Raw genomic sequence first — 72089 nt, 5'->3', positions numbered from 1 at the left:
AAAGGCCGGGCTCTACAAAAAAGAATGAATAAGGACTCTTAGGCCGACATGTGGGTGCCACCGGTGTTTTCGTGCGCTTGCGCACCGAGAGCATATTGGCGCATGCTTGAAATTCATGCTACCTTTTCATTCGCAGTCTCCCGCCCCTCCCCCACCTCTGGAATCTCGATTCCTACTCCAGTTCCCCCAAATCCCCCCCTTGTACTCCCTGTACTCAAGCGCACTATCATGTCGCCGGTCAACACGGATCTCCGAGCTGGAGATCCTGAGGTCCATCCTGCCTTCGGTCGCTGCGTGCTGTCGCTCAACAGTGGCATGGCGGCGCTTGACGACCAGTTTGCCGGCAAAGTGCTGATGGCAACCATCAACGGCGACCGGCCTCCCGTCTCGCCGGATGACCTTGTCGAAGCTCTTGGCATTGCGCACGGCATCCAAATAAGTGACTTGCTCGTCGAAGTCTATCCGCCACCGGCTGATTTCTTCATCAGTTTCCGGACAACTTTCGACTGCAGTCGTTTGTTCGAATCTTCCCGGTGTTTGTTCTGCGATGGCGCGCTGGTGAGCTTTGATCGGTGGCAATCCATAAGTGGATCTCATAATAGATTCGTAAGGTAATTTAATTTTCTTTCTAGGGAAGTGTTCCATGCCTTTCCTTAATGGAAATTGGAATCTAATATTCCCTTACTTCATATCAATAATTGCACCAATCGTTCTAAGGAAAGGTCTACCAAGAATAATAGGACATGAAGGATTGCAATCTATGTCAAGAACAATAAATTCCATGGGCACATAATTCCTATTTGCAACAATAAGAACATCATTAATTCTTCCCATATGTCTCTTTATAGTGGAATCCGCAAGGTGCCAGTTTAAAGAGCAATCATCAAAATCACGGAAATCTAGCAAATCACACAAAGTCTTTGGAATCATGGAAACACTAGCACCCAAATCACACAAAGCATAGCATTCATGATATTTAATCTTAATTTTAATAGTAGGTTCCCACTCATCATAATGTTTTCTAGGGATAGAAACTTCCAACTCAAGTTTTTCTTCATAAGATTGCATCAAAGCATCAACTATATGTTTGGTAAAGGCTTTATTTTGACTATAAGCATGAGGAGAATTTAGCACGGGTTGCAACAAGGAAATACAATCTATCAAAGAGCAATTATCATAATTAAATTCCTTGAAATCCAAAATAGTGGGTTCATTAATATTTAAAGTTTTGACTTCTTCAATCCCACTTTTAACAATTTTAGCATCAAGATCTAAAGACTCCAAATTTTTGGAACGCCTTCTAGGTAAAGGTGGATCATTTTCAGTCCCATCATTATCAAGATTCACATTACAAAACAAAGATTTAATAGGCTACACATCAACAACTTTTAGATCTCATCTTTATCTTCCAAAAAAAATCTGGTCTAGTGGCCATCTTATTAACTAAGGTGGCTTGCTTATCCGAAACTTCAGCAATTAACTTCTCAAGATGAGCAATCTGAGATTTCAAACCATCAAATTCTTTAGACATATCATCAAGCTCTTTATTCATATAACCCATAAAGCTTTTTTGTTCCTTAAGATCATTTCTAAAGAAATTATTATGCTGAAATTGTAAGACTATAAAACTCCTGACGTTGCTTTCGATCTCTTCTAACCTTTTAAGGTGAAGATCACCAAATCTAGATAGAGCCATCGTGACAAGCAAGAAATCCGACACACAAGCAAACAAGAAACGAGCAAAACGAGGCGAATAGATAAAGAGAGGGAGGATGGAGAGAGAGGGCGAATAAAATGGCAATGGTGAAGTGGGCGAGAGGAAAACGAGAGGCAATTGCCAAATAATGTAATGCGGGAGGTTTGTGATGGGTACTTGGTATGTTGACTTTTGCGTAGACTCCCCGGCAACGCGCCAGAAATTGCTCGTTGTTGGGAGTCCAAATCTTGACTTGTCCTTGCATAAGTCTCCCCGACAACGGCGCCAAATATCCTTCTTGCTACCTCTTGAGCACTGCGTTGGTTTTCCCTTGAAGAGGAAACGGTGATGCAGTAGAGCAGTGTAAGTATTTCCCTCAGTTTTTGAGAAGCAAGGTATCAATCCAGTAGGAGGCCACGCACGAGTCCCTCTCACCTACACAAACAAATAAACTCCTCGCAACCAACGCGATAAAGGGGTTGTCAATCCCTTCACGGTCACCTACGACAGTGAGATCTGATAGATATGATAAGATAATATTTTTGGTATTTTTATGATAAAGAGAAATAAAGATGCAAGTAAAATAAATGGCAAAGGAAATAACTAAGTATTGGAAGATTAATATGATGGAAAATAGACCCGGGGGCCATAGGTTTCACTAGAGGCTTCTCTCGAGAGCATAAGTATTACGGTGGGTGAACAAATTACTGTTGAGCAATTGACAGAATTGAGCATAGTTATGAGAATATCTAGGTATGATCATGTATATAGGCATCACGTCCAAGACAAGTAGACTGACTCCTGCCTGCATCTACTACTATGACTCCACACATCGACCACTATCCAGCATGCATCTAGAGTATTAAGTTCAAGAGAACAGAGTAACGCTTTAAGCTAGATGACATGATGTAGAGGGATAAACTCATGCAATATGATATAAACCCCATCTTGTTATCCTCGATGGCAACAATACAATACGTGCCTTGCTGCCCCTACTGTCACTGGGAAAGGACACTGCAAGATTGAACCCAAAGCTAAGCACTTCTCCCATTGCAAGAAAGATCAATCTAGTAGGCCAAACCAAACTGATAATTCCAAGAGAGTTGCAAAGATAACCAATCATACATAAAAGAATTCAGAGAAGATTCACATATTGTTCATAGATAAACTTGATCATAAACCCACAATTCATCGGTCTCAACAAACACACCGCAAAAGAAGATTACATCAAATAGATCTCCACAAGAGAGGGGGAGAACTTTGTATTGAGATCCAAAAAGAGAGAAGAAGCTGTCTAGCTAATAACTATGGACACGTAGGTCTGAAGTAAACTACTCACACTTCATCGGAGAGGCTGTGGTGTTGATGTAGAAGCCCTCCATGATCGATACCCCTTCCGGCGGAGCTCTGAAAAAGGCCCCAAGATGGGATCTCGTGGATACAGAAAGTTACGATGGTGGAATTAGGTTTTGGCTCCATATCTGGTAGTTGGGGGTACGTAGGTATATATAGGAGGAAGGAGTACGTCGGTGGAGCAACATGGGCCCCACGAGGGTGGAGGGTGCGCCTCGGGGGGTAGGCGCGCCCCCTACCTCGTGCCTTCCTGGTTGATTGCTTGACGTAGGGTCCAAGTCCTCTGGATCATGTTCGTTCCAAAAATCACGTTCCTAAAGGTTTCATTCCGTTTGGACTCCGTTTGATATTCTTTTTCTGCGAAACCCTAAAATAGGGAAAAAAGCAATTCTTGGCTGGGCCTCCTGTTAATAGGTTAGTCCCAAAAATAATATAAAAGTGTATAATAAAGCCCAATAATGTCCAAAACAGGATATAATATAGCATGGAACAATCAAAAATTATATTTACGTTGGAGATGTATCAGAGAACAGGCGACGCAATCGATCCCCCCGCTTGTTGTGCCAACACATGAGAGTACCGGCGCCCCATGTGGGCAAACTGTTCCCTAGCTGGGCAATCAGCTGGTAATAACTGAGGAGCATAGAAGCCAGGCTAAAATGCTTAGTATCACTGTTGGATAAATACTCGAGATTGAGCCCCTATCTCCGCTTAGAGAGGAGGACATAAAACGGAAATATGTTCGCGGCCAACCTTTGGTCGAGCCTGAGGAGGTCAAGAAACTCCCAACGAGAATGTATGTATTGTATGATTGGTACATGCAAATTACCAAGAGTTCCAATCGAGAGTCCCTCATGGTGAAAGTCAAGAAGGAGCATTACTTCCATGGGCTAGCTATCTCCGCTGAGTATTCAGAACTATTTCAGTTATTCAATCAAGATGCACTCAACAAATCTATTGTCAGTTGTTATTGTCTGTAAGTGATTTCTTTCTGTAATTTAAGTCTCAAGCTAGCTGTAGTGTTCATTGATCGATCATTACCTGTAATTATCCTTACTATATTCTTTTTTGTGGTATTATGCAGGATGAAGATGTATGAAATGAAAAAGGCTGAACGCTATGGCATTGGGTTCATTGACCCAAATTCCATTAATGAAGACACATTGAAATACGAATGGTATAGATAAGATGTAGAGAATAACATACTAGAGTTCTTGAAGCGCCTCAATACCAATGAAGATATACTACTTCCTTACAACATCATGTGAGTCACACTGTCTTGTACTACAAATTTTGTTCTTTCTTACTAGCTAGCTAGACGTTAATAATTAATTGTATAGGGTTTAGGGTAGTTGATTAGTGTTATGCACATGCCCGCTTAATTAAGACATGCAAACGTGTGCGCATGCAGTTATCACTGGATCTTGTTAGTCATTAAAGTTGAAGAAGGAACAATTGAAGTGCTAGACTCACTACTTAAAAAAGAAAGTGACTTCACCATCTTGAAGGGGATAGTCGGCAGGTAATTTCAATCATTATTAACTATATCTCGGCCTTTTTAGTTCGTTATTTCCTGATATCGACTATTTAATAACACCTTTATTCATTTTTTTGCCGGCGGGCAGGGCTTGGGCAAAGTTCATCAAGGTGACTCCAGGCAAATGGCGACAAAAGCTGTTTTGGTTTCGACCCAAGGGAAGTAATTAAGTAGTACTAGCTAGCTACCATCTCTTTAATTCTTGTTTCAATACCATTAATTAATTATCATGCTTGATTAATTATATATTGTCTGACTAAATTCCATTCTCGTAAAGGGCCTGGAGCAGGCACCGGGGACTGACCTGTGTGCATACTACGTTTGCGAGAACATTCGCATGATGGCGTCCGAAAGGAGCAAATCTGACAGACAGCTATGGGTACGTTTTTCAGAACACTATTCACAATTTTTACATCATTATAGATATCTAGTCACACAACTAATACACATGCATATTGATCTCCTTCTTAACAGTTCAAATAGGTGCGGGAGCAGTTCCTACCAACGGAGCGCATACTAGCATTTCAAGAGGAAATAGCTGGATTTTTGCTCGACCAGGTCATAGATCCCAAAGGAGAATACCATTACCCGCTACCGCCCTCATGAACCACTCCCAATTGTCATCGTGCTCCGAAGGCACCAAGGCAACATGTAGGAGAAATTGTACATATACCTAATTGTGTATATATATATACACATGTGTATGTGTGAATAATGGTGGTTGTGTGACATTCAATGATATATATATAATATCGGTTCTACGAGAAATTCTATTTATATATATGCATAACGTGTACAATATGTATTATCGTAAAATACCAGCAAACAAAAAATAAATAAATGGAAAACACAAAATTAAAGAAAAAGAAATCATGAATCCAAAACCCCCCAAACATTTTAGTACGAGTTGGTGTTACCAACCGGTACTAAAGGGCTCCCCGCCCCCGGCGCTGGCTCATGCCACGTGGTGGCCCTTTAGCGGCGGTTCATGCAGAACCGGTACTAAAGGGGGGACCATTAGTCCACACCCTTTAGTGCCGGTTACGGAACCAACACTACTGGCCCTTACGAACCGGTGCTATAGCCCAGTTCTGCACTAGTGTGAGAGGATGGGTGACCAGTTGGGAAGTTAGACGATTGGAATGAGTGGTCCATACTTGAGCAGTGATGAGGGGTGACTAGAGATTAAATTGTCAAATAATTCAAAATTTTGAAAATCAGAAAAAAAAAGTTCATAAAAGTTCAAAATTTTCTTTTTCAAAAAAATTCAGAAAAAAAAATCAAAAAAATTCCTCCAGACAGTGGCCATGTGGAGCTCCTTTAGTCCCAGTTCGTAAGCCAACCGGGACAAAAGGTTTTGGGCTTTAGTCCCGACACTTTAGTCCCGGTTCCAGAATCGGGACTAAAGGCCCTCTGGAACCGGGACTAAAGGCTCGTTCTCTACTAGTGTCTAACCGATTCTCTAAAAATATTGAAGGATCCGACGGACTAAACTCTCAGTGGAGTATATTTACTCCACTAAGTTTTAACTAGACCTAGCCGATCCCTTATATATAATAGAGTAAAAACCAAATTTGCATAAAGTTTAACATATATTCGATTTAAACAACCAAAATTTGGTATAATGTACATATACTCACGAAATGTGCTTAAACTTCAACATAGATTCTACTTAAATTAAACTTTGACTTAAACTCAACCTATACATTAAATCTAATCATTATTATACTGTGATATCCATTTGGTCTACATCATAGCACCCATCTTGGGGTCCGGCCATGTTCCCTTCATCGCCATTATCTGGGAAGATGCAGTGCCATTCTGCAAATGTCGATATTTCCTTCCTCCTCCTCATAATCGGAGAGGACAACAACTCCCCATCCACCGCCTGGTAGGCGAATCGCTTCTGCTTTGCCTCCATCAGCTCGGGGTACTGGTGACGGAGGTTCCCCATGTACTCATTGTCTGCGGCCTCTACCGTGAGGCACTCCCTCGCCTTCCGGTCCTCTCTGGCCACAGACACACTTACCGTTCCTTGCAGCAGCGGCTGGATCTCGACAGGCGCCGTCCCAAATGGGAAGTTAAGGCACATCGTGCAGCTGGACCTCCAACCAGTTGTACTCTGCTAACTCTTGAGCACTGCGTTGGATTTCCTTGAAGAGGAAAGGATGATGCAGCAAAGTAGCGTAAGTATTTCCCACATTTTTTGAGAACCAAGGTAGACCGACTCCTGCCTGCATCTACTAATATTACTCCACTCATCGATCGCTATCCAGCATGCATCTAGAGTATTAAGTTCATGAAAATATAGTAACACCTTAAGCAAGATGACATGATGTAGATGGATAAATTCATGCAATATGATAAAAACCCCATCTTGTTATCCTCGATGGCAACAATACAATACGTGCCTTGCTGCCCCTACTGTCACTGGGAAAGGACACCGCAAGATTGAACCCAAAGCTAAGCACTTCTCCCATTGCAAGAAAGATCAATCTAGTAGGCCAAACCAAACTGATAATTCGAAGAGACTTGCAAAGATAACAAATCATACATAAAAGAATTCAGAGAAGATTCAAATATTGTTCATAGATAATCTTGATCATAAACCCACAATTCATCGGTCTCAACAAACACACCGCAAAAAGAAGATTACATCGAATAGATCTCCACAAGAGAGGGGGAGAACATTGTATTGAGATCCAAAAAGAGAGAAGAAGCCATCTAGCTAATAACTATGGACCCGAAGGTCTGAGGTAAACTACTCACACTTCATCAGAGAGGCAATGGTGTTGATGTAGAAGCCCTCCGTGATGAATGCCCCCTCCGGCGGAGCTCCGGAACAGGCCCCAAGATTGGATCTCGTGGATACAGAAAGTTGCGGCGGTGGAATTAGGGTTTTGGCTCCGTATCTGATCGTTTGGGGGTACGTAGGTATATATAGGAGGAAGGAGTACGTTGGTGGAGCAACAGGGGGCCCACGAGGGTGGAGGGCGTGCCTTGGGGGGGTAGGCGCGCCCCCTTCCTCGTGGCTTCCTCCTTTGTTTCTTGACGTAGGGTCCAAGTCTCCTGGATCATGTTCGTTGAGAAAATCACGTTCCCGAAGGTTTCATTACGTTTGGACTCCGTTTGATATTCCTTTTCTTTGAAACCCTAAAATAGGAAAAAAAAACAACAATTCTGGGCTGGGCCTCCGGTTAATAGGTTAGTCCCAAAAATAATATAAAAGTGGATAATAAAGCGCAATAATTTCTAAAACAGTAGATAATATAGCATGGAGCAATAAAAAATTATAGATACGTTGGAGACATATCAAGCATAGCCAAGCTTAATTCTTGCTCGTCCTCGAGTAGGTAAATGATAAAAATAGAATTTTTGATGTGGAATGCTACTTGGCATAATTTCAATGTAAATCTTCTTAATTGTGGCATGAATATTCAGATCCGAAAGATTCAAGATAAAAGTTCATATTGACATAAAAATAATAATACTTCAAGCATACTAACTAAGCAATTATGTCTTCTCAAAATAACATGGCCAAAGAAAGTTCATCCCTACAAAATCATATAGTTTAGTCATGCTCCATTTTCGTCACACAAGAATGCTCTCATCATGCACAACCCCGATGACAAGCCAAGCAATTTTTTCATACTTTAGGAATCTCAAACCTATAAATTTTCACGCAATATATGAGCGCGAGCCATGGACATAGCACTATGGGTGGAATAGAATATGATGATGGGGGTTATGTGGAGAAGACAAAAAGGGAGAAAGTCTCACATCAGCGAGGCTAATCAATGGGCTATGGAGATGCCCATTGATTGATGTTAATGCAAGGAGTTGGGATTGCCATGCAACGGATGCACTAGGGCTATAAATGTATGAAAGCTCAACAAAAGAAACTAAGTGGGTGTGCATCCAACTTGCTTACTCACGAAGACCTAGGGCACTTGAGGAGGCCCATTGTTGGAATATACAAGCCAAGTTCTATAATGAAAAATTCCCACTAGTATATGAAAGTGACAAAACAAAAGACTCTCTATCATGAAGATTATGGTGCTACTTTGAAGCACAAGTGTGGCAAAGGATAGTAGCATTGTCCCTTCTCTCTTTTTCTCTCATTTTTTGGGCCTTCTCCTTTTTTATGGCCTTTTTTTATATTCCTCACTTGGGACAATGCTCTAGAAAATGATGATCATCACACTTCTATTTATTTATAACTCAATGATTACAACTCGATACTAGAACAAAAGATGACTCTATATGAATGCCTCCGGCGGTGTACCGGGATATGCAATGAATCAAGAGTGACATGTATGAAAATTATGAACGGTGGCTTTGCCACAAATACTATGTCAACTACATGATCGTGCTAAGCAATATGACAATGATGAATGTGTCATGATAAAAGGAATGATGGAAAGTTGCATGGCAATATATCTCGGAATGGCTATGGAAATGCCATAATAGGTAGGTATGGTGGCTGTTTTGAGGAAGATATAAGGAGGTTTATGTGTAAAAGAGCGTATCATATCACGGGGGGTTTTGATGCACCGGCGAAGTTTGCACCAACTCTCAATGTGAACAAGGGCAATGCACGGTACCGAAGAGGCTAGCAATGATGGAAGGATGAGAGTGCGTATAATCCATGGACTCAACATTAGTCATAAAGAACTCACATACTTATTGCAAAAATCTACAAGTCATCAAAAACCAAGCACTACGCGCATGCTCCTAGGGGGATAGATTGGTAGGAAAAGACCATCGCTCGTCCCCGACCGCCACTCATAAGGAGGAAAATCAAAGAACACCTCATGTTTCAAATTTGTTACATAACGTTTACCATATGTGCATGCTACGGGACTTGCAAACTTCAACACAAGCATTTCTCAAATTCACAACTACTCAACTAGCACGACTTTGATATTATTACCTCCATATCTCAAAACAATCATCAAGCATCTACGGGACTTGCAAACTTCAACACGAGCATTTCTCAAATTCACAACTACTCAACTAGCACGACTTTGATATTATTACCTCCATATCTCAAAACAATCATCAAGCATCAAACTTCTCTTAGTATTCAAAACACTCATAAGAATTTTTTTACTAATCTTGAATACCTAGCATATTTGGATTATTTAAGCAAATTACCATGCTATTTAAGGCTCTCAAAATAATCTAAGTGAAGCACGAGAGATCAATAGTTTCTATAAAACAAATCCACCACCGTGCTCTAAAAGATATAAGTGAAGTACTAGAGCAGAACTATATAACTCAAAAGATATAAGTGAAGCTCATAGAGTATTCTAACAAATTCCAAATCATGTATGGCTCTCTCAAAAGGTGTGTACAGAAAGGATGATTGTGTTAAACTAAAAAAGCAAAGACTCAAATCATACAAGACGCTCCAAGCAAAACACATATCATGTGGTGAATAAAAATATAGCTCCAAGTAAAGTTACTGATAGAAGTAGACGAAAGAGGGGATGCCTTCCGGGGCATCCCCAAGCTTTGGCTTTTAGGTGTCCTTAGATTATCTTGGGGGTGCCATGGGCATCACCAAGGTTAGGCTCTTGCCACTCCTTGTTCCGTAATCCATCAAATCTTTACCCAAAACTTGAAAACTTCACAACACAAAACTCAAAGTAGAAAATCTCGTGAGCTCCGTTAGCGAAAGAAAACAAAAGACCACTTCAAGGTACTATAATGAACTCATTATTTATTTATATTGGTGTTAAACCTACTGTATTCCAACTTCTCTATGGTTTATAAACTATTTTACTAACCATAGATTCATCAAAATAAGCAAACAACACACGAAAAACCGAAACTGTCAAAAACAGAACAGTCTGTAGTAATCTGTAGCTAGCGCAATATCTGGAACCCCAAAAATTCTAAAATAAATTTCTGGACGTGAGGAATTTATCTATTAATCATATGCAAAAATAATTAACTAAATAGCACTTTCCAAATAAAAATGGCAGCAGTTCTCGTGAGCGCTAAAGTTTCTGTTTTTTACAGCAAGATATCAAGACTTTCCCCAAGTCTTCCCAACGGTTCTACCTGGCACAAACACTAATTAAACACAAAAAAACACAACCAAAACAGAGGCTAGAATTATTTATTACTAAAAACGAGCAAAAAGCAAGGAATAAAAATAAAATTGGGTTGCCTCCCAACAAGCGCTATCGTTTAACGCCCCTAGCTAGGCACAAAAAGCAAGGATAGATCTAGGTATTGCCATCTTTGGTTAGTAATTCTTCAATGAGGCATCTACCATCCTTAGGAATTTCTTTATTTTTAGTTATTATCAAACTTTTAGGCACAAGATCGAAAATTTCATTTATAACAAATGGTTCCTTAATGATAGCAACAAGATTGGGATGAATACTTATAGATTTTAGATCCGCAGTTTCCTTACTAGAGGACTCACCCTTATTTTTGTGAACATACAAAAGCTTGGTGATTTTAGTAGGAGGACTTGGAGTATTCTTTACGGAAGAAAAATCGGTTCCCAAGTTGGTAATGACATCTTCAAGTTTATCGATCCTAGTGGAATCATGATTTATTTTCTCATTAACTATGGGTTCTTTCTCTTTAATATTTTTCAAAGTGACTCCTACTTTATATCCATATTGAGAGATTTGGTTGTGGATATTTTTATCCAAATTTTCAATTAACTCTACGGTAGCAACCTTATTTTCAATAATTTCGAGCCTTTGCATCACATGCTCCAAAGTTAATACAGTTCCATTATCCAAAAGAGGTGGTGAGCCAAATAAATCTATCATAGCATTATAAGAATCAAAAGTGTGGCTACCCAAGAAATTCCCTCCGGTAATGGTATCAAGGACATATATGTACCAAGGAGCAACGCCTACATAAAAATTGCGAAGAAGAACGGAAGTGGATTGCTTCCTGGTAGATCTATTTTGAGCATTGCAAATTCTATACCAAGCATCTTTTAGATTTTCTCCCTCCCTTTGCTTAAAATTTAGAACTTCATTTTCGGGAGACAACAGAGAAGATAGAGGACTCGCCATAACGACAAGCAAGCAATCCAACACACAAGTGAACAAAAAGCAAGCGGGCAAAAAGAGGCAAATAGAGAAAGAGAGAGATGATAGAGAGAGAGGGTGAATAAAACGGCAAGGGTGAAGTGGGGGAGAGGAAAACGATAGACAAATGGCAAATAATGTAATGCGGGAGATAAGGGTTGTGATGGGTACTTGGTATGTTGACTTTTGCTTAGACTCCCCGGCAACGGCGCCAGAAATGGCTCGTTGTCGGGAGTCAAATCTTGACTTGCGCGAACCTCCCCAGCAGCGGCGCCAGAAATTCTTCTTGCTACCTCTTGAGCACTGTGTTGGATTTCCTTGAAGAGGAAAGGATGATGCAGCAAAGTAGCGTAAGTATTTCCCTCAGTTTTTGAGAACCAAGGTATCAATCCAGTAGGAGGTTGCTCGCGCGTCCCTAGTACCTGCACAAAACAAATAACTCCTCGCACACTACAAGAAATATGTCAACTTATGACCTTCTGTCACTGACCCTCGAAGAATTGGTCATCAATTTATGACCATTTTAGACCAATTGGTCAAAAGTTGTCTGGGGGCTCTAAACCCTAAACCATAACGACCATTTTGGTCAGAAAGGTCATAATTTCATTAGAGGAAATGGTCATAAAGCAAACAGCGCTAGTCCGCTACCTTATTTCTAGTTGTTAACGACCAATATAGATGGTCATAGCCTTGTAAATTGTGGTGGGTTGCTATGACTAGGCACCATCTCATCAGTTTTGCCTATGTGTCATGTCCATGTGGCAGTTTTTGCCCCAGGTTGTGAAGCAACCTATATTTTTGTCATTCCCAAAATTCCCAAAAAAATCTCATAAATTCTTTGGGCCATATCTTTGTCAAATATGTAAAAACCTTCCTTGCCTAGTTCAAAAATATTCATTTTTCTATGCTATTCAGAACAACAGTTTGTGAAGGAAGTACCACTTTGGCATGTCCAAATAGTATCCATTTTCTACAGTGCTTTCCTATGCCCAAATAACCATCCTCCACCAAATGCCAGCTCAATCCATTTATTATTTCGATCCGAGCTTCAACATTCATAGTCATGTCCAGTGTGGTAGTTTGCAAAGCAAGTACCACCTAGGCTCCTCCTTTTGAGCTGAAAATTTGTGAAGACGGTCTTCTTAGTAACTGATCATCCTCAGCCAAAACTCACGCCCATTAGCCATGTACATTTCCCGTACCGCTAATCAAACACTTGGCTGCTAATTCATGTTTGAGCATCGATCGGTCTCCTCGTGAGAATCTTATGTTGTAATTTTCTTCCTAGCACCTACCTGGGGAGTGCCCAACCCACTAGACATGCCTAGGCGGCCCAGAACACATGGCAACACCACGGTCACGCGGTGACCACACGGCGGGCATGCAAGTTTACGCGCTCTAGAGTTGGGGCCCTTGGCCACCACCCAAACCTTGACGTATCGCCACCAAACCATGTATTTATAATTAAATAGGTACTTATGTAACTAGAAATGATTTTTGGAAAAAATAAATAGCAAACTATGAGGCAGCTGCAGTTCAAATTTGACCTGCTTCCAACTGAATCGGCGGAAATTTGTCTTTTTCACGAGAGGTGGATAAAAACATTTTACACCCAATAATCTTGTCAATTGTACATTAAATATGTCCTAGTATTTTATAAAATTGATTTGGTCAAATTTTGCAACAATTATTTGGTAGGTCCTTCACAAAAAACCCTCCTTTTAGGCACTCAAAAATGGAAAATGGTTTTTTCGTCCAAAGAAAATGAAAACTTCCTTAGGCAACATTGTTTGCCATTCCAATATGCACCCTTGTGCACAATATGAGATCATTTGAACAAACTATGCCATGGATGTGGCCATAAGATTGATCATTTGGCTTGAAAGCCATTGATCTCCACACGTGATAGCTCGTTTCTGAGAACACTTTTTAAAAATAATTGCCGTATTACAAGTTTTTTATTTTTTCTAGGAACTTGGCCACATATAATGACACAATGCGAAGGTTTCCCAATTTTTTGATTTTTTTTGAATTTTTTATGCCCTTTTCAAAATGCGGTCAAAACGGCGGGAATGACCGTTCCTAGCTAGTGGTTGAATCTTGGAACTTTTTTGGTGTTTCTATGATTAAATAGATACTTATGTACCTAGAAATGATATTTGAAAAAAATAAAGAGCAAACTACAAGGTAGCTACAGTTCAAATTTGACTCGCTTCCAACTGAATCGGCAGAAATTTGTCTTTTTCATGAGAGGTGGATCAAAAAATTTTACACCCAACCATTTGGTCAATTGTGCATTAAATATGGCCTAGTACTTTAGAAAAATGATTTGGTCCAATTTTGCAACAATTATTTGGTAGGTCCTTCACAAAAAAACCTCCTTTTGGGCACTCAAAAAATGGAAAATGGTTTTTTCGTCCAAAGGAAGTGACAACTTCCTTAGGCGACATTGTTTGCCATTCCAATATGCACCCTTGTGCACAATATGAGATCATTTGAACAAACTATGCCATGGATGTGGCCATAAGATTGATCATTTGGCTTGAAAGCCATTGATCTCCACACGTGATAGCTCGTTTCTGAGAACACTTTTTAAATTAATTGCCGTATTACAAGTTTGTTATTGTTCCTAGGAACTTGGCGACATATAATGACACAATGCGAAGGTTTCCCAAATTTTTGATTTTTTTGAATTTTTTATGCCCGTTTCAGAATGCGGTCAAAACGGCGGGAATGACCGTTCCTAGCTAGTGGTTTAATCTTGGATTTTTTTGTGTTTCTATGATTAAATAGAAACTTATGTACCTAGAAATGATTTTTGAAAAAAATAAAGAGCAAACTATGAGGCAGCTGAAGTTCGAATTTAACCCGCTTCCAACCAAATCGGCGAAAATTTGTCTTTTTCATGAGAGGTGGATCAAAACTTTTTACACCCAACCATTTGGTCAATTGTGGATTAAATATGGCCTAGTATTTTAGAAAAATGATTTGGTCCAATTTTGCAACAATTATTTGGTAGGTCCTTCACAGAAAAAACCTCCTTTTGGGCACTCAAAAAATGGAAAATGGTTTTTTCGTCCAAAGAAAGTGACAACTTCCTTAGGCAACATTGTTTGCCATTCCAATATGCACCCTTGTGCACAATATGAGATCATTTGAACAAACTATGCCATGGATGTGGCTGGCCATAAGATTGATCATTTGGCTTGAAAGCCATGATCTCCACACGTGATAGCTCGTTTCTGAGAACACTTTTAAAATAATTGCCGTATTACAAGTTTATTTTTTTCCTAGGAACTTGGCCACATATAATGACACAATGCGAAGGTTTCCCAATTTTTTGATTTTTTTTGAATTTTTTATGCCCGTTTCAAAATGCGGTCAAAACGGCGGGAATGACCGTTCCTAGCTAGTGGTTGAATCTTGGAATTTTTTTGGTGTTTCTATGATTAAATAGATACTTATGTACCTAGAAATGATTTTTTGTAAAAAATAAAGAGCAAACTATGAGGTAGCTGCAGTTCAAATTTAACCCGCTTCCAACTGAATCAGCGGAATTTGTCTTTTTCACCAGAGGTGGATCAAAACTTTTGACACCCAACCATTTGGTCAATTGTGCATTAAACATGGCAGTATTTTAGAAAATTGATTTGCACTAGTAGAAAAAGGGCCTTTAGTCCCGGTTCATAAGGGCCTTTAGTCCCGGTTCTGAAACCGGGACTAAAATGTCGGTACTAATGCCTCTCCCTTTAGTCCCGATTCAATCCAGAACCGGGACTAAAGGGCACGGCCACGTGGAGCTCCACCTTTAGTCCCGGTTGGTAACACCAACCGGGACTAAAGGAAATTTTATGATTTTTTTTTGAAATTTTTTTTGGGCACCCAACCATTTGGTCAATTTTGCATTAAATATGGCCTAGTATTTTAGAAAAATGATTTGGTCCAATTTTGCAACAATTATTTGGTAGGTCCTTCACAAAAAAACCTCCTTTTGGGCACTCAAAAAATGATTTTTTTTGAATTTTTTATGCCCGTTTCAAAATGTGGTCAAAACGTCGGGAATGACTGTTCCTAGCTAGTGGTTGATTCCTGGATTTTTTTGGTGTTTCTATGATTAAATAGATACTTATGTACCTAGAAATGATTTTTGTAAAAAATAAAGAGCAAACTTTTGACACCCAACCAGAGGCAGCTGCAGTTCAAATTTGACCCGCTTCCAGCTGAATCGGCAGAATTTGTCTTTTTCACCAGAGGTGGATCAAAACTTTTGACACCCAACCATTTTGTCAATTGTGCATTAAACATGGCCTAGTATTTTAGAAAATTGATTTGTTCCAATTTTGCAACAAATATATTGTAGGTCCTTCACAAAAAAACTAATTTTGGGCTCTCAAAAAATGGTTGTCTTAAAAAACACTCATTTTGGATAATACCTTTTAGAGATATTTGTATTATTCAAAGTTTGTTATTTTTACTGAAACGTAGATCACACTTGGTGACACAATGCTAAGGGTTTTCTTTTCTATTTATTTTTATAAATTTTCTAGGCCGTAAAAAAGCTGAAATGATTTAGCATCTTATTTTTAATCGATCACGACCAATTTAAATGGTCATAACACCATCGAAGAGATACTGCATTGTGATTGGTCCAAAAACATATCACGCGGATCATGGATTAAGCACCGTCGGATGCTCCGGATCGAACGGTAGCCCTCGGTAGCCCTCGTCGTTCTCATCCCCCTCCCGAATCACCCCGTGCCCCTCTCATCCCTCTCACCCTCGTCCACCCACGAAACCCTAGCACATCTCTCGTATGCCGCCGCCGCTCCCTTCTCCCCCCCGCCGCCGCTCCGTTCTCCCACCCGCCGCCACTACCTTCTCCCCACCGCCGCCGCTCCCTTTTCCCCACCGCCGGTCCTTCATGCACGCGCTCCCTAGAACAGAATCCACCCACCTCGCGCTCCCCAGATCCATCTGGAGCCGCCTTCTCGCGCTCCCAAAATCCGTCTCGATCCGCCTCCCCCTCGACTCGACCTGCCTCCACCCACCTCCTGCCTCCTCCCTTTCACTCCTCCGCCCGCCCGCACGCGCCCGACCATCCTCTCCCCCGCGATGAGCGCCGCGCCAAGGAGCGGGGAGGGCAGCCAGGCGGCCGGAATGCCCGCACAGAAGCGCCCGCACTCGTCGCTCGACGTGGACGACGGCCATGTCCAGGAGGAGTAGGTTGCCGCTGTCGCCGGGGCCGCCGGCTCCGGCACGGAGGGCGGTGGCGCAGGTGTCCAGAGGGCGGCCAACGCGGGCTCTGTTGAGCTGGCCAAGGACGGTGCCGGTGAGAGCACTACTTCTAGCGACGCGTGCCGCTGACTCATCTCCCACCACGCGATGTCCGCCAGTTCAGGTTGCTTCGATTTGATGCTTTTGCTTGTTTCGTAGGCGTTAGGCATATGATTTAGGATCTGTTTCATCTCTTCTTCCTTCATCATGAGCTGATCCATTTTTGGGCCTTGTTTCTCGTGGTTTTGCAGTGTGGATCCATTCACCAAGAAGAAGTGGTATGACAAATTAATCCAGTACTGTTGAATCAAGAAGTGGCCTTACTATTATGTTTATCTATCCTATGAATTTGGATGCTTGGTACTCCATTTTACTACTGCTCTGTTCCGTGATCTCCCACTAATCTTCTTCGTGATTGTGGAGCCCGGTCGTTTGGTGCGATCCTATGTGTGTATGGAAACCTGACGTTGATCTTTATAAGATCTTTAGCAGATGTTGATCTCTTCTCTGTAGTTGCCTACCTAGCTAGCTCGATCTGCATTCAGGTGTTTTCATGCATTGCAGGAGCTTTTTTCTTAATGGTTATGCATGTTTAGCTAGTTCTTGCAGCGAGGCATATTTGTGATGCTAGTTTAGATCAACGTCCATGGCAGAAGCTCGGGGCTTGCTCAATGACCATGGTGTCCACGCGTACGCATGCACGGTTTACCAACTGCTGCTCTCAGGCGCAGCTGGAATTCTGATGTGCTTCCACTCCATTTCAAACTAGCCTCGCCTCGTTGCTAGCTGACGGTGCGTGCTAGCTACATGCATGTACATGCATCTTCTAGAATAGAGTGATTGGTTTGAATTCAAGTGCAGAATATAGGCAAATGGGTGCTAGCTGTACATATTAATTGCCTCCGTTCAGTGTCGATTTCTTCAGTGTACTACTGCTAGTGTCGATTGATGCATTGGTTTGAGTTTGATTTAGTCAGGCAGGTTTAGTAATTCATTCTTTAGATTAATTTGACATGGGTTTGACGAACTATGTAATTCTCCCTCTGTCTCAAAATATAAAACGTCTTTTGCTCTAAATATTATCCGGTACTATTGCCTACATGCTTCTAGCGGCTGACGCTTTTAATTTTGCTTAGTTTTTATGCTTCAGATCGCTTCCTCCATGACACCCTGATCCGGGCGGCGCCAGCAGCGATGGCGATCGACAATCGAGTGTGCCTAACTCTGCATCTATAACTGGCTTGTCTTCTTTGGACGGTCAGCTGCTTCCTCCCCACATTGAAATCTTGACCCCTTTCTTGTTGATGGACTCGTTGACTGATTCATATGTGCGTGGATGCAGGGTGCAGGTGCTCTACTAAGCGCTACTCCGGACGGGTCACCTGGACAGATGTTCTGGTTGTTTTTGAGCTACTTCCACTTTTTTAGCTGATTGACTACTGGCTTATTTTATAATGCAACGATGACTACTGCACTGCACCTATATTTGGCTAGCTCACTTAGATTGGCTATTCTTCTTCTCTTTTGATGGCATATATATCAACTATCAAGCAATGAAGCAATGCTCCCCTTTGCCTTGGCATGTGTGCAAACTGTGTGTTATGTATTTTGTTCTAGTGGTACTATATAAGCCTGCATGTACGGATGTGTATGCCAATGCCTGCATGAACAAAAACTTTTACAAGGTTCTGGTTGCTTTGATAGTACACTGTATGTTCTACATTATATTTCTATATCTATATAATTTAGTTTGAGAAAGTAACTTAAGGATGTGTATCCCTTTTTATAATTACTCTACACTACTCAATCGCTATCTGCCTCTAATTATTATAGTGACATCACTTATGGGTACAATGCTGAATTCTTGAGAACCTGCAGTAATCATCATATTTTTAGCTATCTTAATTCTTCTGTGCGATGCACATTGTTGGTGGTTGATACATTACTGTGCAAGTTCTATGGTAGGTGAGTTCTTTTTGTTGCTGCAAGCATTGACACAATATGTCATGTGCAGGGAGCTTTGCATCCAAGTTTCAGCCATCCTCTACAGCAAGGAGCTCTCAGCCAAAGGACCAAGCAGCGCTGCTAGTTCCTTGAGGCCAGATCGAGTAAGATGGCGCACCATGGCGTATGGTGGCGTATTTTGCTTCCGAGAACAATACTGTTTATTTTAAGTAAGATGTACTTGTCTAGTGCTTGGTACAAAAATTGAAGGATGAAGTATCATGTACTGTCTATGTTGTAGTGAGCTGTAGTAGGAGTGTAATGAAATTTTATCTGGTGTTGTATGTGCTATTTTCCTCTAATGTGTTGTGTACAATTTACTTGAACAGTAAATTCTCTAGAAAAATGTTCTTACTGGACCTGATAGTGGTCACGTCCCAAATATACTTGTACTATTAAGATGCCATGGCCCAAAATAACCTGAGCTGAAAAGCTATTCAGAATAACTATAAGCAGACCTCGACTCAAATAGAAAATAGAAACGACAAGGAAACGGACTATGTGGAAAGGTAAAGGCCCATGATAGAACAGGCCCAAAAACATTCAGGAAAAAATCATAAATGGGCCAAATTGTTGGGCTAGGCCTTGTAGAAAACCGAATTGGACCGGGCTGAATCTTGTGCCACATCAGCTTGCCACGCTGGATGCCTACGTGGCCTGGGGAGGTTGCTAGTGACCAAAACAGAACAATAGGCTTATTTTGGTCGTAAACGTCTTCGACCATTCCAGAAGAAAGGTTGCTATAGTCAGTTTATGACCGCCAGCTTTTGACCTTCTATTTTTGGTCACAAAAAGGTCGCAAATGAAAAACCATGACCTTTCAGTGACCAATAGTGGTGGTCACAAGTTGATCTTGTAGTGGCAACCAACGCGATAAGGGGTTGTCAGTCCGATCACGGTCACTTACGAGAGTGAGATCTGATAGATACGATAAGATAATATTTTTGGTATTTTTGGGATAAAGATGCAAAGTAAAATAAAAGCAAAGTAAAAAAGCAAAGCAAATAAATAAGTATTGGAAGATTAATATGATGAAGATAGACCCGGGGGCCATAGGTTTCACTAGTGGCTTCTCTCGAGAGCATAAGTATTTTACGGTGGGTGAACGAATTACTGTTGAGCAATTGATAGATTAATTGAGCATAGTTATGAGAATATCTAGGTATGATCATGTATATAGGCATCACGTCCAAGACAAGTAGACCGACTCCTGCATGCATCTACTACTATTACTCCACTCATCGATCACTATCCAGCATGCATCTAGAGTATTAAGTTCATGAAAACAGAGTAACGCCTTAAGCAAGATGACATGATGTAGAGGGATAAATTCATGCAATATGATAAAAACCCCATCTTGTTATCCTCGATGGCAACAATACAATACGTGCCTTACTGCCCCTACTGTCACTGGGAAAGGACACCGCAAGATTGAACCCAAAGTTAAGCACTTCTCCCATTGCAAGAAAGATCAATCTAGTAGGCCAAACCAAACTGATAATTCGAAGAGACTTGCAAAGATAACTAATCATACATAAAATAATTCAGAGAAGATTCAAATATTGTTCATAGATAATCTTGATCATAAACCCACAATTTATCGATCTCAACAAACACACCGCAAAAAGAAGATTACATCGAAAGATCTCCACAAGAGAGGGGGAGAACATTGTATTGAGATCCAAAAAGAGAGAAGAAGCCATCTAGCTAATAACTATGGACCCTAAGGTCTGAGGTAAACTACTCACACTTCATCGAAGAGGCTATGGTATTGATGTAGAAGCCCTCCTTGATGAATGCCCCCTCCGGCGGAGCTCCAGAACAGGCCCCAAGATGGGATCTCGTGGGTACAGAAAGTTGTGGCAGTGGAATTAGGGTTTTGGCTCCGTATCTGATCGTTTGGGGGTACGTAGGTATATATAGGAGGAAGGAGTACGTTGGTGGAGCAACAGGGGGCCCACGAGGGTGGAGGGCGCACTTGGGGGTAGGCGCGCCCCCCTACCTCGTGGCTTCCTCCTTTGTTTCTTGACGTAGGGTCCAAGTCTCCTGGATCATGTTCGGTGAGAAAATAATGTTCCCGAAGGTTTCATTCCATTTGGACTCCGTTTGATATACTTTTCTTCAAAACCCTAAAATAGGAAGAAAAAAACAACAATTTTGGGCTGGGCCTCCGGTTAATAGGTTAGACCCAAAAATAATATAAAAGTGGATAATAAAGCCCAATAATGTCCAAAACAATAGATAATATAGCATGGAGCAATCAAAAATGATAGATACGTTCGAGATGTATCATACTCGAGAATGTCAAGTTCGTCCGTGTGGAAGGACCCGAGCCAATGGCATTTTCTGGTCTCTCTGTTCCTGATCTCCGCCACCCAAGTCCCCCACCCCTGCTGCCGGACATCGTGGTACTTCCTCTGCAGTGGCCGTGGCGTGGGGACGTTGGGCAAGCCTGAGAAATGGGCCAGAGAGGTGTTATCATCGTGGTGGCAGCTGCTTGAGGAGGATCCCGCGGAGGACGCGCGGGTCGCATGGCTCGCATGGCTGCGTGGATCTGCGCTGCGGATCGGCGACGGGGGCCTCTAACCACCGCGTCCGGCCTTGGGAGGAGAGGGGCGGCTGGAAGGGGGGAGGAGGAGAGGCAGTGGAGGCAAAGAGAGTTTGAAGAATTTTTACTCCACCGCCGAGTGGTGATGTATATATAGGCGGAGGATGCGGCCCAGAGAATAATTTTCCTCCTTTATTGGTTAGTGGGGTCCGGTTAGATGCACGCTAGAGGAGTAAAACTGACTTTTTACTCCTGTAATGCCAGATAGGGGAACGGTTAGAGTTGCCCAAAAAATATATTGTTTTTTTTCTCTTAGTGGAAATTCGGGGGGTGCCCTCGCCGATGAAACTAAAGGACTGCTGAAAATAAATTGGTTTAGAGAATTTGGATTGTTGGGCATATAGAGAATCTAGTTTAGAGAGTAGGCGAGACCACTACTTATATAACATAACCGATTAAAACATTCCATAACTTTGAAATCCTTACTTCCTTATTTTCTTAAAATGCATATCGTCTACTATAATTGGAACATTGCAGCAATTAGGGCTCCTTTGCATATATGTTTGGTATCTTGAAAACTGTTATTGCACACTACAGAATTTCTTAGATGATAGCTTTAATCAATACTTTTTTACCGCTAAAGGAAAGTAGTTTCTCTTTCTAGCAAATAAGTTTTTGGCAAAGTCTGTCAAATAAGATGCTGAAAGCAGTATGATCTATCAACTATAGGGGGTATTCCAAGAAACATGTCAGTAATAGCTTCGTTGGTGATATCAAGAATAACACAAACCTCAACTCTTGAGTTATCTAGGTCACATAGGCTGGAAAAATACCAGACTTGTCTCCGCAATCGTAATATTCATCAGTTTCTGAATGGAGGCTGGTATTATTGAAATAATTTGCCTTCATAAGGATTAAAGAGTCATCCACGAAAACTAGATGTGACACTATATGGCTTTCCTGAAAGCCTTCACACCTTGCAAATTGTTGGGACCGAGGTGGGAGGATGGAGGAGACTTTGAAGGTGATGATTTGGGTTGGGAATATGAGCTGAAAGGGGAGTGGATATCATTGTTCAGGGCTTTCGTCCCTAGATCAGATGCCCACGTCAAAGTAATGCGGCATTTAGCAACTACCAAATCAACCACCATGCCCAGGTCATGCCACCTGTGAAATTTCTCTGACCGCGTCTATCTATTGATGAGGTTCGTTGCTGCCTCGTCTATCTGTTGATAAGGTTCGTTGCTGCTTCCTGCATGTCACTTGTAGTCTGCGGCCAGATCCCTACACATCCTTGGCGGGCGACATAGGCGTAGGCGGGCTTCTCCTCCTGGCAGGATTCGTCAGCATCAATTCCTTCGAGACATGCCACCAGTGCCCGCCTCCTTCCACCCGAGGATCCTGCTAGCACCAATTCTTTTGCTAATGCTCGCCTCCTTCCGCCCAAGGATCCCGCAAGGGCTAGCCTCCTTCCGCCCGAGGATCTTGTCAGCGCCTGCAACACTCATCTCCTTCCCAGGTCGACCAGAGGATCTGGCCGGCGATGAGAGATGATGAGTGGGTGGTGGCCGTAGCATGGCTCTGTCATGGGACAGAGGGGCAGAGCTGAGGAGAAAGCGAGAAACGAGAGGCGTTCCGCATGGTTCCTTCGATTTTGAGGTACCAGAGCATTTTGAATTTGAATATGTCGTTCCAGGGAACAAGAAGATTATGTTTTCTCGATCGAACCAAACACAACAACGACCCTGGGTGCGGAATGGACCAGTTACTTTCCACTTGATGACCCGAAGCAAAACTAATGGCAACAACCTAAAGAAGCACAGTGGAGCTCTCGTTCAATCCAAGCCGTCCATCATGACGTAAGTGAAGAAATCATGTGCGTCCATCCAGTCTCGGTGTCGGTTTGCTTGTGTCTTGCCGCAAGCGTTGAATTTTGTGAAACAACCGAGAAAACCCACCTCATCCTCACATAAATGAAAAACCTAACCCCCACGACACCGCCGCCACCTTCCCTGCCGCCTTCAGATCGTCGTCCTCGCCCCCGCCTAAACCACCCCCGTGCCCTGTGCGCCACCAGCCCCTTGTCTGTGGTGATCTACAGTTATCATCGCATCCTATCCCTGGTTCTCACCATCGCTCCATGACACCCTATCTCATCCGATGGTGGCTGTTGCAATGTTTTCGGTGAATTTGTTTCTCTGGTTTTCTCCGTTCCGATGTCGGTGCTCGATGCGTGTTTCGCCATCGACATGTCGTGAATCCCCGGGCTAACAATTTGCATTTACCTCAGAAAAGGCAAAAGTCACAACAGCATGTTTCGCCATTCGATGCATGTTTGGCCATTGAAGTACTCTGTCATTGCCTTGACCACAACCACAATCCAATACTACGTCAAGCAGAACTAGAATGCTTAAAAAAAATAAAGGATGGGTCATGTGTGCTTATTTGTACAATATACATTATATAGGCCTTTGGGCGGTGGATCTCATATATTATTCTTTTGGAATAAAACCACTAACGTAGGGACTCAATCTCTGTTTACTATCGAAATGCAAAATTCATTTCTTCTTACGACCAAAGTAGTTTAGATTCGAGCTAATGTTTGGATCATTCTCAATATTTTGAGCAAGGACAAGAGAAATACTTATTACTTCTAATCATCATATGCATGTCAAATATTTACATTTTAGAATTTTTAAAATTTCATTACATGCAGATATTGGTCAACCGGGAGAGAACAAAATGAGTTGGCTCACTGAAATTTATAATGACGATGATAAGTACGTACCAAGTTGAATAAAAGAACGTCACATGCACCATAAACATCCATTATTTATCAAGATCTTCAATACATACCATGTGCATTGTTCCCAGATAAATGTATCTTTCCACCGCAACATGAGTGAATAAAGACGCCTACATATATGCCACCACCAAGCGATTGATGCATTCTTTCCATGCTCAACGGGTCATTTCAAGTTACTTTTCTTATGCACCAACTCGTATAGCAATTTCAGCTCATTTTCCTCATACACCAACTGCTAGAGCAAAAACATTGCAAGGTAAACCGAGAATTAGTTTAAGAATAGGAGGAAACCGGAAAGAAATATTGTCCGCGATACGGAGGACGGAGACCCCCGGACCCACTATGACCTACCGGCTTTGGCACCGTGATGGAACGAGGAATGGGAAATCCCGGGAAGATTTGGAAAGGTAGAGCTCAGGGTCCCCGAGCACCTCTCTGAGCTCTCTCCAGTCACTAAATGGGAGGACTTCGGCCCTTCCCGGGGGTCTCCCACCTGACACAGGAGTTGCCCGGTGGGTCCTTTCAGGGTGGCCGACACTTTTCACTTGAAAGCTTGTGTCCCCCCTACAGGAGTATGATGATGTCCAGAGAGGTCTGTTGTCCTAAACCGCAGGAGTATGGTGAAGTCGTCACTTGTCAAGTATGAAGAGTACTTTTAACACCATCTCCACCTTCTGAGCGTGTGACACATCCGCCCACTCATTTCTGCTACTGATATGATTTGGTGGAAGGTCGAGAGGACTGTTGCAGACTCTACTTGAAAGCGCGCGCGCGCGCACACACACACGCACACACACACACATTTAAGGATAGCAAGAACACCGCAAAGGACGCAGGGTGTTACACCTCCTCGGTGGCTTGAACCAGGATAAATAAAGCCTCCATCTAAAGTACTCTGAAGTATTTTGACTTCTAGCTAAACATCTAAAGGGGGGTCTCTTCGATCTCCGATTTCGACGATCACCAGTCGACATCTCACGTGCCAAGTTGGGGGTCTAGGCTTCAAGTATCCTTGACAACAAAAGTGGAATGGATTTCTCGAGGACGAGGACGGCGATTGGTGCCTCACACAACAATCAAGCGGGCATTGGTCGTGAGCATGTGGTGGCTACGACCGTGAGGACGATGGTGTTTGACATGAAAAAATAATAAAAACAACGATGGTTGTCATGTTATTATCTCTCTACGCGTCAGGGGAAATAAACATGCGGGCGTGCCAGTGTACTAAGTACACAAATAAAATTAGGAAAACTTGTATTTTATTAATTTCTCATCGGAGAAACAAATTACATGATCCCTTTACATAAGCGCTCAATGGCCTGCTAGCTCGGCCGATAAGACTTGGGCGATTGTGAAGTTCTGGTTCACGGGGCCTCGGAAGGCTCCCGATTAATTACATCCGCGAGTCAAAGTCGCGGACCACCTCCGATTAAGCTGCTGCAATGGTCATCGTCTTCAAGTCTCATCTTCTCCATGTGCTCGGTGTAGATGATGGTGATGATGTGGTGGAATAGAAGAGTGGAGCGGTACGTCCGTCGCTCCAGCGATGCTTAGTCACATCCCTCTGGCTTGTCGATGTCCGATGATGAAGATGTCTGGCCTCGTCAGCTCAGACAGATGGTTGGCCTTCGCCTCGTCGGTGCCCGGCCTGGTGGTGTCCGCCTCGTCGGTGTTAGACACGGTGTGTCTTGCCTTCGCCTCGTCGGTGCCCGGCAAGATATGGATAGCTTCATCGGAAGGAGACATGTCGGTGAAGTGGCTTCGCCTCATCGGAGCTTGGACGGGGTTGGGGGAGTGTGTTGATGTAGAAGTCGGAGTAGATTCGAGTGTCGCCGCGTGGCGGCGTTGCTTGAAGATGACGAAAATGCGAGCTCGTCGATGTAGACCTCAGACCGTCGTGCCTCGCCGGTCTTGGCAGCGTTGGAATATTTGTTGTCGGCGTGGCATGGGTCGCGCTTGGCTTAGACTTCTCGACGGCCGGTTACTTCATCGGGGTGTGCAAGGGGGTACACCTTGCGGGAGTAATGGTTTGGGGAGACCGGCGTCAGTGTAAAAACTAAAACGCGCTCACATGGGCGTGGTCGGGGTGGTTGGCACCCCGTCTCGGCTAGACGCCGAGTATTCGGCGGTCCGCCAAGACAAAGGGGGCCACCTCTCGAGGTCGTGGAAAGGTGGCGTTGTAGAGGCCACGCCGCCTTGGGCTGGTGCTACGCCAAAGGGTGACCTGTACGCCGGTGACGCCATGGACCTATACGCCAAGGACCTGTCCGCCATGGTGGGTGCGCCTTGCGGGTGTAATAGTTTGAAGAGACCGATGTCAATGTAAAAACTGACGCGCACTCACATTGGCGTGGCTGGGGTGGTTGGCACCTCGTCTCGGCTAGACGCCGAGTATTTGACGGTCTGTCAAGACAAATGGGGCCGCCTCACGAGGCCGTGGAAAAGGTGGCATTGTAGAGGCCGCGTCGCCTTGGGCTGGTGCTACGCCAAAGGGTGACCTGTACGCCGGTGACGCCGTGGACCAGTACTCCAAGGACCTGTTTGCCACGGTAGGTGCACCTCACGAAGGAGGGACCGGTCTTATACTGTGTCGCTGCAAACTCCGGTTCGACTAGAGACCTGTACGCCGTAAAGGGGGAAGTGAGTCCCGGGCCGAGTCGTCACTGAGCTCCGATTCCGCCATCCCGTCTCCTCTAAGAAACATGGTGCAAAGCATGTACGCCTGGAAACTATTTGCTATTGACCTATCTGTGGGGGACGTGCGCCTCATGAAGGAGGAGCCAGTCCTTGGCCGCGTCGTTGCAGACACTGGTTCCATCGAGAATCTATACGCCATGAAGGGAAAGGCGAGTCTCGGACTGCGTCGAATAGGGCCACTGTGAACAGGTTCATGGCAAAGGATACACAGGCGTATAGGTTTTGCATCACGCTCTTGGAGGAGACGGCATGGCGGAACCGGAGCTCGCTGACGACGCAGCCCGAGTCTCGCTTTTCCCTTCATGACGCACAGATTGCGACGAATAAGGCCACGGTGGACAGGTTTTGCGTCACACTCTTGGAAGGGACGGTGCGGCGGAACCGGAGCTCGCCGACAATGCAGCCCCCGCCTTTCCCATCACGACGTACAGATCCTTGGTGGAACCAATATCCGCAACGACGGGTCTAAGACCGGTTCCTCCTTCATGAGGCCCGCATCCCCGACGAACAGGTCAATGGCGTACAGATCCTTCACTGAACCGAATGTTGCAACGACGCTGTCCAAGACCGGTCCCTCCTTCGAGAGGCACACCCACCATGGTGGACAGGTCCTTAGTATATAGGTCCATGGCATCGCCGGCGCACAGGTCACTCTTTCATGTAGTACCAGCCCAAGGCGATGCGGCCTTTGCGACACCACTTTCCACGGCCCTATGAGGCGGCACCTTTGCCTTGGCAGACCGCCAAATACTTGGCGTCTAGCCAAGATGAGGCGCCAACCACCCCGGCCACGCCAATGTGAGCGTGTGTCCGTTAGTTTTTACACTGACGCCGGTCTCCCCAAACCGTTACTCCCGCAAGGCGTAGCCTCTTGAACACCCCGATGAAGCAACAGGTCATCAAGAAGTCTAAGCCGACCACGGCCCATGCTACCCCAACACCAACTACTCCAACGCCGCCAAGACCGACGAGGCACGAGGGCCAGGGCGGGCGCGGCCACCGCTAAGGCCACGTCACTTGCGGCGCGTGTACCGACGAGGACACGGGCTCTGCTGCTGCCCACACACACATCACCATCATCACGCATGGAGGACGAGAAGCGAAGACGACGAAGACGACCACATAGCTTAATCGAAGGTATCTCGCGGAGCACCCCGCGGGAGTAATTAACCGGGAGCCTTTCGAGGCCCTGGGAACCAGGAGACCGCAATCGCCATAGTCAGGCTGGCCGCGCTAGTAGGCCACGGAGCGCACTTTTTCTTTACGGGATCTTGTACTTTTGTTTCTCCAATGAGATTAATGAAATACTCGTTTCCCGTATCCTTTTCTTTGTGTACTACTGTACACTGGCACTCCCGCAATTTTTTATTTCCCCTGGCGCGTAGAGAGATAATAACACGATAACCATCGTTGTTTGTTATTATTTTTCGTGTCAAACAAAATGGCACGCCCGGTGGGACGTGGTTCTCCTCCCATCTTTTCTGCGCAACAATGGTCGTCGAATTCATCTTCTGGCTCTTCTCCAACTTACAAGATAGTGTGGATATTTCTCAACTCGGGTTATTCTTCCCGATGCCCTATCTCTTATGGAGGCTTCCATTAACCTATTTGTGATCCAACTCGGGTTAGTATTCTATGGAGAACCGTGGGTGCAATTTCAATATGCCCTGATCACAGGTTTCCTCCAATATTGCGCGGCCATGGCAAGAAGGCGCCGCAGTTCGCTTCAAGTACCCAAGATATTGCATTTATCTTGGAGGCATTCTCGATGGTTGAACAAATAATCCATGTATCATCGTTGGCTTTGGCAACCTCGACCTCACGCCCAATGTGCTGGGGGCATTTCTTGAGGTGGCCACTACACCGAAGGCACTTCGTTGAACTTGACTATAAGCTCCAGTCGGCGAAGCCTACATAAAATGAGATGGTCTTTCATATGTAAAGAAGTCTTCCTGAACACACGCTCAATAGTAGCCAACCTGATAGGCCCATATCCTCCAACCGACTGGTGCCTTGACGTGATGGCGAAAAGTTGAGCGGACATCTTCACCGGGCGCAGGTTCAACTTGAAGAGCTATAGCAGACATGGCCTTCTCATATTGCATTTCCTTTCAATTTACACCACACCCATCACATTTATTTCACATGTTTGCATGATTGGGGGCAATTTTGAGCATAAATACTGGCTTTCCTCACAAGTCCACGCTAGTGCTCCAGTAATTGGCTACCCGAGGGCTTGTTGACGGGCGGCACAATGTGCCATGTTGCAGGTGAAGCGGCTCCCACACCCATAATGCACCACACGTGCCAAGTGTATGCTTTTGGAGGTAGTAAATAAGACTACTTGGGCACTTCTGTTATCAGACCCCGCGCCATCATGTTTTCCGGCATGTCTCAGGTTCACAGAAGCTCACGTCCCAGGGAAGACTATAGGAAAAGATCATGGAAGGGCTACCTGACCCAACACAAGTTGGGTTCGGTGTGTAGCCACATGGCAACCCTGGGTCGTGCCACCAAAAGCCCCAGATAAAGTGCGAGAGGGTTTTCTTAGTACACATAGGTGAATGGTTGTCTTCCAAGTTCTGAAGGTGGGCCCCCGAGCAAATATGGAAAGTGATCCCCGAAGAAGTGCAAGCAAATCTCCAAAGTGAAAAAAATAGTCATGAAGTTCAGGGTAATGCAGCCAGCCCATGCAAGCAATCCTCACAATAGAGGAAACCTCAAATTCCAAGAAGCAATCAAAAAGTCCCAAAAGTGCCAAGAAGCAAATCCGGCAATCTTGAGCGGTAGGGGAACCACTGGAAAGAAGGCGGAAGATAGCCATTCACCACCCCTCATTAATGCATGAAGAAAAAATAGCCAAGCTGTTATCCCAAAACCATCACCCTTATCAACCTCACCTAAGTCTCTGGGTTCTTGAGGCATTGCGCGGGGGGCATGATCGAGCTGTGGGGTTTCTCGATACCATGATGGGCTAGGGTATGCTTTTCTACTTCCTGTCAGAGGCATCTCTGAAGCACGGTGTCCCCATACACATAAGCTAAAGCTTATTCAGTTCCTAACTTGCAACTGTCATGGTCATTTCGACGGTCCCCGATGATAAGCCCTTTGGTAGTCTTTATTGATGACACATTATAGCTGGTTGATTGTCAGGAGGGCCAACATCTTCATCCAATCTATGAAATACTTCATTTTTTATGACATTACATTCCATAAATATGCTTGCATGCACTCTTTTGTTCATCATCAGTGCAGCCATCACTAGTTAATGGCGCACGCGTTGAGCCTGCGCCGACATGATGGCTACTTGGACATCAACAAAACTGCGTCATGATAATGTCGATGACATCCCGACATTTGATTGTCTACCCCAATATACGGCAGACACTGGGGGCAGCGAACCCGTGTGTCCACAATGTTATCGACAACATACTCCATCAACATTGGGGGTAATTGCATAGTTCATCCACGACGTCGCCGACGGCGTCTTGGCTTCACCAACCTGCTCCATCGACATTGGGGGTTAACACTCATGTGTTCACAGCGTCGTCGACGACATCCCGACATAGAGCTTTCTACACCAACACATCCCATCGGCACTGGGGGCAGCGAACCCGTGTGTCCGTGACATCGCCGACGACATCTCAGCATCGAATAATCTACACCAACAAACTTCACCAACACTGGGGGCTGCAACCCGAGTGCGTCTATTATGTCGCTGATGATTTTCCGGCGTACTTTTGGTCTACATCAACATGTGTTCTTAGCACTGGTAGTAGCAGCACCAGTACTCCTACAACACCGCTGTGGCACTACAGGCACCCTTATCTCCAACAACAACGACGGGAGCCGATGTCTATTCTGGCGCTCTCATTTATGACCACAACGATAGCCTTCTGGTGTAGATTCTGTTTTTCGATATCGACCCAACATCTTGGGTTGCCTCGACAATTACAAGGTGACCCACCAATGGCTTTCTAGTGGCTCATCTACATCAATGCGTCAACTTCACGGGAGCAGTGCAACGCGCCAGTGCGGCCAGCGTGAATCTGTGAAACCCTTCAGTTTAGTCGGCTGGCACCACGGTCTCAGTGGTCGCAACTAGACTGATAAATTTTCTTCAAGGCACAGCATGGTATTTCGCTGTCGAATGGAGATGCAGTAAGGTTTCTTTGTCGGCTGGCACCTTATTAGCAAACGCTCGCAATAAGGAACTTGAATATTTTTAGTCTATGGAATGGACTTTGCTCTGTAGCCTCATATCACTTAGTTGGTGCATGTGCTCTTGTCTGGCATCATTTTCAATTTACAGCATGGATTCTGTGGCATGGACACTCGCTACAGATGGCCATTAACTATCTGTGGCATGGTTTTGTCGCAGGATACATATTCCCATTGTGGCATGGTTTCGCTGCATTACACCACTATTACCCCGTTTCGGCATGGACTTTCGCCGTAGTGTTCCATTTTTTTTCGCATGGACCTTCGCCACCTTTTGTCTCCCCCTGTCTTTCCTATACACCCGAGAAAGACTATGCCTTGGTCAAAGGGAGGGCAGCAATTGATATTTGCGCCAAGTTAAAAAAATGAAAAAAAAAATGAGGTTGTTTGCTAATGCAAAAGGATCATGATGATGATTTTACTTTGAAACAGTGGCACCAGTTTGATAGGCATCCGGTTTAAAATTTTCACCAAGTCGAGTTCGCCCTGCTTCGCAGGCGTACTCCACTTGGTGGGGGGCATTTGTTCGACGAGATTTTGTCATGATTTATTAATTACATACACATGACAAGCTCAAAGGATAAAAAAATATACAAGAGATATTGTGTAAGTAAGGAGATCAGTACGTGCTTATTTCCACCAAATATTGTGCAAGTCTCCTGGCTTAAATAATTGGGTTGACACTATGCAGCCCAAAGCTTGGCCAGGATGGCCGGATGGTTGGTATTTATTTATTGTATCTAGCACTCCTAAATAGCATGCTTATCCAACCCAAGAGTTAACACGTACATGGTAGCTTGCGTGGACTAGCTACTGCATGCGCACGGCTGAGCGGCCTGGTCGTTAGCTGCGTGCATGAGCTAGCTAATGTCATCTTTATCCAACTGATGAGCTAGCTAATGTCATCTTTATCCAACTGATGAGCTAGCTAATGTCATCTTTATCCAACCAAACGGCCTGGTACTTGCAGCTTGACATGCAGCGTGACAAGGCTAACATGCAGGGGCAGCCACGGGAGAGTCGCACCTTCTCCAACTCCTCGCGGCGGCGCTCCGTGAATTTCTCATCTTCTGGCTGCTACCCTAGCTTCCCATTATAAAAGGCCAATGCTTGATTCACTCCTGGGGGAGGCGGAGACAGATGGGCTGGCTGCCAGGCCGCTCTCACGCACGCAGCCGCAGCCGGCGGGCTACACACCGGAGAGGGGCATAGCTACACACGCGGCCGTCAAGCTGCTCACGCACGCGTAAACGCCGCCGCCCTACACATCCACGCACGTCCAGAGAGGCAACTCACGCAAACTTCCATCCATCACACAACACCTCCAGCATCCATCCATCCGTCAACGGTGCACTAGCCGGCCACCAAGCACCACATCCATCCATTCACCAACTCATACATCCATCTATCAGTAGATCTATCCGTCACGTAGCACACATCCATCCATCCATCAGGAGATTCATCCATTCACGTACGCACGGCCGACGCACACACCCATCCATCCATACACCAACGCACGAGGAGAGAGGCACGCACGCGTAGACGCCGTCGCCCTGCATACGCACGCACGGCCAGAGAGGGAGAACCCACGCCGCAAGGCTGCACATCAATTTGCGAGCGCCCACACAGATCGTACTCATCCATCACGCTGCACTTCATCCACCATAACTCACGTACGCAAGTATCCGTCACGCGCACCTCCAACACCCATCCATTCACCAGCGCCCACACCCATCCATCACACATCTACGCGGCCACGCAGCCGGCAGAAGACCAGATAGCATCGACGGGCCAACGCAGCCGGGCGAGAACACCGGCGCCAGCTACATGGACACCAAGCTCACGTTCCCGAAGGGTGAGATTTTGATCTAATACATCTATTTTTCTTCTGTCTCCTCTCTAGCATGCATGCGCTACGCGGAGAGTATGTGCCGGTCACCGGAGATGATCCTCGTGCGATCCCATCGCCGCCGCCGGAGATGACTGCACCGAAACAGCAAACTGCACCGACACCGCCGGAGATCGTCTACGCCAAGCCTTTTATTTTCAGGTGTCATGTTCTTGGCTGGAGATAACTCGGGAGCTGCCGGAGCTCGCCAACGACGCGGCCCAACCGCTAACCCCGGCGCTCTACCATGGCGGCCTTCATGGCGCTCGGCGAATAGCCCATGGTGTACAGTTCGCGACGCACAGATTGCGACGAACAGGGCCACTGTGAACAGGTTCATGGCAAAGGATACACAGGCGTACAGGTTTTGCATCACGCTGTTGGAGGAGACGGCATGGCGGGACCGGAGCTTGCTGACGACGCAGCCCGAGTCTCACTTTTCCCTTCATGACGCACAGATTGCGACGAATAAGGCCACGGTGGACAGGTTTTGCGTCACACTCTTGGAGGGGACGGTGCGGCGGAACCGGAGCTCGCCGACAACGCAGCCCCCGCCTTTCCCATCACGACGTACAGATCCTTGGTGGAACCAATATCCGCAACGACGGGTCTAAGACCGGTTCCTCCTTCATGAGGCCCACGTCCCCGACGAACAGGTCAATGGCGCACAGATCCTTCACTGAACCGAATGTTGCAACGACGCTGTCCAAGACCGGTCCCTCCTTCGAGAGGCACACCCACCATGGCGGACCGGTCCTTAGTGTATAGGTCCATGGCATCGCCGGCGCACAGGTCACTCTTTCACGTAGTACCAGCCCAAGGCGATGCGGCCTTTGCGACACCACTTTCCACGGCCCTGTGAGGCGGCGCCTTTGCCTTGGCAGACCGCCAAATACTTGGCGTCTAGCCAAGATGTGGCGCCAACCACCCCGGCCACGCCAATATGAGCGTGTGTCCGTTAGTTTTTACACTGACGCCGGTCTCCCAAACCGTTACTCCCGCAAGGCGTAGCCTCTTGAACACCCCGATGAAGCAACAGGTCATCAAGAAGTCTAAGCCGACCGCGACCCATGCTACCCCAACACCAACTACTCCAACGCCGCCAAGACCGACGAGGCACGACGGCCAAGGCAGGCGCGGCCACCGCTAAGGCCTCGTCACTTGCGGCGCGTGTACCGACGAGGACACGGGCTCTGCCGCTGCCCACACATACATCACCATCATCACGCATGGAGGACGAGAAGCGAAGACGACGAAGACGACCACATAGCTTAATCGGAGGTATCTCGCGGAGCAACCCGCGGGAATAATTAACCGGGAGCCTTCCGAGGCCCCGGGAACCAGGAGACTGCAATCGCCATAGTCAGGCTGGCCGCGCTAGTAGGCCACGGAGCGCACTTTTTCTTTACGGGATCTTGTACTTTTGTTTCTCCAATGAGATTAATGAAATACTCATTTCCCGTATCCTTTTCTTTGTATACTACTGTACACTGGCACGCCTGCAATTTTTTATTTCCCCTGTCGTGTAAAGAGATAATAACACGATAACCATCGTTGTTTGTTATTATTTTTCGTGTCAAACAGATGGCAGCACCCTCCATTGTCGCGGTTGGAGAGGAGTTCTTGTTAGACGCGGTTACATAGCCACCCCCACTATAGCTGTGACTGAGTCAAAGGTGACGACTGCGGTGGCCAAATGCCAAATGAGGCTTCCACGATCAAACACTATGGTGCGACCGATGTCCCTCCGACCAGGAAAGGAGAGGTTCCAGCGGTGGGGGCTCGCCACTGCAAACATCAACATACACTTTGTCATTGAAACCATGTAAGTCACACTAGCAAGGATACCTCGAGCACCCTGCTTCATACAAGATCTCTGGGGCACCCATGTATCCTACTTGCATCTCCTCCTGGCCCCTATCTGTTCGGATGGCTGGTGCTCATAATGGACGCTCGCCCGAGCGGATGTCCTGTCGGGCGGATGGTGCTCAAGTACCCAGCTGCTTTTACGAGGCTATTTTTGGTAAGCAGAAAGTGTCGTTAGGTGATACAAGTGGTCCAGACACCATAATCCGGACATACAGCCGAGCATTGTGAGTCTCCTTTGAAGATGCCCTTACATCTTATCAAGGTTGACCAACAGAAATTTAAACTTCAGTAGTATAAGTTGAAGGATGTGCTTTGCTATGTACAAGAGAGTGCTTGCTAAACTGGTGAAATATATAGTGTATCTCTCATCTTAAATTCATCTGCTATTTTGAACGATGTTGGATCTACCGGTAACCATAAAACTTCTTTCATATGATTATGAACTATGTATAGATCCTCATTTTTGTATTTGAGGGACCTTAGGAGGTACTCCCTTCAATTTGGGAGGTTAAACCCTTCAAAAGTTAGTTATGCTGGTTATTATTTCAAGGGAAAAAGTGTATTTTTTGTCCTTGAATTCTCACAAAAGTTTACAAATCATCTCTCAACCAATCAAATCGGATATTTTCGTCCCACGTAATGCTTCGAGCGGTTTTAATCTACCGTGGACACCCGATTTTGACTAATACTGCTGACGTGGCCTATTTTCACTAGTAGAAAACAGGGCTATGGTCCAGGCCGGGTCAGCCCATTAGTCCCGGTTCAGTCTAGAACCGGGACGTCAGCCCAGGGGGCCGGCCGGGCCACGTGGGCCATTGGTCCCGGTTCATCTGGACCTTTTGGTCCCGGTTTGTGGGATGAACCGGGACCAATGGGCCTCGCTCCTGGCCCACCACTATTGGTCCCGGTTGGTGGCTTGAACCGGGACCAAAGGCTCCCCTTTAGTCCCGGCTCATGTCACCAACCGGGACCAATGAGGTGCCTATATATACCCCCTCGCGCAAGAGCAGAGCACAGTGCTTTGTTTTTTCTGGCCGAGGGGGAGAGGGCTTTGTGGTGCTCTAGCTCACCTCCTATGCACATGAGGTGTTCGATGGAATGCCCAAGCCACACTACTTAACCTTTCTCCTTTCGAAGCTCGATCTCCAAACTCCATTTTTCTCGAGATTTGTCTAGATTTAGCGGTCCGTCACGCCCCGTCCCCGTCTTCACCGCCGTCGATCACCCGCGCCGATCTCATCACCGATACCACCGTGGTGAGCCTCTTGTTCTTATCTTCTTTCTGAAAGGAAAAATATTCTTACTTGTATGTTTAGATAGATACTTGTATCATTTTCTTACATTTATTATTGCATCTTATATAGTGCGATGGTTTTGGTATCCGCCCCCGTCGGCCCTCGTCCTGTCTATGATTCGGATGTGGTATATATATTATCTTTATAACTATTGGTTCATTTATTGTTTATGAAAATTATGCCGACCAACGTGACATAGATTTTATTTATCTAGGATGTATGTGAATCGGAAATGCCAACCGACCCTATTGTCGAGAGGTTAAATTTAGTTGAAGAAGAAAACAATTTGTTAAAGGAAAAAATAAAAAAAATTGAGGAGGAGAAGATGATATTGGAGTTGCATGTTGCGGATGTCATCGATGATCACAAGATCAAGATGGATGCAATGCGCTTGAAGATTAGAAAGATTAGAAAATATGCCATTCATACCGAGGCTTGGTATCATTATGCCGTTGGATCAATTGTTACCTTGGTTGCGATTATGATCGCATTTGTTTTCGCATTGAAATGTTTTACATAGTTTCAATGTATGGTTTAATTAATTAGATGCTCTGGAGAGCTAGCTATATGTTGTTAGATGAGAACTATGTATGCACTTTGGTTTTAATGTGATGATGAACTTCTATTAATTTGGACACTTAATTATATATAATGCACGCAGATGAACCGGCAATGGATGTACGATGACAGACACACCCGCGAGTACATTAAGGGCGTGCATGAGTTTCTCGATGCGGCTGAGGCAAACAAGCAGAATGGTTTTATGTGTTGTCCATGCACTGAATGTGGGAATACGAGGTCTTACTCTAACCGGAAAATCCTTCACTCCCACCTGCTTTACAAGGGTTTCATGCCACACTATAATGTTTGGACGAGGCACGGAGAAATAGGGGTTATGATGGAAGACAGCGAAGAAGAAGAGTACGATGACAACTATGTGCCCCCTGAATACGGTGATGCTGCAACGGGGGGAGCTGGTGAAGATCAAGAGGAACCAGACGATGTGCCCAATGATGCTGCCACGGGTGAAGCTGCTGAAGATCAAGAGGAACCAGACGATGTGCCCGATGATGATGATCTCCGCCGGGTCATTGTCGATGCAAGGACGCAATGCATTAGTCAAAAGGAGAAGCTGAAGTTCGATCGCATGTTAGAGGATCACAAAAAAGGGTTATACCCCAATTGCGAAGATGGCAACACAAAGCTCGGTACCGTACTGGAATTGCTGCAGTGGAAGACAGAGAATGCTGTGGCTGACAAAGGATTTGAGAAGCTACTGAAAATAATGAAGAAGAAGCTTCCAAAGGATAACGAATTGCCCGACAGTACATACGCAGCAAAGAAGGTCGTATGCCCTCTAGGATTGGAGGTGGAGAAGATACATGCATGCCCTAATGACTGCATTCTCTACCGCGGTGCATACAAGGATCTGAACGCATGCCCGGTATGCGGTGCATTGCGGTATAAGATCAGACGAGATGACCCTGGTGATGTTGACGGCGAGCCCCCCAGGAAGAGGGTTCCTGCGAAGGTGATGTGTTATGCTCCTATAATATCACGGCTGAAACGTCTGTTCAAAAACGAAGAGCATGCCAAGTTGATGTGATGGCACAGTGAGAACCGAAAGAAAGATGGGAAGTTGAGAGCACCCGCTGACGGGTCGCAGTGGAGAAAAATCGAGAGAAAGTACTGGGATGAGTTTGCAAAGGACCCAAGGAATGTATGGTTTGCTTTAAGCGCGGATGGCATTAATCCTTTCGGGGAGCAGAGCAGCAATCACAGCACCTGGCCCGTGACTCTATGTATGTATAACCTTCCTCCTTGGATGTGCATGAAGCGGAAGTTCATCATGATGCCAGTTCTCATCCAAGGCCCTAAGCAACCCGGCAACGACATTGATGTGTACCTAAGGCCATTAGTTGAAGAACTTTTACAGCTTTGGAATGGAAACGGTGTACGTACGTGGGATGAGCACAGACAGGAGGAATTTAACCTTAAGGCGTTGCTGTTCATGACCATCAACGATTGGCCCGCTCTCAGTAAACTTTCAGGACAGAAAAACAAAGGATACCACGCATGCACGCACTGTTTAGATGACACTAAAAGTATATACTTGGACAAATGCAGGAAGAATGTGTACCTGGGCCATCGTCGATTTCTTCCGACCAACCATCAATGTCGAAAGAAAGGCAAGCATTTCAAAGGCGAGGCAGATCACCGGAAGAAGCCCGCCATGCGCACCGGTGATCACGTGCTTGCTATGGTCAATGATTTACACTACGTAATCTTTGGAAATGGTCCCAGTGGACTAGCTGTTCCGAATGACGCTGAGGGACACGCACCCATGTGGAAGAAGAAATCTATATTTTGGGACCTACCCTACTGGAAAGACCTAGAGGTCCGCTCCTCAATCGACGTGATGCACGTGACGAAGAACCTTTGCGTGAACCTGCTAGGCTTCTTGGGCGTGTATGGGAAGACAAAAGATACACCTGAGGCACGGGAGGACCTGCAACGTTTGCACGAAAAAGACGGCATGCCTCCAAAGCAGTATAAAGGTCCTGCCAGCTACGCTCTTACGAAAGAAGAGAAAGAAATCTTCTTTAAATGCCTGCTCAGTATGAAGGTCACGACTGGCTTCTCGTCGAATATAAAGGGAATAATAAATATGCCAGAGAAAAAGTTTCAGAACCTAAAGTCTCATGACTGCCACGTGATTATGACGCAACTGCTTCCGGTTGCATTGAGGGGGCTTCTACCGGAAAACGTCCGATTAGCCATTGTGAAGCTATGTGCATTCCTCAATGCAATCTCTCAGAAGGTGATCGATCCAGAAATCGTACCAAGGCTAAGGAGTGATGTGGCGCAATGTCTTGTCAGTTTCGAGCTGGTGTTCCCACCATCCTTCTTCAATATCATGACGCACGTCCTAGTTCATCTAGTCGACGAGATTGTCATCCTGGGGCCCGTATTTCTACACAATATGTTCCCCTTTGAGAGGTTCATGGGAGTCCTAAAGAAATATGTCCGTAACCGCGCTAGGCCAGAAGGAAGCATCTCCATGGGCCATCAAAGAGAGGATGTTATCGGGTTTTGTGTTGACTTCATTCCTGGCCTTAACAAGATAGGTCTCCCTAAATCGCGGTATGAGGGGAGACTGACTGGAAAATGCACTCTTGGAAGAGACTCAATAATATGCATGGACGGATATTCTTGGTCTCAAGCACACTACACAGTTCTACAGAACTCTACCTTGGTGACCCCGTATGTCGATGAACACAAGAACAGTCTGCGCTCCAAACACCCGGAGCAGTGCGATGACTGGATTACATGTGAACACATCAGGACTTTCAGCAGTTGGTTGGAAACACGTCTTAGAGGTGACAACACTATTTGTGATGAGTTGTACTTGTTGTCCAGGGGACCATCTTTGACTGTATTGACTTACAAAGGATACGAGATAAATGGGAATACATTTTACATGATCGCCCAAGATCAAAAGAGCACCAACCAAAACAGCGGTGTCCGCTTTGATGCAGCAACCGAGAGCGGAAAGGATACATATTATGGTTACATAATGGACATATGGGAACTTGACTACGGACCTGATTTTAAGGTCCCTTTGTTTAAGTGCAAATGGGTCAATCTGTTAGGCGGCGGGGTACAGGTAGACCCACAGTACGGAATGACAACAGTGGATCTGAAAAATCTTGGGTACACTGACGAACCGTTCGTCCTAGCCAATGATGTTGCACAGGTTATCTATGTGAAGGACATGTCTACCAAACCGAGAAAAAGAAAAGATAAGGAAGCGAATACATCATACGATGAGACAAAGCGCCACATAGTTCTTTCAGGAAAAAGGGACATCCTGGGAGTGGATGGCAAGACAGACATGTCTGAAGATTATGAAAAGTTTCATGAAATTCCTCCCTTCAATGTCAAGGCTGACCCAAGCATCCTGATAAACAATGAAGATTATCCATGGTTACGGCGCAATAAGCAAATGACACAAGCGAAGAAAAAGTGAAGACTTTCTCCTGCAACTTTGCAACACACGAACATGCTACCATTGTCCGTTTTGTACATGCACATGCTATGTGGGTGAAATTATGATACCATCCCAACTTTCAACTTTTTCAGAATTCATTTGAAATGCTTCCATGTCTTATGGTTCGGCCCTCGTAATACCATGACCATTAGTCCCTGGCCCATGCCAACTTTTAACTTTCAACTTTCAACTTTCTAAAACTAATGGCACTAACAGAAACTTTCAACTTTCATCTATTCTAATTTTTTTAGTAAGTTAATCACAAACTTGTGATTCAAACAATTTTCAAAGAATTCAAATTTTAACTATTCAAATTTGAAAACTAATGGCACTAACAGAAAGTTTATAATTTTTCTAAAATTAATGGCACTAACAGAAAGTTTATAATTTTGCTGACCTAAAATAAAAAAGAATTAAAAAATAAAGCAAAAACAAAAGGAAATTAATAATGCAGAAAGCAAAACAAAAAAACCGGAAAAAAATAAAAATAGCAACAATAAGTATTTTGTTGTAAGTAGAAACAAAATAAAATAAATAAAGAAACAAAGAAAACAAAAAACAAAAAGTGTTTTCAAATTTGAAAAAATGGCACTAACAGATAGTTTATAATTTTTCTAAAACTAAAAGCAAAAAGAATTAAAAAATAAAGAAAATAAATAATGCAGAAAACAAAACAAAAAATTGGAAATAAAAATAAAAATAGCAACAATAAGTATTTTGTTGTAAGTAGAAACAAAATAAAATAAATAAAGCAACAAAGAAAACAAAAAACAAAAAAGTGTTTTCAAATTTGAAAACTAATGGCAATAACAGAAAGTTTATAATTTTTTCTAAAACTAAAAGCAAAAAGAATTAAAAAATAAAGCAAAAAACAAAAGAAAATAAATAATGCAAAAAACAAAACAAAAAACTGGAAAAAAAATATTTTTATAGTAAAGTTAATCACAAATTTGTGATTCACACAAATTTTAAAGAATTCAAATTTTAACTATTCAAATTTGAAAAGTAATGGCACTAACAGAAAGTTTATAATTTTTCTGACCTAAAAGAAAAAAGAATTAAAAAATAAAGCAAAAAACAAAAGGAAATAAATAATGCAAAAAACAAAACAAAAGAGTAGAAAAAAATAAAAAAATTGCCACCTATTTGGCCACCACAGCCTAAATACGACTAGAAACCCAACATGGGCCAGGATTCAGGCCCGCAGAAGGCCCAATAGGCCCACAAGCAAAGCAGTGTCAGATTAGGCCCATAGGCCTGCAGTTTAGAGGAGTTCGAGTGGGAGGAGGCAGCAGAGCTTATAAACAGGTGTTCGGCGCTGTCAACTAGCGAGGTGGGACTAAACTTTTGGGCGCGGGGCTGCACAAGGCCATTGGTTACGGTTGGTGGCACCAACCGAGACTAAAGGGGGCATTGGTCACGGTTGGTGGTTGGTGGCACCTACCGGGGCTAAAGGGGTGCATTAGTCCCGGTTGGTGCCACCAACCGGGACCAAAGGCCTGGCTATATATACAACACTTGTCAAAATTTTCATTCAGTTCCTCAACTCCCCGCCGCCGACGCCACCCTCTGCCCTGACGCCCTGCTCCTCGTCGTCGTCGCCCCGTCGCCGCCCGCGCCCCGCGTCGCCCCGTCGCCGCCCGCGCCCCGCGTCCCCCCGACGCCGTCGCAGCCGCCCTCGACGCCATCTGCCCCGACGCCCTGCTCCTCGTCGCCGTCGCCCGCGCCCGTCGTCGCCGCCCGCGCCCCGCGTCGCCCCGACGCCGTCGCCGCCGCCCTCGACGCCATCTGCCCCGACGCCCTGCTCCTCATCGTTGTCGCATGCGCCCGTCGTCGTCGCCCCATCGCCGCCCGCGCCCCGCGTCGCCCCGACGCCGTCGCTGCCCCGACGCCGTCGCCGCCGCCCTCGACGCCATCTGCCCCGACGCTGGCGCCGCTCCCCTCTGTGAGCACCTGCCGCCATGCCCCTCTGCCCCGCCGGCGCCACCATGTTTTTTTCATATGTTGCAATATGTTTTTTTTTATTAGTTTATTTTTTTGTTCATATGTGATGTATATGTGTATGTGGCTATAATGTATATGTGTATGTGATGTATGTGGCTAGAATTTGCTAAATATATATGATTTTTTTAGGTTATTTTCATTTGTAGAAATTTTTTATGTATCTAGGAATATTTTTGTTCATAGATGATAGATGATCAAATGATGATTTTTTTGTTCATAGATGATAGATGGTCAAATGATGTTTTTTTTGTTCATAGATAATCATATGATTTTTTTAGGTTATTTTCATTTGCAGAAATTTTTGTTCATATATGGATATTTAGGGGGTCGAGGGTCGAGAACTAGTTTAGGGGGTCGAGGGTCGAGAACTAGTTTAGGGGGGTCGAGGGTCAAGAACGTCGGACATTCATGAGAGAGGCGGGGAAGAAGGGGAAGAAGAGGGAGAAGAAGAGGAAGAAGAATAAAAAGAGGAGAAGAAAGAATAGAGGAGAAGAAGTTCTTCTCCTCTATTCTTTCTTCTCTTCTTTTTTCTACTTCTTCTTCCTCTTCTTTTTTTATCGGGAACGAGGGTCGTCGAGGGGTCGAGGGGGGGGATGGCGAACATTCATGAGAGAGGCGGGGAAGAGGGAGAAGAAGAGGAGAGGAAGAAGAGGAAAAAAAAGAAGAGGAAGAAGAAGAATAAAAAGAGGAGAAGAAAGAATAGATGAGAAGAACTTCTTCTCCTCTATTCTTTCTTCTCCTCTTTTTATTCTTATTCTTCCTCTTCTTTTTTTTATCGGAAACGAGGGCATGTCGAGAGTGTCGTCGAGCGGTCGAGGGTCGGGAAACTAGGGTTTATCCGAAGAAGGAGAAGAAGAGAAGAGGAAGAAGAGGAGAAAAAAAAGAAAGGGAAAAAAGAGGAAGAAGAAGAAAAAAAAGAGGAGAAGAAGAAGGAATAGAGGAGAAGACTTTGTCAGTTCTTCTTCTCCTCTAGCTATTCCTTTCTTCTTCTCCTCTTTTTTCTTCTTCTTCTTCTTCTTCTTCTTCTTCTTAATTTTTATCGGGGGTTCGAGGGTTCGAGGGGCCGAGGATCGCCGAGGGGTCGAGAGAGGTTTCCTAGTGTCAAAGTATTGAAGAAATCCATGCCTTCATCATTAGCCGGAAGTAACCAGGGCATGTTGGTACGAAGTTCTGCAAAGTTGTTCTGGAATGGAGTCCCGGATAGAATAATCCGCCTTTTGGTACGAATTCAGCAAAGGACTTCCAAATAGCGATATTCGGAAGGCTCTTGCTGAACTTTGTAACAAAAAGCGAATTATCCTATCTGGGACTCTGTTCCAGAACAACTTTGAAGAGCCTCGTACCATCATGCACATGTTACTTTCGCCTAATGATGAAGACATGGTTTTGTTGAATCCTTTGACACTAGGCAACCTCCCGACCCCTCGACGATCCTCTCGAACATGAGAGGAAGAAGAGGGTCGTCTAGGGGTCGAGGGTTCCAGGATCGTCGAGGGTTCGAGGGGTCAAGGATCGCCGAGGGGTCAAGAGAGGTTTCCTAGTGTCAAAGTATTGAAGAAATCCATGCCTTCATCATTAGCCGGAAATAACCAGGGCATGTTGGTACGAAGTTCTGCAAAGTTGTTCTGGAATGGAGTCCCGGATAGAACAATCCGCCTTTTGGTACGAATTCAGCAAAGGCCTTCCAAATAGCGATATTCGGAAGGCTCTTGCTGAACTTTGTACCAAAAAGCGAATTATCCTATCTGGGACTCCGTTCCAGAACAACTTTGAAGAGCTTCGTACCATCATGCACATGTTACTTTCGCCTAAAAGACATGGTTTTGTTGAATCCTTTGACACTAGGCAACCTCCCGACCCCTCGGCTATCCTCTCGAACATGAGAGGAAGAAGAGGGTCGTCTAGGGGTCGAGGGTTCCAGGGTCGTCGAGGGTTCGAGGGGTCGAGGATCGCCGAGGGGTCGAGAGAGGTTTCCTAGTGTCAAAGTATTGAAGAAATCCATGCCTTCATCATTAGCCGGAAGTAACCAGGGCATGTTGGTACGAAGTTCTGCAAAGTTGTTCTGGAATGGAGTCCCGGATAGAATAATCCGCCTTTTGGTACGAATTCAGCAAAGGCCTTCCAAATAGCGATATTCGGAAGGCTCTTGCTGAACTTTGTACCAAAAAGCGAATTATCCTATCTGGGACTCCGTTCCAGAACAACTTTGAAGAGCTTCGTACCATCATGCACATGTTACTTTCGCCTAATGATGAAGACATGTTTGTTGAATCCTTTGACACTAGGCAACCTCCCGACCCCTCGGCGATCCTCCCGACTCCTCTATTCTTTCTTCTCCTCTTTTTTTTCTTCTTCCTCTTTTTTTGTCAGGAACGAGGGTCGTCGAGGGACATAGATGTAGTGTCGTCGTTGTCAATATATACCCCCTCCCGATAGCTTACTATGATTAGGTAACTAGTTCTACGTTTGGCCTAATATATCCATCTATCATTATTGAATAATAATTTGCCATGTTGTAAATATTTGTAGAAACTATGTGACACGCCCGAGACGAAGCAAAAGAAGCGTTGTTGAGGGACATAATCGCAGAAGGAAGTGATGCCATCTCGTTGTTTCTCAACGAAACCGATGGTCTGGAAGGAGAGGGTGAACAAGCTGGCTACGCTGACCTAATGCTGGTGCAAGAAGAAGAACAAGAGGACGGCTCCGGTGACCCAATGCCAGTGCAAGAAGGAGACCGTGATGACGGCTCCGGTGACCGAACCGAGTCCGGCCAGGTATATATATTAGTTAAGCCTGTGCTGACTAACTAGCTGATTGATGCATTCATTGTTTTGGTATGTACACATATTAATTAAGTCTTTGTTCTTTTTTCTAGCCCTCCGGATCGAGCACAACTTCGGTAAAGAGACGAGGCCCGAAGAAAAAGTTGAGCTCGGATGAAAAGTTTGAGATCATAGCAATCGCGCCCGACGGCCAACCGAATGAACCCCTCAGGACAAAGAGCGCATTTGTTGCTCGGTGCGGGGTTCTGGTTAGGGACAAGATCCCGATAAGCCTCCAGCAATGGTTTAAGCCAGCTACAGAAGACCCTGAGGTGTCTTATGTCATGATCTTTGGACTGAGCTGAAGTCAAATTTCACCCTACCGCCAGAGGATAATCCAGAGAACCCAGTTAAAGAGAAATTAATCAAGTCTTTTGCTCTTAAGAGGATGGCAGAACTATTCAGGAGGTGGAAGAAAGAGCTGAATAAGTTTGTCAAAAATAATGAGACACCAGAATTCAAGGGCAGATATGAGAAGATCAGAGATCACTGGCCCGCATTTGTGGCCCACAAGACATCGGAAAAGAGTAAGAAGATGTCGGCGACAAACAAGCAAAATGCTGCAAAGAAGAAGCTTCACCATCGCACGGGGTCAGGTGGCTACCTCGTAGCCCGGCCTAAGTGGTCCAAGACTGAGAATGATCTGGTTGATAAAGGGATTGAACCAGAGACAATTAACTGGCCAGACCGTTGCCGGACTTGGTTCTTCGGGGCTGGCGGAACCTTGGACCCTGTAACAGGGAAGTGCATTTGGACAAACGATCAAATGGACATACCAGTCAGGAAGCTTAAGCAGTATATCGAAGCAGCGCAGGAAGGGACGTTCTTTCCAGACAGAGAGAACGACGAGCTCACAATGGCCCTCGGGAATCCTGAGCACCCTGGACGGACACGAGGCACGCCAGGCTCCATTCCGTGGAAGGTTGGGTTTCCAGACGCAGGCGGTTACAAATCCCATGAGAGGAGGAAAAAAGTGCAGCAGACCCAAATGCAGGCGCTGCAAGCAAGGGTAGATGCGATAGAGGAACGAGAAGCAAATCGCAGCAAACGTACTGCCGAAGCCTCCCCCGAAGCTACCCCGCCATCTCAGCACAGAAGCAGCATGGCTTCCACTGAGCTGCTTTAGCCGGAGCATGCATTGACGGCTCCTGCCAGTTATTCGTGGATGCTATCACGGAGTCTCAAAATTGCCACCTTATGACGCAATGGATGAACTTGAAGGTCAAGGCGGCTGTTGGCTCTGTTTATCCTACTGAACCCGGCGCAAGTTTTCATTGCCGGCCGATTCCAGAAGGATATGCTAGGGTGATGGTGGATGAAATAACGGAGGGATTTGAGGACCTCCAGCTTGACCACCCTACCGGTGAAGGGGAGACTCGGGGTCTTCTCTGAAGACTCCATGCCTATGGCGGAAGGAGCTCATCAACCTTCTGAACTGGACGCCTCCGCCTCCTCCTCCGGCGAGTCAGGGCACTCTGCGTCCTCCACCGCCTCCTCCTCCGGCGAGTGACGATCAGGGCCCTCGGCCGGCTCCTTCTCCGGCGCGTGGCGGCACTCCGCCTCCTTCTCCGCCTGCACTGACGCGCCCGAGTAGCCAACCTCCTCCTCCGCCTCGTCAGCAAGGGCGGAAGAGACCTGCCGCCGCTCCAGCTGCTCCGGCGCGTCGTAGTCCTTCTCCTCCTCCTCGTAAGCAAGTAAAGAAGATAACCGCTCCGTCTGCTCGGTCGGCGTCTAGCAGTACAACCAGAGGCGGGAGGACATACAGATTCGGTCCTTCTCTGAAGACTCCAGAGAAGTTACCATACGAGAGGACCCCGGAGGAGAACGTGAAGATCGCGCGAACCGAAGTGGATGACTGGTTTCAAGGGTTGAAAGCAAAGAGACATCCACCTCCGGAGGAGAAGGTAGATCTGGTGAAAGTGAAGCGCACTCTGGCTGCCCTGGCAAAACCACCCAAGTCTCCACCGAAAGGCAACTATGAGCGCATTATTGCAAAGACATGGGCCGAAGCGGAGCGGTCGGGAAGTACAGTCAGTGATCAAAGGCTAAAAGAACGACGAGCAGCTGGGAAACAAATTGCCCAGCTCGGCGAACAAGCGAAGCAATCGTGCCCCCCCCTCAAGGTGCCTAGCGACATCATCGATCCGAGGATGGTGCCCAGTTATGACAATGTTGACGATTACCTGCCTGACGATGTATATTATGATCCCATGGAGGTGCAGATACACAGATACGAGTACGGGAAGCCTCTCGTCAAAGATGAAAAATCTTTAACAACGATGATGCGAAGATTACATGATTGGTACTTGAAAATCTGCAGAGAGTCTGGGGGAGGAGTAATTTGTATGCGAGAGTTAAACCGGAGCATGACCTCGTTGGAATTGAACTGTTGCATATTCCATTTGAGGAGTTCTATCAGTTTTTCAATCAATTGGCCCTCGATAAAACAACGATCACCTGCTACTGTCTGTAAGTACTACTACTTGTGTCATTAAGTCTCTCTATATAGCTCATCTCTTTCATTGCATGTATTTATAATTATCCTCACTATATTATGCAGAATGAAGATCGCTGAATTGAAGAAAAGACAAATCGGTGATATTGGGTTCGTTAACACATATCTCATAGATGCAACTGAGGTTCAACATCGTCCCGGAGATACCGAGGCCAACTTGCTACGATCATTCAAAAAAATGAAAACAAAGATATAATACTCTTTCCTTACAACTTCAAGTGAGTGTTACTGTCTTGTGCATATTCGGTTTCCCTTATATATTAGTCCAGGTTATAGTAATGTAATTGATGAGTTATGCATGCGTGTGCAGTTTCCACTATATTCTCCTAGAGATTAGGCTTGAGCAGGGAGTAGTAACCGTCTTGGACTCTAAACGAAAAGATCCCCAGGAGTATGCGGACATGACTGAAATCCTCAAGAAGTAAGCTAAATCGATCATTATCCACCATATCAGCAACTTTGTTCATTTCCTGATACCAAGTAATTGTTTTCTTTGTCCGGAAGGGTTTGGAGAAAATTCACCAGAAAAGTTCCGGGACTGCCGAAGGAGCTGGAATTTAGACACCCGAAAGTAAGTACTATAGTAGCATGTTTCGCGCATCTCCTAGTGATTCAAGCGCTAGTTTCATCAATACCATTTAGCATTCTTGCTTATCAGTTTGATTGACCTCTATTTCTTATAAAGTGGTTGTGGCAGGAACAAGGGAATGATTTCTGTGGATACTACGTCTGCGAGTCCATCCGCCACACGACCTGTGAGCGGGGCGGGTACTCTGACGAACAATATGAAGTATGTAAATAACAACATTCACAATTTTATTTTATTACCATCATTTGTATTGAGTTTCATTCATTCATTCATATATATATATATATATATGTATTGACCCCCTTCTTCAAATTAGATGTTTCGGAAGCGGGATGAACTCCTAGCACCAGCTCGCATGCGAGCAATTCAAGAGGAATTGGCGGCATTCTTTCTTGACCAAGTGATCGCTGAAGACGGAGAATACTATGTGGACCATGAGTCCGTATGATTATATTTGTAAGAGATAATTATTGTATATATGTAGCCGGTAGTGTCGGATAGATATACGAGAACTTGTTGTTCGACCAATCTCTCGGAGAAGGAGAGGTGGTCGATATCACTTCTCTCTGTATGCATATATGTTCATGACGATCTTCTGTTTCCTTCGTTTGCTTTCTAGCTAACTAGCGTGTCTAGTCCTCTCTATACGTATGTATAGTACGTAGCGTCGACCAAGCACGGACGTAAGAGAGGACACTTCTCTCTATTAATTATAGCTAGCTAACACAATATATGAAACACCTAAATTAACCCCCCAAAACCCCCCACCCCCCCCCCCCCTTTCAAAAAAAACAAAAACCCTAGCCACAGAAATGCTGACGCGTGGATGCCTATTGGTCCCGGTTGGTGCCACCAACCGGGACCAAAGGGTCTCCTGCCTGGGCTCTGCGCACTGCCCATGTGGAGGCCCATCAGTCCCGATTCTGGATTGAATCGGGACTAAAGGGTCGGGGCATTAGTACCGACACTTTAGTCCCGGTTCGGGAACCGGGACTAAAGGCCCTTACGAACCGGGACTATAGGCCCTTTTTCTACCAGTGTTTTGACCTCTAGGTGTTGGGCAACGTAGTAATTTCAAAAAAATTCCTACGCACACGCAAGATCATGGTGATGCATAGCAACGAGAGGGGAGAGTGTGATCTACGTACCCTTGTAGATCGACAACGGAAGCGTTTGGTTGATGTAGTCGTATGTCTCCATGGCCCGACCGATCAAGCACCGAAACTACGGCACCTCCGAGTTCTAGCACACGTTCAGCTCGATGACGATCCCCGGACTCCGATCCAGCAAAGTGTCGGGGAAGAGTTCCGTCAGCATGACGGCGTGGTGACGATCTTGATGTACTACTGGCGCAGGGCTTCGCCTAAGCACCGCTACAATATTATCGAGGACTATGGTGGCAGGGGGCGCCGCACACGGCTAAGAATATGATCACGTGGATCAACTTGTGTTCCTCTGGGGTGCCCCTGCCTCCGTATATAAAGGCTCAAGGGGGGGGGTGCGGCCGGCCTAGGAGAGGCGTGCCAGGAGGAGTCCTACTCCCTCCGGGAGTAGGATTCCCCCCCCTCCCCCCAATCCTAGTTGGAATAAGATTCGCGGAGGGGGGAAAAGAGGAAGGGAGGCCGGCCCCCTCTCCTTGTCCTATTCGGACCAAGGGAGGGGAGGGGCGCGCGGCCCATCTCTGGCTGCCTCTTCTCTTTTCCACTAAGGCCCACTAAGGCCCATATATCTCCCGGGGGGTTCCGGTAACCTCCCGGTACTCCGGTAAAATCCCGATTTCACTCGGAACACTTCCGATATCTAAACATAGGCTTCCAATATATCAATCTTTATGTCTCGACCATTTTGAGACTCCTCGTCATGTCCATGATCACATCCGGGACTCCGAACAACCTTCGGTACATCAAAACTCATAAACTCATAATATAACTGTCATGGAAACCTTAAGCGTGCGGACCCTACGGGTTCGAGAACAATGTAGACATGACCGAGACACGTCTCCGGTCAATAACCAATAGCGGAACCTGGATGCTCATATTGGCTCCCACATATTCTACGAAGATCTTTATCGGTCAGACCGCATAACAACATACGTTGTTCCCTTTGTCATTGGTATGTTACTTGCCCGAGATTCGATCGTCGGTATCTCAATACCTAGTTCAATCTCGTTACTGGCAAGTCTCTTTACTCGTTCCGTAATACATCATCTCGCAACTAACTCATTAGTTGCAATGCTTGCAAGGCTTATGTGATGTGCATTACCGAGAGGGCCCAGAGATACCTCTCCGACAATCGGAGTGACAAATTCTAATCTCGAAATACGCCAACCCAACATGTACCTTTGGAGACACCTGTAGAGCACCTTTATAATCACCCAGTTACGTTGTGATGTTTGGTAGCACACAAAGTGTTCCTCCGGCAAACGGGAGTTGCATAATCTCATAGTCATAGGAACATGTATAAGTCATGAAGAAAGCAATAGCAACATACTAAACGATCGGGTGCTAAGCTAATGGAATGGGTCATGTCAATCAGATCATTCACCTAATGATGTGATCCCGTTAATCAAATAACAACTCTTTGTCCATGGTTAGGAAACATAACCATCTTTGATTAACGAGCTAGTCAAGTAGAGGCATACTAGTGACACTCTGTTTGTCTATGTATTCACACATGTATTATGTTTCCGGTTAATACAATTATAGCATGAATAATAAACATTTATCTTGAAATAAGGAAACAAATAATAACTTTATTATTGCCTCTAGGGCATATTTCCTTCACTAGGACACTTAATTTATCAAAGGATCATCCCGTGGAAGAGTAGGGTTGTATGGAGCAGGGTCCTCCTTGTCACCGGTGTTTCTGGCAGCCCATAACTGGGTAGTTGCTTCTACCATAGGAGTTGTTGGATTTCCCTAGAAAGGAAGGGTGATGTAGCATAGAAGCAAAGTATTTATCTCAATAGAGAATCAAGGTTTCATCGAACCGGTGGGAGGTTCAAACTAACAAGATAAAAATCACATGCATATAGACAAAATAAAATGCTTGGACCCAACAATGCAAGTGAGTTGTCAAGCCCCTTGTCTTGCTAGTTACATGATTAAAAGTAAATAGATAGTTAGGTAGTTGTATAGTAGAACGATAAATAATAAAGGAAAATAAAAAAGCATTTTGTGTAGATGAAAGTATTAATGATGAATGGACCTAGGGGCCTTAGGTTCACTAGAGGTATCTGTATCGAAAGAAGGAAAATGACATGGTAACATATTATTGTTGTGAAATTGACAAGAATAGAAATCTTTATGATTATAATCATCCATGGAATAAATCTCATATAGTCATTACATCCATGGTAAGTATACCATTAATTCAAAAGCATTTGCTACTATTCCTCCATCCCAAGATCACTATTTTTATACGTCTCCAACGTATCTATGATTTATGAAGTATTCATGTCATGTTTATGGTTTTGGTGCACTTTTACATTATTTTTATGGACTAACTTATTAATCTAGTGCCCAGTGCTCCTTTTTTGCATGTTTTTTGTTTCGCAGAGAAACCATACCAAAGTCCAAACGCAATAAAAATTCACGGAGATTTTTTATGAAATATATGTGATTTTGACAGGAAGAATCAACACAAGGCGGTGCTAGAGGGCCCTACAAGCCACATGGGCACGACCTATCCCCCTGGTCGTGCCCAGGTGTCTTTTGGGCACCTCACAGGTCAATTGATGCCCTTCTTTGGCCGTAAGAAAGATAATTTTCGGATAAAAATTCCCTCAAAATTTCAGCTCCATCGGAGTTACGGATCTCTGGGAATTTAAGAAAAGGTTTCCATCAGAAACAGGGTCTCAGAAAATAGAAGAAAACAGAGATCCAAGGAGGCCAAGGGACAGAGGGAGAACCTCTCCCCGTCTAGGTGGGAGGCCATGGGAACCTCTCGCCATCTAGGGACAGAGGGAGAACCTCTCTTCCCCTATCTCTCAGTGGCGCCGGAGTGCCACCAGTGGAACCATCGCCGCATAGATCGTCTTCATCAATATCACGATCCGCATCACCTCCCTCATCTTTTTTCAGCGGCTCACTCTCCCGCACAACACTATAATCCCCTACTTGAACATGGTGCTTTATGCCACATATTATTATCCAATGATGTGTTGCCATCCTATGATGTTTAAGTAGATTTATTTTGTCTTTTGGGTTGATTGATGATTTTCATTGGTTTGAGTTGTATGTTTTATTTTGGTGCTGTCCTATGGTTCCTTCCATGCCGTGTACACATGGAGGATTCCCGCTGTAAGGTGTTGCAATGCATTCATGATTTGCTTATAGTGTGTGGCTAGAGTGACAGAAGCTTACACCTGAGTAAGGGGTTGTTTCGTATGGGAGTAAAGGGGACTTGATACTTAATGCTATGGTTGGGTTTACCTTAATGATTTATAGTAGTTCGGGATGCTTGCTAGAGGTCCAATTATAAGTTCATATGATCCAAGTACGGAAAACATGTTAGCTCATGCCTCTCCCTCATATAAAATTGCAATAATTATTACCGATCTTGTTAACAATTGTCTAGGATAATTCCGCACACCGATCCATCAATATTCCACACTCACTATTTGTAATATATTATATTATATTCTAACTTTATTTAGGTAGCACCTATTTTTATATTTTAGCTCTCCGATATCATGCAAAGCTATCCTCTTTATACCCACAACGTAGTTTTATTTCTCGTTCCTAGATGAAATCAAACGCTTGGTATACATAGAGTTGCGGATTATCACTATCGCGCATGCTACGATGATTCTTGGCACTTGGCGACTATCACTATCGCGAATGCATCTCAAAGTATTAAGTTTACAAGAAACATAGTAACGCAATAAGCAAGATGACATAATGTAGACATAAGGAAATCTAGAAATAAGATTAAACACCGTTCTTTTATCCTTACTGGCAATAATACAATACATGTCTTCGTTCTTATTGTAACTGAATTAGACCACCAAAAGATTGAAGCCACTACAATGCACCACTCCCTCTGAAGAACTACTCATCAATCTTGGCCGGAGAAGACAAATAGATCACAAAGCATACATAGCTATTTAGTTACACAACAAAGAAACTTCAACAGATTCAATATGATTCAATGAACATTCCCAGCAAATATACCACAAAATTATAGCAGATTGATCCCAAGCATACAAGGAAGAAGGGAACATAATATTGAAGATCCAAAACGGGAGAGAGAGAGAGAGAGAGGCATCTACCCCAAGTTCGGTTGATCGGATGACGATGGTGCTTATGCATGGCTCCCTTGTTGGAGGCGTTGCTTTTGGAGAACCTCATATTTGATTCTATGGTGGTTTTTGTGCTACTATTGTGAGTGATTAGCCATTGTGGCAGGGATTTTTATTTATTCCTTGTTCTTTGTTTAGAAGGTTGTGTGCATCCTCAATGTCCATTTGGCATTTTGTTGGTGTGGAGGCAGGGTATAATTTGTATCTTCACGATATTAATATATTCCCTTTGTCCCAAAATCTAGCTACAACTATGGAGTCGTTGGTACTAAAGGAGCTACTCACACATGGTCATAGAGGCAGCAAGGTTGATGAAGAGGCCTCCCTTCATAGTCCGGCAAAACTCCGGAACAGTGCTCCGGCTGGGATATCATCAGAACAGAGGCTTGAGGCCACGATACAATTGTTCTGAAGGTACGATAAATAATCCGGGTATTTATAGATATTTTTGGAGTTGAAATCAGGTCAGGGCAATAAATAGGGGGGCTTCTGGTGTTTCTTGTTGGCAAAATAAACGTGTTAAACCGGCAACATATTTTGACCTCCATAGATATAGAATTCCCACGGAACAGAAAAAACAAGTAGGAAATAGAAATTGGCATTGGGCACTAAATTAATAAGTTATTATAGAAAAATAATATAAATTTTTATAAAAAATTATATAAAAAGAGAACATAATAGTATTTGACGATCAAAAATTATATATATGTTTGAACGTATTAGTCGTGCCTTGTGGGCAGGATTAGTCAAAACTGGGTGTGCATGTCAGACTAACTTAGGGCAAAAAATATATGGTTTGATTTCGCTTTCTTAGAACTAATTAGGGCAATTCTAACCGATCCCTTAAAAATAGCAGAGTATCCGGCGGAAAAAAGTCCATTTTACTCCCCTCAACAAAGTCGTTGGTTCATGTAGCCCCCCGAAGTGTAAAATAGTTCATTTACTCCACTAACATTTCACAGGACCTAGCTGATCCCCTACATATAACAGAGTAAAATTATTATACTTCATTTGCATTTCATTTTCCGCCACCGAAACACATTTCTTTGCTTCTTTATTTGATTCATCAATGTTTTGATATATTGGAGTACATAATTCAACAATTGTTCGCTACGAGAGCAAGACCAAAAAAACAAGAACCACAATTCGACATTTTAAAAGATATCCAATTTTCGTAACTGCTCCCACTAGTTGGATTAATATCTTCTTTATGTCTTCATTGTTGATATGCGGCTTCTCGAGCTTGCACACTTTCTTTTCTTTCGATTCTAAAGTAGACAATTCTTTGCATCTAGTAATCTCATCAATTGTCTCATTTCTAGTCTCTGTTCTAGGAACAAGTGCACGAACATCCATCAATTTTCGTGCTATGAATAGATCAATATATTCTTCTTTGCGATATCGAAACTTGCATCCATCCTACACACAAAATTGAGCAAACAATGAGCTACCGAAATTGCGCTGAATCCGGTGAACAACCAAATCAAAAGAGGCACATACACCATCATTTTTGCACTTGAAGAACACACGTCCAGGATGTTGCCGCGTGGTTGAAACTCGGCGCACCACCTGCCGCGGACAGTCGTCGCACTATACGACCGGCAACAGCTAGCAGACGAGCCGCAGGGCCAGCGTTGACCCCGGGCGAAGTTCGGGCGTGTCTTCGCTGGCGAACCGCTGATGGGAGAGAATCGTGTGGCTAGAGGCGGAGGCGAAAGCTGCATGTGGCATGGAGGCGTTGCCGGAGTTGTGTGGGCTGGTTCCCGGTCAATCCATGACAAGGCGCAGCTCCCGGTTAGAGGAGTAAAACCAAATTTTTAGTCCTCTAACCGGTTTTAAGGGATCGGATAGAAATGCTGTGATGAACTGACATTTTTCACCCATTGCAGTTAATTTTGTGTTCTTCCAAGAATACTGGATTAGAAGATGGCATTCCAGTTGCTTTGTTCTATATTTGCACTCGTCATGAAATTTGGGGAGCGAACGCTAATTGCAGCAGGAGAGTACCTTCCATGTTCAAGCGCCTGTTTAAGCAACTAACTTGGGGTCACTGACATCTTGAAATGAGACTGAATCATTACAACTTCCTGCTGCGCCATAATGGACAATACCAGAGACACTAAAGACGTCAAGGAGAGTTTGTACAGTGACAGCTGCATTCAACTGGAAGAACAAAGAAACAGTGATAAATCAAAAAGGAGCTCCTCCATTTAGCAGTAGTTATGGTCTTTTCCTGGTAAAAATGTAAAATGCAGAAGTTCAGGCTTTAGCACCGTGCGTTGTTCTGTCAATGCGTATATCACATTCACGCCTCGAATACTGCCAATGTGAAACCTCGGTCCTGAAAAAAGATATGAGGTGAGACTGTATTCTTGACACTATATACCAAAGAAAAATAAATACGGATTTGCATCAAAGGACTGTGGGAATGGGAAACATTTGTGTTCTTCATCCTTAAACTGCTGAAACACTGCCATATTATCAGCTCTACTAGGTGCCCCTTGTGTCCTGTGTTGGTGGCAGGGCTCAGGGCTCAGTTAGAGGCAGTTCAGTACTCTACTAACTGCTAGTGCTAGCTCTTGGATGAAGTCTACTTGGGTTGGCTAACTCACCCGTTCTTTCATCTGCCCAATCTACAGGCAAGCAATTTGGATCAGAAACGGGAGGCCGAGACGGGACGAGAGACTCACCGTAGAGGTCAAGGAAGGGCTGGACAAGCCAGGGCCTGAAGTAACCGGAGGCCTGGAGCACGGTGTTCTCGGTGACGTACGACATGACGAGCCCGATGGACGGGCCGCGCCGGTTCACCCTGTCAACCTGCCACCGCAGACGGCCCATCCCGGGCAGCGCTGGCAGGGCTGTCGACGGTGAGCCATGTACTGGGAGCAACCAAGCTGGCAAGTTTTTTTTTTTTTTTGAAAAAGAGGTTATCCCCCGGCCTCTGCATCAGAAAAATGCATGCAGCCACTTTATTAAAAATCCGATAGAACAAAGTCTGGAGTGCAAAGTACTGCTCACAAAGCGCAGTAAAAATAAAAATACAAGTCTCAAAGCCACATCCGGCTTAACTAGGATCCACTAAGGACCAATCCTATGCAGTGATCGCCATCCAAACCGGTTGAAGAAAACCTGAGCTGTCATCTCTCATCGGTTGCACCCAGTAGCCAGCTGCTCCCTGGAGGCCGTAGGAGTGAGTAATGACCAAGTACGGATCCATGCCGTAGCCCGGAATATAACCTGCAAGAAATTAGTCATAGGTTTTCCGTTAAAAATTATATCATTCCTACAGTTCCATATAGCCAAATAAGTGCACACATTCTAATCCGAATATTACGCGCGAGATGTACATTCACTCCATCAAGCCACGTCCCAAACATCATCTCTGTGCTATTAGGAGGTGAAATATTAAAGGCTACATGCACCGATCTTCAAAGTAACTTCGCAAGCGGGCAATCAAGAAAAAGGTGTTGTATTGTTTCATCCTGATCACAATAGCAACACCTCGAGCTACCTACCTATCTCCGCCTGAGTAAGTTATCCTTGGTTAGGATCACTTGTTTGTGGACAAACCACATAAATATCTTAATTCGTAAGGGTACTTTAACTCGCCAAATATGGAGCGATCGCGGGATTGGGCCAGAGTTGCTGAGTTATAAGTACATAGACTTGACTGTGAACAAACCATTATTCGTGAGCTTCCATCTAAAAGAATCCTCCTCACCGGAGGGGTGTACCTCCATTAGCCGCCTCACTAAGTGCAGCCAAGAGTTCCAGCATTCCCCAACTAAAGATCTCCTGAACTGGATATTCAAGGATACTGTCTGCAACACCATTGCCACGTACTCTTCCTTACGTTGAGAAATATGATACAGAGACGGATACTGGAGAGCTAGCGGCCTATCACCTAACCATGTATCCTCCCAAAACCTTATTGTTGAGCCGTCTCCAACATTATACTGCACCCTATGAAAGAAAGTATCCTTCACTCGCATGAGTCCCTTCCAAAAGGGTGAATCATTAGGTCTGACAGTAACCTAGGCTAGAGTTTTGGAGTGTAAATACTTGTTGCGTAGAATCTGGGCCCACATTCCTTCGGAATGCAGCGATAGTCGGTATAACCACTTACTCAACAAGCATTTATTTTTCACCTCGAGGTTTTCAATCCCAAGACCCCCCGGTCCTTCGGTCGACAAATAATATCCCATCTTGTAAGGCGATATTTTGTCTTAACCTCGTCTGATTGCCAAAAGAATCGAGATCGATAGAAGTCTAATCTCTTGCGTACCACTTTGGGTACTTCGAAAAAAGACAAGAGGAACATCGGCATGCTCGTGAGTACCGAATAATTAATACTAGCCGTCCTCCATATGACATAAGCTTACGCTTCCAGCAGCTAAGTTTCTTCTCGGATCGATCCTCGATACATTTCGATTCTTTATTAGTCAATTTCCTATGATGTATTGGAATGCCAAGATAACTAAAGGGTAGCGATCCCAGTTCACAACCGAATAGTTGCTTGTATTCTTCTTGGTCCTCTTTGGCCCTTCCAAAACAGAAAAGCTCACTTTTGTGGAAATTGATCTTCAGCCCCGATAATTGCTCGAAAAGACATAGGATGAGTTTCATGTTACGAGCTTGAGCAAGGTCATGTTCCATAAATAATATAGTGTCATCTGCATATTGTAAGATGGATACCCCCCCCCCCCCCCCCCCCCCCCCCCCCCCCCCCGTCCACCAAATGGGGGACTAATCCACCAATCAGCCCATTTTCCTTGGCCCGGCCTATGAGTACTGTCAACATGTCTGCCACAATATTAAACAGTATTGGGGACATTGGGTCACCCTGCCTCGGGCCCTTATGCGTTTGAAAATAATGGCCAATATCATCATTAACCTTTATTCCAACACTGCCTTTCTGGACAAAAGAATCCACCTGATTCGTCCAGGACTCATTGAAACCTTTCATGCGCATAGCTTGTTGTAAAAAAGGCCACTTGACCTTATCGTACGCCCTCTCAAAATCCACTTTGAATATCACTCCATCGAGTTTCTTTGAGTGGATTTCATGTAAGACTACTACCCCTTCTAGTATGTGTCTTCCAGGCATAAAGGCAGTTTGACTTGGTTGCACCATCGAGTGTGCCGCCTTTGTCAGCTGGTTGGTGGCCACTTTTGTAAAGATTTTGAAACTGACATTCAATAAGCATATGGGTCTGAATTGTTCGATGTGGATAGCCTCCTCCTTTTTAGGTAGAAGAGTGATCATGCCAAAATTCAAATGGAACAATTGAAGATGGCCATTAAAAAGATCATGAAACATAGGCATAAGATCATCTTTCACAATATGCCAACATTTCTTATAAAATTCTGCCGGGAACCCGTCTGGTCCCAGTGCCTTGTTTGGTTTCATTTGATCTATCGCCTTGAACACCTCCTTCTCAGTAAAAGAAGCAGACATGATCTCATTCTCCTCTGACTGCAACTGAGGGATATCAGCCCGTACACTCTCATCCAGAGTCACGGTGTTATCTTTCGGAGGACCAAACAACTGCTTGTAATAGTTGAGATATACGGCTTCAAATTCTCATGTCCAACAACCGTTGCCTCATCCTGTTCTAGCTGAATGATTTTTTTCTCCTATGCTTGCCATTCGCAATCATATCAAAAAAATTGTGTATTGTCATCCCCTTTTACCACCTTAAGAACTTTGGCACGCAATGCCCACTTCATCTCTTCTTCTCTAAGTACCGAACGTAATTTGGCCTCGGCTTCCGACTTGCAAGCTTGCTCAGTCGGGTCCAGCAAATTTGTTTCCGCCCGTATATCTAGCGTCTGAATTAACTGGAGCAACCTCTCCTTCTCTTTTTTTATAGATCCCACTCTCATTTTTAGCCCAACCCCTCAGGAATTGTCTTAGGTGTCTGATTTTGTTCTGCCAGCGTTCCATGCTAGATGTGCCATGCACTGGTTTAGCCCACTCTCTTGCCACCATCTCGATAAAATTCGCTTTTTCGAACCAACTTAATTCAAACGAGAAAATATTTTTATTACCAATATGTGTGGCGCTCCCTGAATCAACTAACATGGGTGTGTGGTCTGTGATCGCCCGTTGCATCGTGTGCACCGACACTAAGGGGTACTTCTGTTCCCATTCCACACTCGCCAGAACCCTATCGAGCTTCTCGTACGTAGGAGTAGGAAGAGAATTTGCCCAGGTAAATTGTCTTCCTGAGAGTTCAATCTCCCTATGGTTAAGACTCTCAATGATCATATTGAACATAAAAGACCACCGTCCATCAAAATGATCATTGTTCTTTTCTTCCTTCCTCCTAATGATATTAAAATCACCTCCTGCCAGAATTGGCAATCTTTCATCTCCACAAATCCGTACCAGATCTGCTAAGAACTCCGGCTTAAACTCTGGTTGAGCGGCCCCATATACTGCCACTAAGGCCCAACGGAACCCATCCAATTTGGACCTAACCCTGGACTTCACCGTATATTCTCCTCTTACTACATTTATAATCTCAAGGGTTTCACATTTCACTCCCAAGAGGATCCCACCGGATCTCCCTCTTGGCGGAAGGCAGTGCCAATCAAAGGCCACTCCCTCTGTAAGTGAGCCTAAGAATTGTGGCGTGAAGTTATCTCTACCCGTCTCCAGAAGAGCGATAAACTCTAGTTTATCCTCTAAAGTTGTTTCTGCAAGGAACCGTTGCTTACCCAAGTCTGCCAGACCTCTGCTATTCCAAAAGATCCCTTTCATAAATCATCATGAATTTTTTTCTTGATTTTCACTCTCGCACTCCTACGGACCGCCGGCGCTGGATAGACCTTCCTCTTCCACGGTCGTTTAGGTTTTTTCAATCCCGGCTTGTCCGCATCAGGAGCCATTACTTCCGGTGACCCCCCCCCCACATTCGTAAATGCCTCGCTTGGCAGCGTAGTATCTACCTCTCCTGCCTCCTCATCGACCTCCGATGCAGGCATCATCTCATCACAAAAATTCACTAGTATGGGGACACTCAAGCTATGAATCTCGGCATCAGACATAGGTTTAACCGCCGCTAACTGACGAATCAACTCAGAGGCTCTTTCAGCCTCTAGGTCTAAGATGTCATTAACTGAATTAACAATTTCGACCCCATTTGCCCATAGCGAGATTCCTATGTCATGTGCTCTACTCATAATCTCATGTTCAGAAAAGTGCAAAATAGAGCAATGCTTATTAACCGACATACCTGTCTGGGCCTCGACGTCCCTAAGCTTGGCGGCTCTCATCGCGCGCCCAAGCTGAAAGTCATCGGCGTCCGGTTGACCCTTGACCCTAGCACCGACACGCCTGCCAGAAAGTGTCGGGTCCGGGTGGCCGCCGAACGCGATCACCTCCTCGGTGGACCGCGAGCCCTGCAAGACCTCCTCGGTGGATCGCGAGCCCTGCATCGCCTCTGCAGGGCCGTCTGTCGTGCCGTTACCACGGGAGTGGGGAGTCAGTGACCTGGCGCCTCCAGGACCCCCTCCCCCCTGCAAGACCCAAGATCGGCCAGCGCCCACCTGACGGGGCTGGTGAAGATCGCACCCGAGGTGATCCCACTGCCGAGTCCAGAGCCACCTGCCCTGGAACTGCCAACGGCGAAGACCCCTCAGGCCCCCCCCCCCCCTGTGATATGCGGGCGCAAACTAGGACTCGGGACACGCTTGTGCCACAAGTCCATGTGCGCGGGACGACTCGTCATCAACCTGCGTCGGAGTCAAGCAAGCACGGGCCCCCGACGCACTGTCGTCCACCTGCTGATCCATCACCGGTAGTGACACCGCCATGTGTTCCTGCCTAGCCGCTGTCATGCACGTCGGAGTCGAGACACGCGCCACTCCTGGCAAGGTCGGTCCACACTATGGCGAAAAGATACGAAGCTCTGTCGGAATGGGTGGCAAAACGTGCTCAGCAGGCTCATCACTATCGACACGGTCACTCCACAGTCGAGGCGGTGCGGAGTTCGGCGTCCCAAAGGACCCAAACCTCAGAGTCTGAACTGGTGTGTACGTAGCCGGCATTGAGCCCCTTTCCGTCACCTGCGGAACGGGTCGACTTGCGGCCATATCTGAACCCTTACTTGATTACCAGTATCATCATCTTTATCGGACATGTCTACATCACCTCCACCTAGTACTGCTTCCTGAAACATCTCAGCGTCTTCTAATTCAATATCTAAGTTGTAAATCATTCCTCCATGCGTCCACGGAACCACATCAGGAATATGCTCAATCGATCGAACACTGACAAGTAACCTGGCCACACCATGAGTCCGAGTAAACGGCATACCCACTTGCTCGGTTTTTTCGATCAAAGATCCAAGACTGCAGACCACCCTAGCATCACCGAGAGGCTTGGAGGGCGCCCCCAAAAAATGCACCCAGACTTAAGACATTGGTGTGCCTTTGGGTTCTGTTTGCTTCCAAGCATCAAATTCAAGAATACAATCGGTACCCGGCACACGAGCTATACCAAACTTAAGCAATTTCTTCGGCTCTTCCACTGACGGGAAATCCACCTTGTATAGATTATCATCCAATCGAATAAGCTCCCAACGAGAATCCCCGGGAGCAAGCTCGTTCAGGCGCTGCATAACTCGTGCCTTAGATACGTATCCCTTCGTTACCTTGACCAGCCCTGTAGTCAAGTTGCGTGGTGAGTCCGGGATTACGGCGGCGCGGGTGACTCAAAGAACATCAATTCCTCGCAACACACGCCATACATGGTCACCGTCGGTAGGGGAAGCATCAACACAGGACACACACCCGAATCATGAGCAAGTTTTGCACATGTGCCACACAACTCTGTGGTACACTCAGCAATAAAATGCCCTTGCTCACCGCAACAGTAACAAATCATCTTTTCTTTCCTGCGCGCCCATTTAGCAGCCCGCTCACCATCCTTATCCGAAAGTCCGTCAGAACCAGGCTCCCGACTCTTGGCCCCATCCTGCGAGGGCAATGGGACCTTGGTAGAAGCCAGTGCAGTAACCACAGCCATGGCCTCACCTGATACCGCAGCAGACTGCTCGTTCATAGATTCCGACGACTTGCCCACATCATGCACCTCATCTTCCACCGTGACGGTCGTAGCCAGTGCCGGTGGAGGAGGGGGGCGATGTCTGTAGTGAGACGGACGCCTCACCCCGCCCCGACCACCATGATAGCCCCGGTAGCCGCCTCGGGAACGATAGTCTGGCCCAGACGCCCCTTCCATAATATTTCCCGGCAGCGCGAAAAACGGCCTCACCTCGGAGCCGTCACTTTGCCACGCGTATCCACGCCCGCCCCCGGTCAAAGACGATCCTCGGTGTTGTCCATCACCGTAGGCGTTGAATCCATCATCGCCCCACCGGCCTCGAGGGGGCGCACGCGTGACCTGCGCCGAGGTATCCGCGGCCCGTCCCCTCGCAACACCTTCAGCCGGGCGGCGATCTCCATCCACTCCGCGACCAGCAGCGGCAACAGGTCCGGCCCCCGCGCGGTCCCCGTCGGACGCGGCGCCTGTCCCGTTGGATGAGCCCGCGCCGTTGTGAGCTGCGGCTGTTGTCCGGTCTTTTGTGGCGGCAGAGCTGGCCTAGGGTTAGCCTGAGGCGGCTCCCTAGGGTTAGGACCCGGAGGAGCAGACCGGTTGGGCGGGGGCGGTTGCTTCTGTTGGGGGGGCGGAGCGGCCTTGTGCGGTGGCGGCTGTCCTTGCCCTTGCCCTGCCATGCCTGCGAACTGGGAGCGGCGCAATGGTGGAATTCTGACGGCGCGCCCCTGCGATGCAAAAGGGAATCCACGACGAGCAACTCTACGTCCCTGCGATAACAATCCTGCATGCAACAAGCCTCCCGACAGCTCCTCATGCAGCCCAATGGGCCCAGGATCCACCGACATCATCCGGGCCGTGCTCTGGGCCTCATACCCAGCCCGATTCAGGCAATACTCGGCCGAAACATGCTCAGGCCCATCAATACCAAGCAGAAGATTCAAATGCACCGACCGCGACGCCCGAATCGCCCTCAGATCGGCGGCCGTCGGCGGTGGTTGAACTACTGCCGGACCTCGTTGCTTTTTCTTCCGCGTAACCCTCGTCCATCCCTCCGAGGAGAGATAATCTGACAAAGTGTGAGGCGCCAAATTTACCTTGGGTAGAGGTCCTTTCCATGGCTTGATCTTCATCGACGAGGGTTTACCGAGTTCCTTCGATCTTTGATGCAAAACCTTCCTGTCCTGGAGCCTCTTGGCCGGATCGAGCACCAAGCCCGCTTCATACTGATGCATGGATAACGATGTCCCAAGACGCGCCCACCCTCATCTTCTTCGTCTTCGTCTTCATTGTCCGCGAGCACCCAAAACCTTCCTCTGATGTTCGGCTTGATTTTTTGTCTAAAAAGACCACCTGTCAAACGTAATTGACAAAAAAGACTATCCCTGGGTCACATTGACAAAACAGACCAGCTTGAACGTGGCGGCAGGCGCGGCAGCCAACACGTGGCGCCTGCCGCCTCGCGCGGAGGCGGCAGCCCCTGCCGCCACAGGCCCGGGCGGCAGGTGGCCAGCCACAGCATTCGGCGAACACAGCTGACGCGCGACAGAACGGAGTACTACTGCATCCGTGGGATTCCCTCGAATACGTGCATGCAGCGAAGTACTCTTTCTCTCTGTTTATTACTCTCTCTCTCTTGTCTCTTGCATGCATGCAGCCCATTATTAGTTTTTTACTACTCCCTCCATTCCAAAATATAATGCGCCCGCTCTTTCCAAGGTTCAACTTTAACCATAAATTTAATCAATGAGACCAACTGCGGCGGAAGAAAAAATTATATAATTGAAAACTTCTTTCGAATACGAATTCACTGATATAATTTTTGCTCCCGCCGCAATCGGTCTTGATAGTTAAATTTACGGTCAAAGTTGAAGCACGGGGATAGAGGAAGCACTACATTATGCAATGGAGGGAGTAGCTCTCTCTCCCTTGCATGCAGGCGCAGCGTGCACAGGAATGCATCTCGCGTGGAGGACCAAAGGAGCAGTGGTGCCGCCACACCAGGAGGCGGCAGGGCCCAGCTGCCCAGCTTCTGTTCCGTCGCGTGCCGGCCGCGTTTGCTGAATCCTGTGGTGGGCAACTAGCCGCCTGGCCGCGTTTGCTGAATCCTGTGGTTGGCAACCAGCCGCCTGGGCCTGTGGCGGCAGGGGCTGCCGCCTTCGCATGTGGCGGCAGGCACCACGTGTTGGCCGCCACGCCTGCCGCCACGGTCAAGGGGTCTTTTCTGTCAATTTTATTCAAAAGGGGTCTTTTCTAGCAATTTTGTTGGTCAGGTAATCCTTTTCAATAAAAAATCGTTCGGCTTAGGTACTATACTCTCGAAGTCCGACGTGAGATCAACACATTCAATCGGCTCCTCCTCGAGCAAACTCTCCTGCACACAATCACGAACGGTAATTTGAAAATAATCAATAGTAAAACACGCACCTGCGTGGATCCGTTCATCCACATCCAAATAGCAGCTCGCGAGAATGTCATGATCTCGATCTCGGATCGTCATCCATCTTGAGGCCGCATGATAGTAGATGAATCCGTCCCTCCCTGATCCGATCTTCTGGCCATCGTCAAACTGAACTTTTCATCTCGCTGGATGCAAATGAGGATCATCTTGATCCAGATCCGCATCAGAACCTGATTCAGCCGGCCCCCCCTGAGCTGGACCAGGCGATGGCGGTGCCAGCACCAGCTGCGGTGGATCGGGTTGTGCCTGTGCGGCCTCCCACACCGGCGGCGGCGGTGGTTCTGTTGGTGGCGGAGACGACGGCGGCGGGGTCGCCCCGCTATCGCCCTCACCCTCTCTTTCAATCTCCTGCCTCACTTTCAACTTGCAATGTTGTGAACTTGTTTCATGAAGAAAGGGCATCACCAAGCTGGCAAGTAGCACACTTTTAAATTCAATGTCAGGGGATCGTAGGTCCGTGGAAGATCTGTCGGTAGTATGCAGCAAGTGTGCTCTGATTACCCTTTTTTACACGTACTTGAATGATCGATCGGAGAACATGTCCCTGTCTGTCGTCGATTGGGGTCATTAAGGAAGATCACGCTTTAAACGGTATACTATACTTCTATATAATCTCCGGGAGGATTGGGGTCATCAAGCTTTTGGAGCAGCAACGTTGCAAAACAGAGGAGGATTATATGCACTTGAGAGGAACTGCGACGTTCAATTTGTGCAAGCTCTATATTTAAAAAGAGTTATATACTCACCATTATGTTGCATGATTCTACGACTTTAAGATCCTAACCAATCACTCTGATTCTACGATTTTTATTTGTGTAACCTAAGTTTTTACGATTATGATAGTTAAGATTCTACGATTTGTGATTCTATCATTGAAGTTCCAACATGATTACCCCCGTTCCGATGGTGCGTCTAGCATCGTCGAAGGGCGTGCGGAGGTTTGTCTCCGTCGGATCTTGTGGGATTCGATCGGTGTTGGTCTTCAGTGAATCTATTTGGATCCGTTCTTCGTTCGTCTTCGTTTAATTGTTTACATGTTTGGTTCTCCTGATCTACGACTTTCTTCATCGGCGATGGCTGCTACTCTGGTGCACTGGTCCTATGGGGCCTTAGCACGACGACTTCCCGGCTGTCTACTACAACAAGTTTGCCCGACTCCGATGATGGAGGGGCATAGTTGTAATTTTTATTATCTCTGTTGTTCTTTGTACTGCCATGATTGAAGATGGATAGATTGAAAGTTTCTTGCAAAAAAAAAATATCGGTACCAAAATGTTATGTGCATTAACCAACTTAACCGTGACTAGCCTCCTTGTGCACTGGAGATGACAAAAACATGTTCCATTAGCCTCCTTTTGCGCCAGAGATGAAAATACATGTTACTCTGTTTATATCTCAGAGATGTGAAAAGCCATGGATTGCTGTTCTTGTCTTGTTTTTGTTTTTATTATGCAGTAGCAAAACACACACTTTGTTTCTTTTAGTGCAAGCTGGGGGATGCCCTTGCTGATGAAACCACAAGGCTTGCGGAAAAAATTTATGAAGTAACTCATCATGATCACAAATTCACAATGCCAGCCATCATAACTCAGAGCCCATAAAATTGAGATAACATACTAGCAGTATGGACCCAGACTGCCTGGGTCCAGACTGCCTGGGTCCAATGCATGCTGATTTTTTTGAAAAATTAAAAATTCAAACTTTTCAATTTAAAAAATATCTGAAAAAATTGTACAAGTAAACTAGGATGTTATGTGTATGTGTGTAAAATGTCGGGATGAAATACCTTGAAATGATTGTACAAAAAGACAGATTCATGGCCTACGAGGATGAATAGTATCATGTATTAAAAAGCTCGAGATTTGTCTATTTTGCACAACCGTCGTTTCAACGTATTTCGTCCTGAAAATTTACACACTTGTGCATTATGACTCCATGTATATCTTTATTTTCTTCAGAAATTTTTTTAATGTAAAAAATATGGAATTTGATGAAATTTGATTTTTTTTTTCAAAAACTGGCTTCCATGAGCTCAGCCTCCAAAAAGGATTTTCGATTATACCGACATATTATCACTAGTAGAAAAAGGATCAAATGTGAAGCACGTTAGTGCCGGTTTGAATTTGAGCCGGCACTAATGTGACCATTAGTGTCGGTTCCAACGGCTAGGCGGGCGGGCATCATTAGTACCGGTTCGTGGGCAACCTTTAGTACCGGTTCATGCCATGAACCGGTACTAATGAGGCTGTGTCAGGCTATGGTCAGGCCGGGGCCCCCACGAAGACCTTTAGTACCGGTTCATGCCATGAACCGGTACTAGAGTTTCTTTGTAAGCTGATTTTTAATCCCACCTCGCCAAGAGAGAGGCAGTATGAGCGGTTTATAAGCCGTGAGTGCACAGACAATGACGAAGAGTTGCAATGCTCACCTGCATGTTGATTAGCTTCAAGCCTTGCGGAATAGCATAGATTGCACTGAGCTATGTGCAGTGCAGTCTACACTATTCCGAATGGCTTGAAGCAAATTAACCAACATTGCACCTCTTTTTTATTTTTAATAACTTATTTAAACTCCGGACTTCTTTTGTGTTCAGTATGCAGCATTCAAAGCGACGTCATCAATTTCCAATATGTTCTGACATCATTTGTTGTTTTTCGGTCATTTACCTAATTGTTTAGAGAGCTAAATGACCGTGAAATTGAAAATCACTACAAAATGAATCCTGAAAATGTTGAAACTTGGCATGGTATTATCATATCACCCGCATAACATGCGCGAAAGAGTAGAGAGGGTCACGGTAAAAACTGGACGCACTTCGTGTACAAACTGGACAAACTCTTTCGGAGTATCAGGGTTTCGGATAAGAACTCATCTGTTACACGGCCACTTCAATGTTTTTTAAACTTATTTGAACTCCGGACTTTTTTTGTGTTCAGTATGCAGCATTCAAAGTGATGTCATCAATTTCCAACATGTTCTGACATCATTTATTATTTTTCGGTCATTTACCTAATTGTTTAGAGAGCTAAATGACCGTGAAATTGAAAATCACTACAAAATGAATCCTCAAAATGTTGAAACTTGGCATGGTATCATCATATCACCCGCATAGCATGTGCGAAAGTGTAGAGAGGGTCACGACAAAAACTGGACGCACTTCGTGTACAAACTGAAAATAGAAGAAAATAAATAGAAGAAAAGAAATAATGCAGAAAAGAAAAAAACTATACAAAAAATTACTCAAAAATAAATAGAAGAAAATAAATAATGCAGAAAAGAAAAAACTATATAAAAAATTACTCAAAAATAAATAGAAGAAAATAAATAATGCAGAAAAGATAAAATTATATAAAAAATTACTCAAAAATAAATAGAAGAAAATAAATAATGCAGAAAAGAAAAAACTATATAAAAAATTTGTTGGCGCGCTGCCCAGTGGGCCTGCCACACCTAGGGTGTGCAAATGCAGGTTCAGAAGGGTCAGCAGGCTGACAGGGCAGCGCGCCCTAGTTAATTAGGCCCAGAAGCCTGCTATATAGAGAAGCTTGAAGAAGCAGCCGCGGCTGGGTTTATAAACCAGTGCGGCTGCCCTTCGCTCGGCGAGGTGGGACTAAACATTGTGCACTGTGGGTGGCAGCGCACCACCTTTAGTACTGGTTGGTGGCTACAACCGATACTAAAGGGGGAGGGTCTTTAGTACCGGTTCGTGGCACGAACCGATACTAAAGGGGCCGTTTCCCGCCCCTTGGCTTGACGAAAATTGGCCTTTAGTACCTATTGGTGGCTCCAACCGGCATTAAAGACCCCTCCTATATATATGGAAGCTACGAAAAAATTAGTTCATCGACCACCAGTAGTTCTTCTCGATCCAAACTTCTTCGCCGCGCCCGTCGCCCCATCGCGCGCCGCCCTCGCCGCCCCCGCCGCCCGTCGCCGTCACCGCCTGGCCCGTCGCCCCCGTACGTCGCCGCCGCCTCTCGCCCGCTGTGCCCGTCCCCTCGTCGTCGCCCGCCGCCGCCCGTACGCCGCCGCCCCCCGGTCGTACGTACACACACACACAAACACACAGAGACACACACACACACACACACACCACACACACACACACACACACACCACACACACACACATACACACACACACACACACATTGTTTTTACTTATTTTTTATTTTCTGTTGTTTAGATTAATGTTAGATAAATTACGTAGATAATAATGTTAGAATGTTAATGGTTAGATGAATTATATGGAAAAGATGTTAAATATTAATGTCAAATATATTTTACATGAATTAGAACAAGTTGAACTAGTTGAATTAGTATAGCTAGATATTAATTAGGTATATATATGAGATTATTTGAACTAGTTGAATTAATATAACTAGTTTATTTTTAGTATGAAAATTAATAGAACAAGTTTATTTTTAGTAAGAAACTTTAGGTATATGAGATTTGATGATCTAATCAAAATATTACTATATAGAACTACCTACTTTATTTTAGTAAGAAATTAATAGAACTAGTTTATTTTTAGTAAATGCTTAGTTGAATTAATAGAACTAGTTTATTTAGTTGAATTAATAGAACTAGTAAGTGTTTAATGTTTCACCTATATATGAACATAAATGTTAGATATTAGATGTAAATTATATGTTAGATATATATTTAATTTAGTTATATGAGATTTCATTATCTAATTAATTAGTTAAACTAGTTAGTTGAATTGGTTCAATTAATTAGGTATATTCTTCGTAAGTGCTTAGTTGAACTAGTTGAATTAACAGAATTAATTGAATTAATAGAACTAATAAGTGTTTAATGTTTCACCTATGAACATAGGAATGTCGTCTGACGACGAACACGATTTCATTATGTGCGAATACTGCGAAGACCAGCGAGGCCTGTGCGGCCAAAATTTTCTAGTTGATGATAGACGCTCCAGCATCAAGCTGGATGATAACTTCGAAATGGATACAGTAAGTCACAACGACAAGTCTTTTTTCGTAATTAAGCATGACTTATGCTTCATTTTGCTTCACCTTTTAATTTTAATTTTTTACTATTCTACTAGCGTATCCTCTGCCATGCAAGAATTTTTGTCTTGGATAAGATAGGTTTCAGTCCTAACGAAACTATGGAGGTAAAAAGAGTTTACTTAAAGACCGAGCATGGTTATACCTTCAACGTCAAATTATACAATGCAGACACATACACCTATTTTGAATGCAAAACTTGGCAAGCACTATGCAAGGCTTATGCATTTGAGCCTGATATGGTTATCACCTTTGATATTCGTCCGAAAGATGATATTGAAGATAATAGAGACATCTGGGTCGATGTGCAGACGCCTCCAGTTCTACCATTATGTGAGTTTCTCGACCATATTTATGTTTTCGATATGGGATTATTTGAACCAGTTGAATAATTAATAGATCTCAATTAATATTGACAGCTTACTTCCAATCAAGCAAACATGTTCGGCGCTTGGTAGACAGGACCATCCACTGTCCCGGGGCTGAACTAAACTGCGAGAGGAGACAAGTCATTATGTTTCATGGCTTGAGGATCTTGATGCTGTCAAGACAAATTTCTTTTCTACACTTAGAAATATTAGTACTCAAAAGGTGCGACCAATAGTGTTCGTACTGAATTACGGTCACATATATTTAGGAAATATGGTAAGATTTCTACTATTTCTCCTCAGTACATCTTTTGCATACATTATTTTTTTAAGCTAAACTTCATTGCTAAGTATGTTACTATACGATGTTCTTCAACAGGGACTCCCGATGAATGTTGTGCCTGATTGGATCGAGATTAAAGGTACCATGAATATTGTTAGCTTACGGCCAAGATATCCTACAATGCACTTTAGTGCATTCAGAATTTCTAATAGCGAGGAATGCTTAATAGTAAAAGACTGGAGCAAAATTATGAACGATCATAGAGAAGTACTAGGGGGCAGCAATCAGAAGCGCAACCCACGATTAGGAGACAGGTTCATCTGCATGCTCCAATTTGATGAATCAGCAAAGCTATACATTTTCTATGCTATTTTACCTGAGAGAGAGCAGCAGGAGTGATTAATTAGCTAGTTCATGCTCTTAGTACTTGTCCTCTCATGTCCGTGTTCTTCGTCCTGAACTTAATCTCAAAGAGTGATTTGCTTTTGTGGTGTTATGAACGCTTATAATATCATTACCATGTTGAACTCGATGATATCTTTGCTATGAAAACCGTTGGTGATGATATATATGATGCAACAGTTTTTATATTAATTAATATGATGATGATGATGATGATGATGAGTTATTATATCATTTATGAAAGAAATTGCATATTAGTTTCAACTGGATGGATTCTAGTTAAGTGATCAAGTATATATGCCATATGCATATTACCTCGATCACTTAAGTAGGTGATCAAGTATATATAATATGGATATGACATATACTTGATGACTTAGCTAGGATCCACATGCATCCAGTCAAACTAATCACCTGATGATTTAACAACTCATTATGATGTAAAACAATCACTAAATTAAATTGAAAACAAAAAATTAAAGTAAAAATAAAAAATAAAACCAAAACACAACAAAACATTTAGTACCGGTTGGTGTTACCAACCGGTACTAATGTCCTACGCGCCCACGGAGCTGGCTCGTGCCACGTGTTTGCCCTTTAGCACCGGTTCGTGCTGAACCGGTACTAAAGGGGGGGGGGCCTTTAGTGCCTACAATTTAGTGCCGGTTACTGAACCGGCACTAAAGCCCCTTATGAACCGGTGCTATTGCCCGGTTCTGCACTAGTGTATAGTCATCCGGGAGAGAACAAAATGAGTTGGCTCACTGAAATTTACAACGACCATGAAGACCTTCAATACAAAATATCTATGAAGACCTTCAATACAAAATGAGTATGGGCCAAGTTGAACAAAAGCACTTCACATGTACCATAAACGACCAATATTTATGAAGACCTTCAATACAAAATATCTCATGCATTGAACTAGGATAAATGTTTCT

General features: G+C 45.0%; 1 pseudogene; it reads right to left on the bottom strand.

Moving 5' to 3' along the window:
* Window positions 1–34669: 34669 nt before the first annotated feature.
* LOC125518290 lies at window positions 34670–60981 on the bottom strand (annotated as a pseudogene).
* Window positions 60982–72089: the final 11108 nt, after the last annotated feature.

The sequence above is a fragment of the Triticum urartu genome, chromosome 7 (genome assembly GCF_003073215.2).
Source record: "Triticum urartu cultivar G1812 chromosome 7, Tu2.1, whole genome shotgun sequence".
In the NCBI taxonomy this organism is placed as follows: Eukaryota; Viridiplantae; Streptophyta; class Magnoliopsida; order Poales; family Poaceae; genus Triticum; species Triticum urartu.
This window is presented reverse-complemented; position numbering and strand designations above follow the sequence as displayed.